The sequence below is a fragment of the Ammospiza nelsoni genome, chromosome 12 (assembly GCF_027579445.1).
Source record: "Ammospiza nelsoni isolate bAmmNel1 chromosome 12, bAmmNel1.pri, whole genome shotgun sequence".
Lineage (NCBI taxonomy): Eukaryota > Metazoa > Chordata > Aves > Passeriformes > Passerellidae > Ammospiza > Ammospiza nelsoni.
In genome coordinates this window covers 2,923,669-2,993,838 of record NC_080644.1, presented here as the reverse complement: position 1 = coordinate 2,993,838, position 70,170 = coordinate 2,923,669, and the positions used below count along the sequence as shown (strand labels likewise).

The 70,170-nt window shown below is 49.2% G+C and overlaps 1 protein-coding gene across 4 annotated transcripts; it reads left to right on the top strand.

Annotated features, from left to right (window-relative positions):
- Positions 1–17,478: 17,478 nt before the first annotated feature.
- PMEPA1 (prostate transmembrane protein, androgen induced 1) lies at positions 17,479–57,159 on the top strand. 4 transcript variants are annotated; one of them, XM_059481091.1, is made up of 5 exons: positions 17,479–17,840; positions 32,721–32,759; positions 49,917–50,071; positions 55,848–55,901; positions 55,992–57,159. In XM_059481091.1, exons 1-5 carry the CDS (start codon positions 17,738–17,740, stop codon positions 56,553–56,555), a joined length of 915 nt encoding a protein of 304 aa, XP_059337074.1. In that variant the 5' UTR covers positions 17,479–17,737; the 3' UTR covers positions 56,556–57,159. The 4 variants fall into 4 exon arrangements, with proteins under 4 accessions (XP_059337074.1, XP_059337073.1, XP_059337076.1 ...); XM_059481090.1 differs by having other exon boundaries at positions 55,989–57,159; XM_059481093.1 differs by lacking the exon at positions 32,721–32,759.
- Positions 57,160–70,170: the final 13,011 nt, after the last annotated feature.

The following is a 70,170-nucleotide window of genomic DNA, read 5'->3' as shown; positions in this document are numbered from 1 at the left end:
CTGTGATGGATGAGGTGATGTGAATTGGTGGCTTTGCTCCATTAGTGTTGGAACCAACCGATCTCCTTGCTGGCAGCCGCAGCTGGAAAGACTCTTGGTGCCCTGTGGCACCTTTCCTTTTTGGAGAAGGCCTCTGTCCTTCAGAGGGACTGTGAGCAATCAGCACAGTGACCTCGGGGATTTTGCTGCCTCTGCTCCCTGGAGCTTTCCTGCTGTGCCAGGGCTCAGTGCAGACTCCAATTCCTGCAGTGAGGCTGACTCAGCTCCCTGGGGACAGTGCCCAGGACCCCCGCGCAGGGCAGGCAGATCCCACAGCTACTTTGCAGCCTGGGATTTGCGTGTCTGCAGAGCGGCTGCTTTGCAGCACCGAGTTATTTGCATTTGTGTGGGTTTTTTTCTGCCCCAGATCCCACAGAGGAGCTGCTGCCTCTCACGCAGCTCAGCCCAGGCTGGCTCACTCCTGCAGCTCACCTGGTGCTTGCCACAGATTCAAGTTAAAGTTAGCCCTGGCTTTTAAGGTCTGTTCCAACCCATTTAACTCCTCGGCTTTGTGTGAAAAACAAATGGGAAATATAAAAGCTTACATCAGCTCCTGCAAGTCGCAAAGTGAATGGGGAAAGCTGCAATAAATTTACAGTCAGAAAAAGAACTGTGTGTAAACTCCCACTTTGTTCAAAGACAGTTTATTATCAAAGGATAATTTTAGGTGACAGTTGTTGCTGGGGTATTTTGTGCTTTTTAAAAATTATTACTACTTTTTAGTTATACAGCGTAATTCTTGAGCAGATACTCAAACAAGCAAGATTGGCTCATCATTCCTCTTTAATTCCACATCATGTCACTTTGGAAGGGAAATGGCTTGGTAAAAGCCAGAGAGTTCAGATACGATGCTGGCAGATCGTTATGAAATATTCACAAGACATTTAGTTTAACTTGGTGCTAATTGAACACTGACAGCACAAGTTACTCCTGCCTGCAGCAATAGTCTATCACGTTTAGGCAAGTGGCATTCCTTCCTCTTTGATGCTCTCCGAGACTGGAGGCTGTCAGGGAGCACAGTTAACAACCAGTAAACACTCGGGGAGCAGGGCTGGAGAGGATCCTGCACGGAGAATCCTCCAAAAAGTGGAGAGAGTTTATTAGAACAGTGACAAAGCTTCCACTTTGTCTATGAAAATACTCAGTATCAGGTGAGAGGTGACTCGAAATTATGCAGGTTTTTTTTTTAAATATCTTCCTGAGTGAAGACACTTTAAAGCAAGACTATTTGCAGACTACCTAATTTCTGAAGCCATGGCCCAAAAGGCCTCCTTGCCCTGAGATGAGAGGTTTCCAGGGCAGTCATAGCTGTACTGGTGTAACTCTATTTTCTATGGAGACATGGCCTTGTTTACTTCTTTCCTCTTTATTTCTGTAGCTCAACATGCTGTTTGCAGATATTTGTGAATTTGTTTCTTATTTGTCAGATCAGCTTTTCTGTGGACATTTAATAACAGGAATTTTCCTACATTTTTAATTGTCTCTTATTCCAGAGCCAAGCAGAGTTTGAAGCAGATACTAATACCATCATTTCAGTCATCAGACATGACGTGTGGTCTAAATAGCTTGGATTAAACTCAGTGCCCAGCTTTGCCTGAAGCCCTCTGGCCATCTGTGGCTGAGATGCAGTCATCTGCCTTGGGTGCCTCAGTTTCCCAGCTATGGAGAAAGGTTAAGTTGTTACTCAAGGACTTTTCTCATCTTCCCACTTGGAGGGGTTTGCTGCAGGCTCCTCCTGTGTGCCAGCACAGGGGGTACCCAGCAGGAATGTGCAGGAGCAGTTGCCTCAGCAAGGACCCTGCTCCCCCTGCTCTGCAGCCCGTGCCAAGCACATTTTGTCACTCTCAATGTGGCTGAAGGATTGAGTGACTTCCATGGGCAGCAAAATATTAGAGAAGTAACCCAGAATATTTTTAATCTACCAGGGGAAATGTCCCTGTCTGCCTAACTCACCTGTCCCAGGGAGTTAAACTGGAGAGGAGTCACATATGAGGTGTTAATGAAACTGTCACTGAGTACTGAGGTGACAGTGGCTGCGATTTCAGGAGTCCCTCTAGCAAATGAGGTGGTGACTGAGCCCTTGGTGGCTGCAGAAAGGCAGTCAGAGATGCCTTGTGAAGGCTGGACAGACTTAAAGAATGAAATAGGGATTTATTAAAAGGATCCCCTCCATGGATGCACCTTGGGCAGCGCAAGAGCCCAGCCAGGGCTGCACCCAAGATGAACCAAAATGGCCCCAAAATGCACGGCCGGGCACGGGCTCTGTCCCTGGGATCAGTTCTGCTCCATATTGGAGTTTATTGTCGAATTACAGCTCCAGCCCATGAAGTCCCATCCTTGTTTTTCTCTCTCCAGCCCACGGTGTTTGTGCTCCTGGGCTGAGATTTGGGTCATTTGTCCTTGGTGCCCAGCTGGGGCAGGAATTGTTTTGTCTCCCTGCTCTGTGCACACAGCTCACCATGCCCTGATGTGAAGCCCAGACCCACACACTAAAGCAGCACAGAATCTGAAAATATAAAAGCTAAACCTGAGGCATCAGAGCAGTGCAGCCACCATGTCTGACCAAAGTAGCAGCAGTACAACTGGTAGTAACCATCTAAGAGCTCCAGCAGCTTGGAGTAAATTCCCAAATTCAGTGCTTGTACAAATGCAGGGGAAATGGGCATCTCCTTCCCCATAGCCCTGATGGGAAGCTACAAATGGGTGTAAACAGAAGCTACAAATGGGTGTAAACAGCCAAGGAATGAGTTAAAATGTGAGGAATATTGCACAGGCAGCAGTCACAGCACACACTGGTGCTGAAGCTGTGTTTTTCCCTTTAAAACAGAAATTATTGGAAATGAGGAGTGCTAAGAAAGGATTTAAAGGCGGTATCTGTGATTTCTTCGAAGCTTGGGGTAGGGTGGAAGGTGAAGGATGGTTTCTGAGCTGGACAGACTGGAACCAGCAGCTGAGGATGCTGCTGGGGTGATCCCCACTCCCCTTGCCTCCAGTGGCAGTCATGGTGAATGAAATGGGGATCACCCCAGAAGAGCTTCTGAGGTGGGGGACACCCACTGGGATTGCAGAGAGGAGGGACCAGGGAAATTAAGCAGCTAAGGAAAACATAATTTCATTAGCAGAAGGGTTTTTCATGCCAAGCAGATTCTGGATATAAGGTCTGGCTGAGCTGAAAGCCACAGAAAGGAGCTTTCCTGCCCTGGAGTTTTACACGAGTTGGTTGATGGCTGTAGGTAATGATCTGCTGGGAAAACACACCTTGCTTTCAACAAAAACACATTTTCAAAAGCCAAGGATGCAACACTGGACTAAAAGAGCTTCCAGGCTTCCTTTCCATAGACTCCCCACCCCTGGATTGTTGAAAAATCACTCTCCCAGTGATGCTGTCCTTGGGAGGGTTGAATAAACCAACAGTCCCCCTCTGCAGAGAGGCAGCAGCAGAGGGAGAGACATGAAATGTCCCATCTTCCCCAGAGTCCTGCTCCAACTGGCTTCCATAAGCACTGCTCCTCAGGAGGGAAAACAAATGAGGCTTTCAAAACTGTTTTACTTAATTCATTTCATTCTGGGCCAGAGCAAGGCAAATAGACAGTGGGAGGACTACACTGATAAAGTTTTTTTGGTTTTTTTTCAAAAGCTGAGAATACCAGAAGATAACACAACAGCAAATTAATGCATATTTTAAACCCTTGTAGCTAAACATTCCCTTTTGGGGCTGCGCCAGGTATCTCGTGGTGCCAGTGAAAATGGGATACAGATGTTCACTTGTTTGGATGGAGACACTGCAATAATTCATGCCTGCTACAAATGATCAGCTGCCTCATGCTCACAAAAAAAACCTCTGATCTTTTTGTCAGGAATAAGGAAATATATCCCCTGTACCTATCTTAAGGAAAATAAGGACTGTAAGAACTGTGAAATGTGTTTTTCAGTTTTCAAAATGTAATTTCTGTTGTAGCAGCACAGGCTGTGCTGGTAAAAGTGCAACCAGCCCGATTCCAGTCCAAGGATGTCCTCATCCGAGGGGAATGAGTGTCTGGGACAGGTATATGGACCATTAAAATACCTGATGTGAAATGTGTATTCACAGAGGAGCTTTGGGATGCTGTTCCTGACACCTTTTTCTTTGTTTCCTTTTCCACAACTTCAGCTTTAAATATTTGGGTCTTTTTGTAGGATGAATTTAGATGGTTTTAACACGTTTTACCTCTGACTTTGAACTGGCTTGTGGTGAAAGCAACCTCAGTAAGAGTGCTCAGGAATGTGGTGTGTCTGTTTTAATGGCCATGCTGGAAAAGGGAGCTGCATCCCCCAAAAGCACCCAGGGATGTGAGGAGAAAGAGCTGAGCCCATCAGGCTGCAGCACAGCAGCAGGGCTGACACTCACCTTCTGCTTTTCCATGTACAGCAGAGCCCTGCAAAGCTGGCAGCTGCCAGAAGGATTTGTTCCATCCCTGAATACCTGCACCGCTGCTTCCCCCCCGTGCTGCTGTCAGGAGAGGAACAAACAGGTTCACACCTGCTGCATAGCTGGCCGTGGAGGAATGCATGTGCAAATCTGGCAGGTAGGAATTGCTCCCTTCAAATCACTGCTTGAAATAGGAGCTCTCTGCTTTTCCTGCCTGCTGTTCTATTTTTCACTTTCTTCTTGCAGTGCCCATATTAAAATGAAGATTTTTATAACTTTTTATTTAATCTTTTTAATTCATTTTCATGGTGGGGCTGTAACCAAATCCAAACTGGCGCTTCTGGGAATCCAGCCCCAGTGGTGTATGAGGGTTTTAAAGGTGTGCACAGTTTTTTCTCTCACTCCCCCAATTTATTTTTTTCTTGGTAATTTTTGTGATGTGGATTTGGACCTGACACAACTGGCATCATTTGTGATGTAATGACTTTTTCTCCTGGTTTATTTGGGAGTTGTTTAACCTTTTGCTTACCTTTCTCAAGTTGTAGGTTGACTTCTAATTGAAAAATCCCATTTAGAATCAAAACCCACTGAAAATCTTTGGACTCAGTGCACTGAAATGCAATGCTTTATTTCCCTATTTTTTCAACTGTTTTTCTTGGCTTAAATGACTCACCAGATTTTTTTTTTTCCAGTTTAATGAAAAGTTTTGGCATTCTGAAAGGGCATTTTTTGCAGGAATAACTGTTAACTGATTGTGTTTTCCTGTTACTGTTTACTACATTGTGATTGTAGTTTTTCACATCAGTGCAGACCATGGACAACCCCAGCTGGGCATATATATGTGTGTCTGTATATATATATATATATATATATATATTCAGACTATTCAAAACTTTCCAAGGGAATTGTGGATCCCTGGATAGAAATTTCTCTCTCTAACAGCTGAATACCTTTCTCTCTCTAACAGCTGAATACCTTTTCTCATTCCTCTGTGGACTCCTCGAAGTCCCCAGCCCCCAGAAGTTCACAGAGCACAGCTAAAAACTGTTTTCAGGTTCATTCCCACTTGCTCACAGAATGTAGTAGCTCAGCCAAGACGTGCTGCCCCACTGGTGTTGCTTCACTGGAGCAAGTCACAGCCAGAAATAAAGGCAGGGGCTATTTTTTTCTTCTCTAAGTATGTTCAAAACATGAATTTCCATGAGTTTCCAACATAAGACCTATATCTGCATGGTAAGTAGAGTCACTTTCACTTGCAAATGAGGTTGGATCTGCTAAAAAATCTGCTAATTTGCAATAAAAATAGCATCCATCTTTGCTCTGCAAATATAGTCTCTTTGAAAACTGTCCCATTTTCAGAGCTGCAGCAGCTTGTAGGATGGGAGAAAGGGGAAAGAGGAAATACCTTGCATTTGAAGTCACTTTGTGTTTCTCCAGGACTATTTCACACACCTTTAGTCATTATGCTGCTGTTTTGTGTTGTCACATTAATTTTCACAGTAACAGACTGATAGAAACAGTGTGACTGCACTGCAGAAGCAAGGGAATCTGGATTGATTGGGAGGGAGAAGGATTTGTTCAGACATAAATATCTCCTGCCATATTGAGGGGAGTTAAAAAAAAAATGGCCAGCCAAGAAATTGCTTTTTTGTAGGAACGTTCTGTTTCTCTCTTTTTCCTATTTTTTCCCCCTTTTAATACATGCTTTAATGTGAGAGACCAAGGGGAAAGCAAGTGGCCATTTAATGAGTCTGAGGTGGTGGATCCAAGAGCTCTTTCAGAGGGTGAGGAATGGGAGACAAGGAGGGTGAAGGGCTGTGTGGAAGTTGGCATTAAATAAGGAGGCCTGGTCATGTAAGGTCTTGTTGGGGAAACTGCTGACTTTTTGCAGGTTAAATGCTTGAAGGAATTGCAGAGTCAGGCTCCTGGAAAATGAGGGCACACACCAAAAAATCAGCACCTCAGCACACGAGCAGGTGAGAAGATCAGGTGCAGAGAGGTAAGCCAGTGCAAAGCCTTTTATCCCAACCTTCCTGCAGCCCAGGAAGGATGCAGAGATTGCAGAGGGGAGCAGCATTGCTGTCCCTGCACAGCAGCACCTACCTGGCCACCAATTTATCCCCTGGGATGGGTTCCCTGTGCAGCTCTGCCCAGACTTTGAGAAAGCTGTTCCAGCACTCATATCTGCTGCCTTGGCAATGCTGCTTTTGCCCTGCCAGGGCCAGTGGGATGGCTTGCAGTGCAGGCTGGAAGCATTCCCTGGGCTCCCATGGCTTTTCCTTTAAGGGAGGAGCTGAGAGATGCCTCAGCTTTGGAGCTGAGTTCTCTGCTGGCACTTGTCACTCCTTGAGTATTCTGGGCTGGAGCTTGTGGTCTGGTGTAAGAAAATAAATCCGCCTCTGAGGAGGCTTGAAGAAAAGTCCCAGTATCTGATCAGAGGTTTTGCTGTTAAGGATGGGATCAGTTGCAGCTCTAGGAATGCCTTATTCCTCACACTTCTCCTGTGCTAAGGACAGCTGGGATGGGTCACACTGTCCCTTGTGCAGCATCTGAGCCCTGAATGAGGTTTCCACTTGATATGTCCAAGTTTCTACCAAAAGCCTTGGGTGGAAACTTGCTTGTGTATGGCTGGTTGGCAGCAGGCAAAACTCTTCAAGGAAGAACAGCTAATTGCATATTCATAATCGCACATACTTGAGAAAAGCCCTTAATTTCTGCTGTGGTGGATCTGGAAATCCACCCCTGTTCACGTTCAGCAACATCTACCCTCAGCCTCTGAAGAATGTGGATCAAGCAGAGCTTTTTGGCCCTTTTCCTCTGAGAAAGAACCACTAATTTCATCAGTTGGAGCACATTATTTTTTTAACAAAAGAGCATGATACAGCTCTGTACACCAGTTGGAAGCAATGTGATTTGTGTCATGAATACTAATATGCATTTGATGGTATCCTATAAATTCAACATGTTCAGAAGAGCGTTAACAAGAGTTGTAGGAACCATACTTAAATTCTTCCCCTACTTTTTTTGTCAATTAAAGGAAAAGGAAGCTAGTGAGAGTCTGCATTTGTATCCAAAACAAATATGGCTTGGGTCACAACAGGACTTCTGCACGCCGTGCTAGACCTGGGTCTACAGCACATGCATTGATTTTTGTCTTCATGAATCACCCTAAAGCTATAGGCAACAAAAGCTGAAGCTATGTAGATGTGATTTCTAGTTCATTTGTTGTTCATTAGAAAGATTTTGTCTCTCTCATTTGCAGCACCCCTGCTGCTGCGTGTTCATTAGGAGAATGGAACGTATTCCAAATATTTCCTAGCTCTGGCAGGGCAGATGGTGGAAAGTAATTTTCCAAACTCTTCTGGAAAAGGATGGGGTGGGGGGAGGGGGGGGAACACACCCAAATAACCCCAAGTCACCCCCTGCACGCCAGAAGAATTTGGTATTTCTGAGTGCAGACGTGCCGTACACTCTCTGTCTCTCTGGTTGTACAGTGCAGCATGTCGGAGTGGTGGGAAGTGTGTATGAATGGGAATGTATCACATTACATGTGGGATGTTAGCAAGGCTGGGATTTTTTTTCACAGGAAACTGCATTTGCAAAGAGCACACAGCAACACGCAGTACCCTAAAAGATGTGTGTGAAGGAGTGAGCAGGATTCATTTCCCTAAATCTTCTGGGCAACCCAATGCCTGAGGGAATCCCAGGGAGGGAGGACAGAGCCTGGGCCCCACTCCAGTTTCCCAGTCCAGCGCTGTGCAGAGGCGTGAGGCAAACTGGAAGCTCCTCAGACACCCCATCCCCAGTGCCTGGCCTGGCAGGAGGATGTCCCAGCGCTCAGACAATGGTGGAGGAAGCGGCTCTGGCTGCATTTCCCTCCTGCTCCCTGGGGAGCCGGGGCAGCACACACAGGGCAGGGCCACATTTAGCTCTTGGATCCACATGAAACACCCCTGAGCCGACTGCTCCCTTCCTCCCTCACGGGATGGAAGCGGCGCTCACGGGGGAACAGAGGGGCCGGGTCCGAGAGCAGCAGCAGGGCCGGGAGCACAATGAGGGGGAAACAAAGAGCGGGGCTGTGTTTGCTGCCTTCCCGGGGCCATTCACTTCTCCTCTTGGAGCCTGTTTCCTCTTTTCAGGAGCCTCTTGACCTGCAGCTCCCTCTCCTCAGCTCAGAGCCCAAAGCCCCGCAGCTGGATCCTAATGCCTCTTCAGATCAAACCCGGGGCACAGAGCCCGGGCTGTGTGTTTGCAGCCAGGCTTTAAGCTCCTTGGTGCTGGCACCGGGGGCTCCTGTTTGTTTTCCAACTCCTGGGGACAGCAATGGCGCTCTCAAAGTCAATACAAACAAACCAGCAGAGGCTTCAGGCAGTGCAGCAGAGCTTATCCAAGGGCTGCCATCCCTCGGCCTGGGCTGTGCTGATGGAAGGTGCCTCCAGCACTGACCTGGGCTACCAGATCAGGCCTGCAGGCCCCAAATCTCACACAAAGAAACCTGGCAGAACAGAGAACTTCCTCAGAAGAAGGGGGCCAGTGACCCATCCATGCCAAGCCACCCAGCTCGGGAGGGAGGTGCTCTAAAGCCCTGTCAGATTTTCAAAGCTCGTTGTCAGTGATGGATTTCCAAGCCCCCTCTTTCTCCAGGTGCTCTCACAGTGCAGTGAGTGGGTGCAGGTGGAGGTGTTGAGGCTCCCACTGGATTCATTCCATAGAATCACAGAATGGTTTATATTGGAAAAGCCCTCTAAGGTCACCAAGTCCAACCATTCCCCCAGTGCTGCCAAGGCCACCACTAAACCCTGTCCCCCAAACACCACATTCACACATCTTTTACAGGAGACCCCTCTGAGCCTGAAAAATCAGGAGCAGAGCTTCCTGTCCCACCAGCCGAGATTCAGGGGTTTGTGCACACCACATCCAACACCTGAATCTGACTTTTAAACTCCTCTCCATCAGCTACAGCTGGCAGCCTTCAGAGATGAGCAGGGGCTGTAATTGATTCGTCAGGGCTCCTGTTAATTGGGCTTTGCTCAATTGTTGTGATATATTTCGTTCCCGATTATTACACTCTGGAGCCAAGGTTCCTTTAGGTAATTTACACTGTTGCCTACGTATGTGTAAAAAATTTATTGCACTCATGTTTTTAATTAAAATGCATGCGATAATACTAAAAGCAGAGAGGGAGAGGGAGGGAGGAGAACGCAGATTAAGTTTTTAATTGTTTTAATAGTGAGATTTGTTTCAGAGAGAACAGGGCATATTGGTTTCCTTGGAAACATTGGCGATGTATTAGCTGTATAAAATCTAGCATAAAATATTTGAGAAAGTGAAGCCTTTAGGTTTTAACTGATGTTATAACTCTTTTCATTTGGAAAATCAGATTCACACATGCTCCCTGGAGCCCTAAAATGGTGTCTTTTTTGTGTTTTCTCTTAAAACTTAGAATATGTAATTTCATAGATTATCAGAATCATTAGAAATCCAAAACTGCAATAACAACAAGGAAAAAACTCCCTTCAACAATTCAATATCCCTGATTCATACAATTTAATTAGATGTGCCTGTAACTTCTCTTTGTGCCAAACAGTACCAGGCTCAGGCAAGACTCCACGTGATTTGAGAAAAAAGTGCAAAAAATTTGGCTTTTTAAAATGTTCCAGTAAAGCTAGAGATTATTGGTAATGGAGAGGGGGTAATGTTTTATATACATCCTGTGTTCAGTTGTTTTATTGTACATCACCTGGATGCACAATATAAACTGCACAGACAGCTTCAAGCTCAGGGAATCACTGAGGCTGATGATGATGATGATCTGCCCTCACACAAAGTCTTCAAGGCCTCTATTTTTCCTGGCTTGTATTTTAGGAACAAGAGGACCCCCAGAGATTCTCATCCCCAGAAATGTCAGCATGTCAGGTTTGGGGTTGCAACACTCCAAGGCAGTACAGGAGGTCAAATGTACATTTTAAGGGTCTTCTCATTTGAAATTAAAGCACTTTCTCTTTATTCTCTTTGAAAAGCAGCTCTCAAATTATCAGTTTTGTCTCTTTGTGAGAGGCTTCAGCTCTCTGCAGCCGACTGGGACTGGAACAACCACTTTTAATATCTGTGATTCACCTCTGAGCCCAAACTGTGATGATACAGAGCATCTGGGGATCAAATACTGCAGAAACGCTCTCTTTGGAACAAAAAGGGGGAAAATAGACTGCAGATAAAGTACCAGATGTAGGATTTTGGACCATCGGAGAAGAGAATGGATGGCTTGGTTTTAGCATGTAAGACTAATCACTCAGTTGAAATCATTTCAGCAGCTGAGTAAATAGACTTACGGAAAAGACATTTATGGGAGCATTTGTGTTCCAGGATCCTCCCTCTTTCCTAGCCCTGCCGTTTGTTTGCTTTTCTGTCTCGCTGCTGCGGAAGGCTCCGCTCTCGCAGGTTTGGTGTGATGGTGTCAGCTGTGACCGGTGTGAGCAGAGGGGCTGGGGCTGCGCGCCCTGCCGGGGACAGGGCCCGACGGGACAGGGCCCGATGGGACAGGGACCCCGATGGGACAGGGACCGACGGGACAGGGCCCGATGGGACAGGGACCCCGATGGGACAGGGACCCCGATGGGACAGGGCCCGACGGGACAGGGCCCGATGGGACAGGGACCCCGATGGGACAGGGCCCGACGGGACAGGGACTGATGGGACAGGGCCCGATGGGACAGGGACCCCGATGGGACAGGGACCCCGATGGGACAGGGCCCGACGGGACAGGGACTGATGGGACAGGGACCCCGATGGGACAGGGACCCCGATGGGACAGGGACCGACGGGACAGGGACCCCGATGGGACAGGGACCCCGATGGGACAGGGCCCGATGGGACAGGGACTGATGGGACAGGGCCCGATGGGACAGGGACCCCGATGGGACAGGGCCCGATGGGACAGGGACTGATGGGACAGGGCCCGATGGGACAGGGACCGATGGGAGAGGCCCCGACGGGGCAGGGCCCGATGGGACAGAGCCGATGGGACAGGGCCAGCCCGGCTCGGGGCCATCGCACCCAGCTCCGGTCACCGCCAGCAGCGCTCCCGGCTCGGGCAGCCCCGGCTGTGCCACCGGAGGGTGCGAAATGAGCGGAGCCTGAAGGAAAGCGGAGCTTAAGGGCACGGAGCAGGCAGGCTCGGCCTGCACAGGGAATGGGGGACTTCATGGTCCAGCCCTGTCTGTCTGTCCGTCTGTCCTGCCCGGCGGATGCAAGCAAACCCTGCCTGTCCGTCTGTCCTGCCAGGACTGAGCCCTGCCTGTCTGTCCAGCCCGGCCGGTGCAGGCAGAGCCCCGGCTGTCTGTCCGTCCGTCCGGCTGGGCACGGCGCCTGTGCCCAGCTCGGGGCAGGGCACGGTCACCGCTCGACGCCCCGCAGAGGCGATGCCATCTGTCCCTGCCTGCTGCGCGTACGGGCGGCTGAGCCGGTTCATGACCGGGGCAGGAAGCGCTGGCAGCGCCGCGGGTGCCGCGGCACACCCAGGGCGCGCACAGCGGCAGCGCCGGGGGTCGGGCCGGCCCCGCCCGGCCGCCGTGGCTCGGGCGGCGCGGGGCCCGCGCTGTCCCTTTAAGGCGGCGGCGCGGGAAGCGCGCGCTGCGCCTTTGTCGCGGCCCCGGGTCACGGCGCGGTCACGGCCCCGCCCCACGTGGCGCCGCCGCCCGCATGGCCGCGCGCCACGCCCCCTGCGCTGATTGGCCGCCTCGCGCCCCGCGGCCGCCGCCGTCACTTCTGATTGGCTGAGCTCGCGCGGCCTTTGCCGGCGGGGGCGGGGCAGCGCCTGCCCGTGACACCGGGGCCATCTGGGGCTGCCCCGCGACCTCCGCGCCATTTAAAGGGGCCGCGTCCCGCCCCGCCGGGCCAGGCGAGTTCGGTTCTGCGGGCACGGTCCCGCTGGGTTTCCATGCGAGATCGAGGGCGCATTCCTGGGGATACCCTTATGGTACCCCGTGAGTGATGGTGATGGCGGGAGGAGGGCTTGGGGCCGCCCTGTGCTGCCGCTGAATGGCGACTCAAGGCAGGGGCATCTTCAGAGCCTCCTCCTCCTCCTCTTCCTCCCGCAGAGTTCCCGTGGCAGGCGCGGAGCGGCTCCCGGGACGGCTCCGGAGCGGGGCAGCGAGCGGGGCCTGCCCGGGGCGGCAGCTCCAGCCCAGCCCGGTGTGTCCAGGCTGGAACGCGCAGAGCAGAGCCTGGCTCTGAGCTCGCCTTTAACGCGAGAAACGAAAGCAGCAAATGTGTTGTGACAAACACGAGCTGTGCGTGTGCAGTATTTGTGCACGGAGAGCACGGGGTGGGTGTGCATGGGCATCAGACAGTTCCAGCCGAGAGCTCTCGCAGCTGTTCCGTTCCAGAGCTGCCTGCAGCATCGCTCGGATCATCCCGAAGTCTTCACCTGGCTGTGGCAGAGCTCAGGGTCACCTCTGTGTGCTTTCCAGAGCGCCATTCCCCTCTCCCATATGCCTGTTGTTCCCTTAAGAAGTCAGGGATGGTTTTATGTGTGTGCAGTTAGAACTCTTCCCTAGGTGCTGTTTTATTTTACCTGTGCCATCCTGGTTTCTCCAGCACAAGGAAATGAAGTGTGCTCAGGCAGGGAGCTGTGAATTCAGAGCGTGATGTATTTCCTACCACTGCATCAGTAAAATGTAAAGGTAGGGTGGAGTATTCCCAGTGATGTCAGCTGGAGTTATATCAGGCCCCAAATAAGACAGAATGGGTTGGAAGTACATTCTGGTAATTTCAGAGGAAAAGTTTCATTACAAACAAATACTCAGTGACTTTGTATCCCTCCTGGTTGGGAACAAAACCTCTTCAGTGGGACCCTTAACTAAAGCTGCTGAGCATCCACATCCCCATGGCATTGTTCTCTATGGCAGCAGAGATCCTGTTCTAATTGCTGGGGAGAAAACCTGACTTTCTGGTACCAAGCAGTTAGAAAAATAAACTTAAATTGAGAGGTTAGTCACCAGAAAGTGGAAACCATGTCTGGAATTGTTAGAAATAAGGCTTGCTTGAAAATAAATATAGAATTATTCACCATGGTAACTATTGCCCTATTGCGTTAGTGCGTATCGATTTAACATTAATCCAAAGACTAATGCTGTGAAATATTTGGACTCTTTATTGGACAACTGTTTAGTTAACAAAGCTTTGGGGAGTTGTGGAGCTTTTTTTTGTTTTATTTTTCCTTAGGTTGTCTTGAACACCATTTGACTCTTAAGGTTACTTATTTCTCAGATGGATCTTGCTTTTCCATTACATTTTATGAATTTATCCATAGCCCTGTGCTGTAATGATCTAAGTGATGCTGAAGTGTGGCAGTGAGGAATAAAAGGAGAGATTTAAATGTGACTGCACAGGCAAATGCCTGACTTCTAGTCTGGTGCTGGGTGAAATTACGTTACAATCCCCAACTAGCCATGGCAGACTGATGTGCCCGTGTCCTTCAGCCTGTCCAAGGATCCCCGATGATCCCAGAGCTCCTGTGGGTCCCTTTCCATGGCTGCAGAGCCCGAGGCCCAGGGAGCAGCCTTGGATTTGGCAAACCCAGGAAGCGAAGGGAGATCTCGCAGTTCCAGACTCATCCTGGAGCTGTCTGAGGTGTGTCTCCAGGGAAAACATAAAAAGAAGTGGAAAAAAGCTGATCAGTGACAGAGCACAGGAGCCAAAATCAACAATAAAATGTTCTGGAAATGTCCCACAGATGAGCAGCATCCACTGCTGGGACAGAAGCTCTGACAAATGCATTGGGCTGGAGGCTGGATGGTGTCATTACAAAGAACAGGGTGAAGCATTTAAGTTAGATGATGTACTTTTAATTTTTACAAGCCCATCTGGGATCACTTTAATTATTTGTTCTTAAATCATGGTGGAAAAATGCTGATTATTCTTAAAGCCACATGAGTCGTTCAGATGAAATGGGGAAGGTGGTAAACAGGATTTTTAAACCAGCATCGACTTGCAAACAGTTATTTTTTCTTTATTTTTAAAGAAGGTCGGGAAGATGTGTGAACTTGCAGCAGCCTGCACCTGAAACAGGAGCCTTTATCCACCAGAGCTTTGTGAGCTTGTAAAAACTCCCCCTAGAACAAGCTGATTCATGGGGCGAGGGCCTCTGCCACAGCTCCAGGGTAGCCTGGGCACGGGGTGCTGGCAGTGCCATGGCTCAGGGCACCCATCTCCTGTCCCTGTGCCCGGGGTGATGCCTTCGGGATGGCAAAGCCTTTTGGAAGGCAAGGCCGTGCAGACAAGGACCCTTCACTCAAGGAACTGACCTGCCTCAGAAGAATAATCCATTGCTTGGAGCTGCATTCACTCTCTTGAGATTGTTTAAGGGTCTCCTGACTGTGTTAACATCCAAGAATTCTGAATCAAACGTGAACCGTGGCCACATCCACAAGGCTGAAGAGCTCATGGGCTTGGCAGTGGTGGCAGGGCTGGAGCTGCCAGCTGGGACCTCACATGACACAGGGACACGTGCGGTCCTCACCTTGACTTGTTTATGGCACTGCTGTGTTTTCAGTGCAAAGGATGTTAGTGGCAAGCTGGTAGGCTCAGATAAGCTGCCAGCCACCTTTCCTGGCCAGTCAAGGAAGGTCCTTGGGAAAGGTGTTGCTAATGTTCAACCACCAAGTGTTTTAAATACAATATAAAGATAGATTTCCAGATAATAAAAGTAGGTTGAGTGATAAAGCATATCTGAACTGGAATTTGTCTTCAGAATTTTGACCATGTGTGTGCCTGGCTTTTACTTGATGTCCTTTCTGGGGCTGGTGGGCCAAGTGTCTTTGTAACAGGGGTAATGTTTCTTCCTTCACATTTTCACGAAGCATTTCTAAAAATCTGACTGCCACAAAATAAATTAAGCCCAAGAAATAACCTGAAGGAATCAGGATTACCCCTCCTGCATTACTGATGAGGAAACTGAGGCAGGAAACAAAATATAAAATAGAATTGGAAATGCTTTATCTCCAGCTCTAGCACAGATTTTTTTCACATAATTGTCTCTAATCTCCCAGCACACCAATTCCCACCTCTGGTGCCACCCCAGCACCTCCTCTGCCTTTGGGAACGGCACTTGTTGGATAATTCACGTGTGCTCAGTACTGGGGAGCACAAACTTCTCACAGCCCGTTTCTATCCGAGCCACACGATCCCTTTCCCTGTTTCCTTTGGGTCAGTAATTGTTGGGAGTTACCATCTGTCGAGTGGCAAAGAGTAAAATATTAAACAACCTGGCAATTCCTTGTTCCTGCTCTCCAGGCATTTTCACAGGACTGGATGGGCTGCAGGAGTAAAGCACGGGCGGGTATTTATTTAACATTAGTTTGTAGCAGTCATGTAGAAATAAATTCCTTTTCTGGGCAGGGAAATAAAGGTTAAACCTTACCAAAGAGTGCCACCAAATCTGATCCGAATTTTGAGACCGTCCATCTTCTGTGATTGCTTCAGCTTTGTAGGAATAGGATTTCTGCTCGTTGTTTGCCTGTCCCCACCTCGGTGCATCTTCCCAACAGCATCTCTGGGGAATGCAGGCCCAGCTGGGGATGCCTCAGATACTCCCAAATCCTAAATCAGAGCTATCAACAGTTGCAGGGAAATGTGCTTTCTTAGAAGATAACTGAAGCTGCCTTTATCTCCCAGTAACAGGATTCACCGAGATTTATAGCAGCTACTTCGCACCACTGTAGTTAAGCTTGTTTCAGCATTTTCATTATAAACCTTTGTTTTCACAGGTTTATTTCCCAGAAAAAATATAAAAATCTGTCTCGACTAAAGCTTGGCACAATGAGCCCTTAGGGAAGAGATGATGTTTTTTTTTCCTTTTACCTGTCTTGCAGTGAATGGGGTCACTCCATTTTACAGCGTGTGGTTTGAAACAAAAGTGAGAATGTGTCAGGAACAGTTCCTGAGCTCTGAGCAGCACCACTGGCACCACCATGGGAGCTAATGAGAATTTTCACTGAGCTCAGCCATGGTCAGACTGGGTTATCCCCTGCATCTCCTTCCCAATCTTTCCCATTTTTCTGTCTGAAATGCTGCGCTGGGGACTGGCTGTGTGAAGTGAGCCTGGAGCCCTGTGGCTCAGTGCTGTGGGGCTGGGCCTGAAGGGGGATGTTGTAGGGTGAGCTTGAATTTTGGGTGCTTTTCCAGCAGGATACCCAAACCCAGGTGCTTTTGGAGCTGATTTGCAAAAGGTCCTGCAAAAGGATCATCTCTGCCAGGTCCTGCTGGAGGTGGCAGCTGAGGGTGCCACTGGACCCACCTGGGTGGGCTCAGTGCAGGTGATACTTTAAAGATGCACTGAGGGTGGGTGGGTGCAGTAACGAGTGGAGCATCTCTGATGAGGAAAGGCTGAGAGAGCAGGGCCTGCTCGCACTCAAGGGATGACTGAGAGGAGACCTCATCAATACATATAAATATCTAAAGGAAGGGTGCCAAGAACATGGACCAGGCTCTGTTCCGCGGTGCTGAGCAGTAGGACAAGAGGCTACAAACCAGATGGCCAGGAATTTCCATCAGAACACGAGGAAGAACTTTGTTTCTGTGCAGGTGAACGAACACTGAACAGATTGCCCGGAGAGGGTGTGGAGTCTCCCTCGCTGGAGATATTCCAGAAGCTTGGACACAATCCTGTGCTCCGGGATGTCCCTGCCTGAGCCGGGGGTTGGGACACCGGCTGACCCACGGCGGTCCCTTCCAGCCTGGCCCGCCCTGCGGTTCCGGGGGTCCCACCCGGGCACTGCCCCCGGCCCCGCTCCCGGCGGCGGCGCGGGGAAGGGAAGGGAAGGGAAGGGAAGGGCAGTCCCCGTCTGGCGCTGACGTCACGGTCCCGCCCGCGGCGGCGGCGGCGCGGCCGCGTCCCCGTGGCCGTGAATGAGCGCGGGGGGCGGGAGCGGAGCGGGAGCGGGCGGGCCGCGCTCCCACCGCGCTGCGCCCCACAAAAGTGCGGGGCTGCCGCGGCCGGGCCCAGCGCTGCCGCTTCCCGGGCCGGAGGGGCGCGGAGCAGCCGCGGGGCCGAGCGGAGCCGCTGCCGGGGGCGCTGCGCCGCGCTGGGTTTTTTATTTCCAATTTCTGATCGCAGCTGCATTTCCCTCCCTCCGCCCCCCCGCGCCGAGGAGGAGCCCCGGCTTTATGTGGTGCTGCCCGGGGAGCGCTCGGCGGCCGGGAAGTTCTTTGTGTCGCCGTCGCCTTCCTTTTTTTTTTTTTTTTTTTCTTTTTTTTTTTTTTTTTTTTTTTTTTTTTTGTGTGTGTGTTTAAATGTATAACTTCATGGGGCTGAACAGCACGGCCGTAGCTATTCAGCCCAATGTGTCCTGCACATGCAACTGCAAAAGGTCTTTGTTCCAGAGCATGGAGATCAGTAAGTACCAGTCCTGCTGCTCCCGGGGAGGGTGCGGGAGGTGCCCGGCTGCGGGAGTGCCCGGCGGCCCCGCCGCGGGCGGGGAACTTCCCGCGGGGGCTCCCGGGACCCTTGGCTGCGATGCGCCTTCCCGGAGTGCTTTTCCTCCCCCGCCGTGCCAGCCCCGCTCTCTCTCTCTCTCTCTCTCTCATCTGTTGCCGCTGGGATGTCGGTGCGGGTGTGACACGGCGCGGCCGGGCTGCCGGAGCTGCCCGGGATCGGCCGCTCCCCGCCGGCTCCGGCTGAGATCCCCGCTCCTCCCCATCGCGGCTCCATCACCGCCGCCTCTCGCCCTTTCCCGGTGCCCCTGCCCTGCGCCTTGCCCGCCCGCGGGGGTGATGCTGGGGCGCTGCCCAGCCTCCCCCGGCGGTCTGCGCTGCCCCCGTGTAAATCCCGCTCGCCTCGGTACCGGGGGCACCGCGGGCCGGGCAGCCGAGCAGGGTTTGTATTTGGGAACCTGTTCCCCCCGTCTCCAGCCCCTCGGGGCTTTTTGCTCCGAAGGGCGATTTGGGTTTTTTCATTAATATTTTTCAACCCTCGCAGAGTAGCAGTGAGGGCAGTGCCTGACCTAAATATTCACCACTTCTCTGTGTGCTCTTTCCCTCTTGGAAATGAAGTACACGAAGGTGGGAGAGCAGGAATATTACTGCTGAGGGGAGAGGAATGAGTTGGGCTCTTTGGCAGTTATAAGCAAATGGTATTTTCTGTAAAGGGAAGGTTTTCAAGGCATCCCAGAGCGGGAGGGTTGTCAGGATTGTACCCTGCTAAGCACCTGGTTCAGTGCCTTGAAATCCAAACCCTGCACAGCCTAATGCAAAATGGCCCAAAAGGAAAACTTGGGAAAGAGTCTGGATTTTGCATATATGCCTGGCACTGCGACGGGGCAGGCTGGCGCTCGGTGCGTGCAGGGAGAGCCAGCTGAGCCGTGCCTGTTTCTGCTAGCACAGGATCTGCCCCGTTACCTCCAGCGGGGCTGCAGAGCATCTGTCCCTTGCTATTTTGGATGGCTTTTGTCCAGCGTCGTCTGCCTTCTCCTTCCCCAGCTTCATCCTTGTTTAATTCAGGTGTCTGAGTCCCGGAGAAGGTCTGCAGGCATTTGTATACCGGGTACTAAAATGTGTTCATTCTGAATTTTAGCATAAACCATACCCTTTGTACTGTATGCACTTTTAATCTTGATTTAATCTCATTCGTGTTCAGACAAAACTAAGCTGGATTTGCCTGATTTTATTAACACTACCGGTACTGAATAGACCATTATTCTTCCCTGACTTTAACAGGCCGGGCTAGATGTGCATACCAATAGCAGTGTATAAATAATGAAGATACAGTTCTTTTTTGTGCCAGCCAGTTGCTGAACATAAACTGTGTCCCACAGAATCCCAAGGATGAGACTTTGTGTCTGAACAAGGCTCATGGTTGTGATAGAAGTTGTGAATTAAAATGTGTAATGTCTTTTGAAGAAAAAGCTTCTATTCCAGTCTAACTCTTGGCATGAGGTTTTGTTGGAACAACTCAGGCTTTTAATTTCACTCTTTGACTTTTTAGAAATGGCAAAGTTTCTAATTTTTCCCCCCATTTTGTCAGCATGTGAAAGGCTTGGTAAGAGGCAGGTGCTGCTTATGGATGGGAGGTGTGAGAGACAGGGAAGAGTGAATGACACCGGGGGAGACCTCGGATTGGGATGGGTGTTATTATAAATTATAAGTGGGATCCTCATGCCTGATGCTCCTGAGGTCCTTCCCTGCCTTGTCCCATGTCCTCTCTCAGCTCTGGGGTCCTGACACTCAAGTACTGAGTTCCCGTGAGCTCCCTTATTGCTGCCCTTCCTTATTTCATGTTGGGGTAGGTTTCTTATCTCCAATGTTATTATTTATTTCCTGCTGATGGCGGGCAGCATTGCTCACCTCTGTGCTACAGGAGAGCTCTGCTGGTGTTACCTGATCGCCTCCTGCACCTGGCTCCAGTGGAAAGGGCAGAGCTGAGCCTCCCTGAGATAAATTCATTCTACAGCGTTTTTCCTCCTCCAGTCGCTTGATTTTCGTGCATCTTTCTGACACGACTTTCAGGGAACCTCAGAGCAGCTACCACCAGATGCTCCTTAATTTTCCAGCCAAAATTTTCAGTTACCAGGCAGGAACGCTTCGGGAAAGTGGCACGGGGAGGAGGAACACGCAAACTCCTCTGATTTACAACCCTCTAAATAGGTTAACTGTCCAAGCGATGCCCAGACCCCTTTTCCTCGCAGGATTCATTCCGTATGGCGGCTGCGGCGCTGCGGTGGAGGCGGCAGCTGCTTTCTGTGTGTGGCGCTCCCAGATTAGGATTAGAGCAGGGTTTTTTGGGGGCGGGGGCGCGAGTCTCGCCCGCCGCCGGGCTGCAGTGCCGGTGTGCCGGGCGGTGCTGAGCCGCCAGACGGCTGCAGCAGCGGGCTCCACTCGCCTCGGCTGCCTCAGCGGGTCAGGGGTGAGCGGCGTGCCGGAGCAGGCTGTGAATAACCAATTATTGGGGCAGGCTCCGTGCCTGCCTCCCCACCGGTGCTGGTACCGCCGGGGCAGCCCTGCCCGAGCTGCCGGGGCGGCTCTCGGCACAGCCCGTGCAGACACTTTGATGGTGCAGGATGTTATCCGAGGCGTTTGGGATTTTTGGGAGGTGTCCTTGCATCTGCCAGCATCGATGCCGATCCCCCAGCTGCAGCGCCCGTGAGAGCAGGTTCCTGGCCAAGCCAACACTTCTAGGTTTTCACATTCTTCGGTTGAATAACAAACCAAATGCATATGGCTCAACCAGGGATCACATCTTCTTTCCGCTTTCACACCGCTTTTCTGACAAATGCATTTCTTTCCTGACACTCTGTCATCGGCAGTTATGGCTTGTTCCAGGGCACAGTGGATATGAGCCACGTGCTTCTTCATTCCCCCCCAAAGTTTTCCTCGTGGAGGGAAGCCAGAGCTGCTCCCAGCATTTCAGCAAGCCCAAAAGTGCTTGCACAGAGCATGTTCAGTTTGTGGCATCTGGGTTTGACCTCAGCCAAACCGGGGAGTTCCCTATGTCTGGCTCTGGTTGTGTGTCTGTGGTGAGTGCTGCTTTTTGCTGAGATCAGCATCCCAAGGTGTGATCCTGGAGGAGCAGAGCATGGCTGGCTTTATTTGTGGTGGCCCAGGAGCTGTGTGTGTGCCCTTGGCCATGCCGGGGCACCCAGGCTCTCTGCAGTCCCACCTTTCATAGCGCAGGAAAGGCCTGATTCCCTGAGCCTGGAGAGCACAGGGGTCTTTATTGAAATTGCAGTTTATTTGTGCCCTCAGGTAGTGATTTTGGTCTTAGTATTTTATAATTGATGTCGAATGGGAGAATGGAAAGACACAGAGGGGGAAATGCATGGGAAATAGTCAAACTTTGTTTTTTTCCTGTGAGTGAGCACCTGGATTGTGCTCTGCTGCACAGCGGGACCAGCACATGCCCCAGAGGTGATCCTGTATAATTGGAGCTGATCATTTATAGTGCCAAGTGGAGGCAAGACGTGGTTCATTCTTCTTTTCAGTCAGCGTCAGGGTGTTTGCTGCAGCAAGTCCTGTTAGTTTCTGATGTGGAGGCATCCTCCACCCCCTGTATGTTTGCCTCCCTAGTGTGTTTTCAGATCCTGGCTGTGAGAACACCAGAACCAAAGGGTGTGTGGGGAACAGCAACCATATTCTTTTCCTTAAAGCTAGGAATTCCCAAGGTAGGATCTGGGATTGTCTCTAAATTTTTGGGATATTGAATTAGCTGCTAGCACTGCTTCCTTTGTGAATGCAGAGAAGAGCACCAACAAACACATGTCCTTACTTTTATTTGCTGTTGCTCATCGAAAAAAGAATAATTTTATATTTCCCAGTTGAAAGTTGGTGGTTTGATAAATCCAGTTCTAGAATGAATTTATAAACGTAAATTATAAGTGGAGAGACATGAGGAGACCTTTCCAAGGGAAGTACCAAACTACATGGTGTCACTAATAAAGGGTAATTACAATCCAGCTCCTTTCCTGAGTAACTCAGTGTACAGTCATGTCTGTCGATGTTGTTTCATTCAGGTAGCAGCAGCTGTCAGAATTTGCTAAGCCTAATTAGTGAAAAAAAAAAGTTAATTTATTTGCAGTGGTGTCTCATGTGAAGACTTCCAACCAGTTTGCTTCCTGGAGGGAGATCCTGTCCTGGTGTGTGGTTTGCCTTATCAGATCCCTCCAGTTCTGTGACACACGGTGTGTCTGCTCCTGGCGGGTTCCATCGAAGGGACAGAGCCGGGCTGCAGAGCTGCTGGGGACGAGGTACAAGGGCCACTTCCCTGCAATGAATGGAGCTTGGCTCACGCCATGAGCACACTCACAGACGGCCATAAAGCACAGGAATCATTGGTGTCCCTGGGATGTTTTCAGGCAGTGTTCTTCCTGTCTGTGTGGCTGGATTGCTGGGTGGATATTTGATAACTATTTTGGGTGGCAGGAGGTAGGTCACTCGGGCAGCTCCCAGGCGAGGAAATGCATCCCAGACCTGCTCTGTCTGCGAGCCTGAACAGGGAGGAGCTGTGTGGCAGCAGGATCTGACCCCTCACTTCCATCTTCCAGAGCTGGTCAGTGGCTGCTGCATTGCTGCTTCCTGCTGCAGGGAATGCAGTGGTGGTCTGGGAGCTCCTCCAGGAGCCATGGGTGAGTGAGGAGTGAAGGGGATCCTGGTGCTGAGCATGGGAGCAGCTCCCTGAGTGCCAGCACCTGGAACCTGGACACTGTGCTGGGAGCTGGAGAGACCCTGCACACACAGACAGACCCCTCTGGGAGCTGGAGAGACCCCGCACACACAGACAGACCCCTCTGGGAGCTGGAGAGACCCCACACACACACAGACCCCTTCTCAGAGCTGGAGAGACCCTGCACACACAGACAGACCCCTTCTCAGAGGTGGAGAGACCCTGCACTCACACAGGCAGACCTCTCTGGGAGCTGCAGAGACCCTGCACACAGGCACCACCAAGGGCTGACAAGTTTTCAGCACTTGAAGAGGTCTCAGGGTACTCTCTGTCTGTGTGCATGCAGGCATAAACACGTCCATGAAACTTAATTTAGTAATACAGGAAAGTGGCTCCAGTGAACTGGTTAATGAAGAAGGTGGTAACCAGAGAAAGGAGTTGTGGGGTTTGGTCTTTTTTGATTTTTTTGTTGTTGTTGTTTGTTTTTTTTAAGCAGATAAATTTTGGCTGTAAGAATTTATCGTTCAAATCAGAGGATTTGGGGAGCTATTGAGAGTAAAGAGAGCTTTGATGATTTGGCAAGGAATACAGCTTCTAAGGCAGCACTTTGATCTGCATTTTAAATGCTTCTTTGTAATGACAGTTTCACAATTTCTTTTCTCATTTTGAGTCAGTTTTGCAGAGGTATGTTTTGAGAGAAAATAGTAACAGCACACATTATTCTTGTTGGCTTTGGAGCCAGCTAGAACTTGTAGTTCATCCCAGATCTTTTGGCTACCGTGGTAAATTTATGATTGCACCAAAAAGGAAATTAGTAAAGATGTTAAATATTATCAAAGCTTTGTGAATCTTTTGAAATCTCTCCGGTGTGAAAACTAAACTTGCATTAGCATTTCTGCTGTGGTGTGTTGAACAGTGTTTATCCAAGCATCCACCTAATGCTGCAGGTTCCTGATTTAGCTTTTTCTTTCCTTCTGAAGGACACGCTACTGTTTAGCACATGCATCCTTTCAGTCTTGCATTGCAGCTGAAATCTTGGCTCTAAGGACTCGAGCTTTCTGAAGACAACCCTGCTGGGAACCTTTTTCCTTCCCTTCTATCTACAGCACCTCCTCAGATAAACTCTTGTTGGAGGGAGAAGGTTGTTGGTGCCTACATATTCTTATACAAGAGAGCTTGTGTTGCATTAATTTATGTAGTATGGAGAGGGGTAGGAATTGGGAATGTTTATAAGGTTTTAATACAAATTTTCCGTAGCATCTTGAATGCAGTTTGGGGAGAGGTTTATACCTCTCATTGGAAATCAGCAGCCTCAAGCATGAGGACAAATAAGCAGGTTTTCCCAAACTGGTTTAGAGCTCTGTGGCAGCTCTTCCTGTGCTGGTTTTGGCCTCTCCTGGCTCTGATGAGCTGTACCAGGCTGGCAGCTCTGTGCTTGTGGGGCAGGTGTGTAAAACAGGGCACAGATTTCATTTGCAAGGTAAATGTGCCCAGGAAGTTGGGTCTTCAGTAGATGCAAAGGGGACTGGTAGGCCTTAGACAAATAGAGCTGTGTGTACATTTGGCTGGCATCCCTCCCAGGCTGTCAGTGCTGTGCTCAGTGGGGCGTTATCCCTGGTTTGGATCTCTCTGGTGCGGGGTGCTGCTTTGGAGCGTGTCGCCCTGAGACGCGTCAGTCACCATCCCACTCAGAGATGCGCAACCAGGGCACTGTCTGTGTTCAGGCTCAGGCTGGCATCCACTCCACCTTCACTTTTAGAGTTTTTTTTTAACTAAATGCTGCTTTTTCACTCTGTACAGGGAGGCAGCAGAGCTAGAGGCTGTAACCCATCAGTGTCCCCTTTTCTCCAGGTACTCAGATTTCCCCTTTCTGCCTGGTGCAGGAGTAGCTAATGCTCCATTTAGGAGGGTGTGTTTTTCACTGTGTGTGGTGTGTGTTAGCGTGTCTCAGACTGTGGTGTTACGTAAAGACACCTTGCACATCTTTGGAAACTTGCCTCACAAGTTGTCAGTGTTGGTGGATGTCCACAGTGCTTTCAAGTGGTTCACACATTTGTGCTTGGTGTGCTCAGTCTCGCACATCTCTTTAATAAAATGCCTCAGACTGGGTAATTTTTCACTTGAAGGATGCATTCAAAATTGTGCAGTTCACAAGGAAAGTGCTTTTGCACATGGCAGTTCTCTGGACCATTCCTGAGATGCTGCTGGAGCCTGCAGAGCCCAGGGATTGTGCCTGTGATGGTTTGTGCTCTTCAGCAGGTGCAACAGGATTTCCCACATTTGCAAACGTGGCCCAAGCAGCCCAGCAAAGCAGAATTTAGCCTTGGCGGATGAAAACTGATTAACCCCCAGGCTTGGAGCGTACCAAGGATGAAAAAAGTTACTGGCACAAAAATCAAGGCTACTTTTCAAAGAATATGTGCAAGACATGGCTTGGGGATTTTTTTCCATCTCTTCATTCTGTCCAAGATGTAAAGTAGCTGGTTTGTTACTCTAACCCCCTACAAATGATTGTCAGTAATAATTCTGTAAAACTGTGAATCAACTCTGCATGACTTTGTGCAAATAGACTGAGTAATTTCTTTGTTCTTTTCTTCTTACTTTGTAATTGGAGTCTGTAAAAGCCCAAAGGTTTGGTCTTGTGGAAAGCATGATTCATTTATTGGTGTCTGTGCCGACTAGTTATCTTTCAGTAATTCCAGAGTGCTGCTACAAGCCAAGAGTGATTCATACATGGCTAAGTGCACAAACAAATGGGGTCATGGCCATCTGCAGAAACTTTTCTAATCTATTTATGGTATCGGAGAAAGAAGTGGGTGTATTAAGGATGATGGAATAGGTGTCAATTACATTAGTGACTATAACTGGTTAAGTAACGCTCACCATTACTCAAAACCACATCTGCTCCTTGCTGAAGATCACAACAGCAGGTCCTGTTTAAATGTTAACACAGCTCTGATAGCAGAGATGGATTGAGTGTCTATCCTGTCTCCTGAGGAGCTCCCCATCCTCACAGCTCTTCTGCCTTCATTGACATTCAGACAGGGATCAGGAACTTGCACTGGGAATATTTGCAGTGGCAAAGTCTGTCTCTGCTGTTGGAGACCTTGGTCGCTGTAGGCTTCACACACAGAAATTGGCCCTAGACTTCACTTGTGTCGATGGTCAGGGTAGGGTTTGGCCTTGGCAGAACGTCTCAGAGCACTGCTCTGGTGGTCAGTTTTCCTTCCAAATGCATTTTCAGTAGTTTAAAATCATGAGGGAAGATGACCAGCATCTTAAATGTGGCTTTTCTCTTCTTCTGTCCCTTTTCATTAATTGTGAGAATTAATTCTCCCTTTGTAACTCCAATAACAGAGCATCCCTGGCTGCAGCTGTGTGAGAAGTGCTCTGGTCAGGTTTTAGGCTTTTGCTTTTAGGCTCCTGCCCTGCTCAGGGGTGCAGGAGCTGGGCCCAGGGCTGGAGTTGGTTGTGAGGAAGAGTTTGAGATCGGCAATAAGGAACAGGAGAACAAGGAACACTCCAGATGCCCGTGGTTGAGGGTCTCTGGTGGGCTCCCTCTAGATCTCTGGTTGCCAGAGCCTGCCTGCTCATCAGCTTTGCACACTGCAGCTGCTTTTGCATCTGAGACAGGAGGATACAACAAGATCTTGCTGTTGCAGAGCATGGAGTGGTCTCACAGTGTGTTAGAACCATCCCATGGATGGGTGTTACTCATGATGAGGTTTGGAGGTGGCCATGGCCTTGTCTTCCTGAGCCCTGGGAGAGCTGGATGGTCCCTGCTCAGTTTGATTTCAGAGGACTTGACTAGAACACAGAGCTCACAGACTCCAATTTCTGTAAACTGAATTTAGGCATCAGCACTGGCCAAAAATATGGGAGAATTTGGCAATGCATTGTTGTTGTCCTTTCACTGATGTTTTGAGCGCTGTGTTCTGCTGTGCCCTCCCTGCACGTGCTCCCATGAAGGGAGACAAGGCCTGGCTGACACCCTGAGTTCTCTGTGGAGGGGGAAGTGACCCAGACTTTTGCCCAAAGGACTGATGAGCCTCTCCTGATGTCTGAGCAGCTTTCTTCTCCTGCCCTTGCTTTACTTAAGTCAACAGATTGTGTAAGCCACATGCGAGATTTACCTGCAGGGCAAGTGGGAGAGGAGCAGTGCCATTTGGATGGGTTCCCAAGAGACATCTAACCACCACTGAGTGCTCAGACTCACATTTCTGAGCTGAGTCCCACAACAGTCCTGAGCCTGCTCGTCGCCTCTTCCGCCCTTCCATCCGTGGCTTTGGCTGGATCCCGGTACCCAGGACAGTCCCAGGGATTTGCCGGCTGTGGCCGCTGGCTGGCAGCTCCCCTGCAGGCTGGGCTCTGTGCTGAGCAAGCTTGGAAATTCTCCCCCTTAGTGGTTTCTGTTTAATGTTATGATTGATGTCATTATTTCTTACCAAAACAAGCGATCCCCCCAAAGCAGAGTGCCTCCCACACCTCCCGCGTTTCCCACGGCGCTGAGGGTACGCGGGGCTCACCTTGGAGCGCTGCGCTCTCTTTATGGGGTGAAACCCACTGCTCAGCAGCTGAAATGGCCATGGCTGGGCCTGTCCTTGGTGCCTGTTCCAGGCCTGGAACCAGGCTGGATTGCCATGTGCTCCTCACAGGTATTTGTGCAATGAGAACTCGACAGTCAGTGGTTGTCGGTGTTCCCTGTGCTGGCTTGGCTGCAAGCGCTCACTGAGGGCTGATGTCTTTCCTGGAGGGGCAAGTCCTGTTCCTTCTGTGCTGTTTTCATTATTTCCACCATGATTCCCCTTTCCCAAGGATGGTCTCTTGGCTTCAGTAGCTCAGAGTAGCATATGCCGATTAGGCTGTTCATCACTGAGCTCTGAAAGTGCCTTGTCCTGCTAGGTGCTCTCTTTAGGACACTGAAGGAACAACATGATTGATGGGCACTTGCTTCACACAATTCAGGGAAAATTTATCTTAAATTGCAATTATTTCCCATGTAATAAGCAGGAATCTCATTTTTGTTGTTACACTTACATTGCTGTAATGGGACTTTGCTTGAATGGGAAGATGTGTTTTCAAATTCAGTGTTTCCAACTGCTGAGACACTCAAGGTGTGTAACACTTAATGGTACTGATCACTGGTGTGTAATGCAATCAGGGTTTATGTTTCTCTAGTGTGACTTATTCATAGCAGTATATACTGCTGCACCTTCCTCAGCTTTTTCTGGGAATGCAGGTGCTGGCTGTCCTGTCAGCTGATGAGCCAGAGGTGGGCTCAGAAACAAGGAGAGGGGGCAGAGGTCTCTGATGGGGATCCTGTGCCAGGTGCAGAACAAACTGCAGGGTTACAGACCCATTCTGTCCTGCTGATAGCTTTTAATCCTCATCGTTCTCATGGGTTTTCTTGATAAATACGCTTTTCAACCTCCACTGAGTTGCCATCCAGGCCTGAATTGTAAGGAACAATAAACATAATGGAGAGACTCAATTTAATAGATTTCGCTACGAGCTTTTTATTAGTGCAGCTTTTTTAAAAAAAAGAAGGAAAAAGAGATGACTGCATTTATTTACTTGAAGTGCAGAAAGCAGCTCTTTGAAATCCAAGGGAAGCGTGCCTGAGTGGGCTCAGTTCAGCTGGTGGCTGTGGGGTGAGGGAAGGATCCATCCTGCTGTGCTGGCCGGTCTGGAATGGGTTAACAGTGCGTGCAGATGTTCAGGAATTCCTCTTTTGACTTGACCGTGGGGTTTTGCTGCTCTTGAGAGCACAAGTGCACTCCAGTCACAGCAGGTTCGTGGGTTTGGAGATGCCTTTCATCTCTCCTGTTCCTGCTGCATGCCTGGGAAGGGATCACGCCGTATCTTGCTGCCATGTGTCTTCCTTGGTTGTGTTTCTAGAGATTTGCAGACCCACATAAAGCATCCATTAAATTAAGCAGAATGGCCTTTAGAAAGCTACGTTTCGAGTGGAAGAAATGCTTTATGTAACGTAGGGGTATGTGAGGGGACCTAAATACAAGCTTAAATTGGCTGTTACGAAAATAGGTATAATTGGGTTTTTGCACAGTGATTTTACAGCTCCTGAGTTTAATGTCCTGGTGAAATCCTGCATCCAGTCCACGTGCAGCTGAGATGGGGGTTGAGCAGCCTGAGGAATGGGGCTTGTTCTAGGAACAGCCTTGCCCTCGATTGCAAAACTGGACATACCTGTCGCTGGCTGGGGCTCTGCTGTGTCTGAGAGGTGTCTGCAGTGAGGTGGTTCCTCTCACCTGTGTTTGCCCTCCGGCCTCTCCCCTCAGCTGCCCTTTGTCAGGGCAAGGGGCATCTCCCACCGTGGCTGTAACTGCTTGCAGGTGAAAGATGCAGCTGTACCCTCCTAGCTGGGCACGTGCCAGGAGCTGCAGCTTTGTTTTCCAGCCAGATCGATGCAGTTCGTTGGAGTCGTTGGGTAATTTAGTAGCTGGAGGCGCTTCTGTGGGCTTGGCGTGGGAGCCACTGCCTGGCTTCCCCCTGGGGAGGGCTGGGAAGGGTTTCCCTCTGAACCCCGGCTCCCCAGCTGCATTGGGGCACAGGGGATGCTCTGGGGTCGTGGTGCAGCCATTCTGGGACCAGGAGCCTCAGGAAGTGGAGGATATCACTTTTTGAGCTTGCATCCTCATATTAATCCCGATGGCTTTTACTGTTTTAATATTTAAAGCCTTTCCATTCTTCTATCTGGGGAGACAGAGTATTGGCTCTCCTGGGTAAAGATTGACACATCCTCTTTTAGAAAGCTCATTCCAAAGCAGGTTTTCTTCATAGAAATCAAGGTGCCTTCAAGTCCTGTGGCAGGAATTGGAAGAATATTTTTTTTAATTTGGTCTATCTCAGTTAGGCCTGAGAGCTGGTTTCCTTTCTGGCTTACTAAGGTCTTGCAAGGATGAAAAAAATCTGTTGCTTTCCTTGGAGTCTCTTAGCCAAGGCATGGAGGAAAGCCTGGAACTGCGAGACAGGGCGGAAAAAGCTGAGATGGTATTTGCTGCTTCTTTGAAACTATCCCTTTTTAATTGTCTAAACAGCATTTCAAAGAAAATCTCTGCTCTTCTCTATGTTCTTCCAGCATTATAATTCTATATAATCACTTTTCTTTCTCTAAAAGAATAGCGCGTGATTTTTTTTTTTTTTCAGAAGGGAGAAGGGATAAATTCCAGATGTTGCTGGGATACACTTTTTGCCTCTGTTTAATGTCTAGTGGCTTTCAGTAAATATGCTGCAAGAGGTGGGGCTGGTGTTTTTATTCCAGGACAAATCATCTACAACAAATCCCATCTGCTGGTGGGGGGAGAGCATCTCCTGGGTGTGACGTGGTGGAGTTGGAGCTGATTCTGCCAGAGACTGAGGCTGCCCTTCCCACAGCACTGCCCAGCTGCTGCTCCGTGAGCGCAGGGGTGGTGACCCTGGCGTGGGAATGGGCACTTCTGCTCTAAACAGGCACATGGCATTTTGGGGAGCAGCTCTGCTCTGCAGGCAGCCCTGGCTGGGTGAGGGCTGTCACGTCCTCTGTGCTGTCCCATGTGGGATGCTCGCTTTAGCAGGACTCTCCTGGCACGCCAGGTGCTGGTGGTTCAGCCCAGCAAAGAACATCCAGCTCCTGGATCCAGAGCTCTGCAGGTGTGCAGCCCTTTTCCCTCCTTCCCTGCCCTTTCAGTGCAGGCCATGCTCGTCCCTGCTCTGCAGCCTTGCAGGCTGAGGCAGCAGTGATTTTCCAGCATGTGTTGCACAGAGGCGTTGTGGGACCAACACGGCTGCTCCGTTCCCTGTTTCATGTTTTCACCTGTTTAGGCAAAGCACATCCCTGCTTTGTTGGCAGCCTGTCGGGTTGCACAAACAGTGTAAGACAAAACCACGAGCAGGTGTTGGTCCAGCCAGGGTAATTACTGGTTCCATGGTAGGCAGAGAGGCTGAGCCACCCTTCCCATGGAGCTGTCTGGCAGCGCTGAGGCTGCACAAGGGCTCCAGGCACAGCCCAGCCACTCCCTGCCTCTCTTCCCTGCTGCCGATTGCATAAAAAAAGTTTATGCATATAAGGATGGAGGGAGGAGAGGCTGAGGGTGGCTCTGGTCAGGTTTAAAGCACCGACTTTATGTGCCAATTCTCATTTGCATTTAAAAAGTTGGCAAATGCATGGCTGAACCTAAAGGGCAGATGTGAGGATGGGAGAGGCAGACGTGCTGAGAGAGAGAGAGAGGGGAGAAGCAACATCCCAAAATCTTGCCTGACTTCAGAGGGTTCAGGCTGGCTTCTCCCACACATCCCAGACCATGGCCAAACATCTTGGATGAGACGTGATGGGGAACACATGCCCACACGTGCACAGGGTGTCATGCTGCATCACCTGGGCTGTGGAACAGGGAGGGGAGAGGCATTGCTTTCTACCCTGTTGGAAATTTGGCCAGAGAAAAGCTGATCCTGATCCAGCCAGCTGCGTGCACAGGGTCTTTTTCTCAACCTCTAAATTTCCTTTGGACTCCCACCCTTTTGGCTCTCCCAAGCCATTTTGGTATCCATTTTTTCTCAGACTACATTTTACTTTTGGGACTCCCACCCTTTTTGGCCTGCAGTCTTCTTTTGGCCTTTCACTCCTTTCCAGCCTCCCACCCCTTTCCAGGCTTTGTGCAGTGAGCTGGCTGAGCAGGAGCAGGAGGAGGAAGTCCAAGCTTGTTGCCACACGTTGGTGTTTGGCTCGGCAGAATTCCTTTCTTTCCTTTCCTGTCACGCTCAGTGTCAGTGCCCATTCCAGAGGGGTGGTGGTGGTGGTGCTGCCCATGGGCCTGGAGGCTCAAGGCTGCCCATGTGCATTCAGGTGACGCCTCATGTGTGCAGGCCCACTTTGGAACACCTGCATGTGAAGCATTTAAATCAGCCTGGCTTCCCATCAGTGAGCCCAGCCTGCAACCCGTCGTTATTTAGCTGCTGCAGTAATTTACAGCAACTGTCTGATCCTTAATCTTTTCCTGGGATTAAAAAGCTGGTTTTCTCTGTCCTCCCAGCTGCATGGAAAGTAACTTTGTAAAGCTTTATGTGGGAGCAGTGATGTGCTGATGTATCCCTCGAGCCTGCTGTGTTGCTGCAGAGGCAGGCGCGGTGTGAGGAGCAGGCCGTGTGTCGGTGGCCCTGTGTGACTGCCTCCCTCCTCCCTTGCTCTCAGGTTAAAGGCCACTTTTATAGGCCAGTAGGGCTCCTTACGGTCAGACTGCACTAATTAGTACCAATTAACCATTATCAGTGACAGACCGTTCTTACAGGCTTCATAAAAGAACCCTGTATGTGTTTCTCTGGTGAACCTCCTGTGGGATGCAGAGCTCCCAGCCAGCCCAGAATGTCTCAGCTTGCCAGGCACTGGGGAGGATCCATGTCCTGTAATCCCCTCAGTGTTGCAGGCAGTCACACAGTGACGGGTGAGAGAGAAGTCATGAGTCGTCTTTTGTTGCAAACTTTTTGCTGCTTTGTTCTCTTCACTTGAAATTACATCTGCTGGGCTAGAAAATACAACTCCTGGGGTGTTGTGCAAGATTTTGCTGTGGCTCTTCCTCCTTAGCACTGCACAGCCACTGCCCCTGCTGTGGGCATGGGGTGTCAGGAGACCCTGAGCTTTCAGCAGGCTCAGCTGCATGTGGGGCTCAGCTCTGTGTGTTTGCAAGGAGACAGAATGTGATAAACAGTCCAGCAATGCCTTGAAATGCAGAGTGCTGCCCTGGGCCATGGACAGGCAGTCTGGCACTGTTGGATGTGGCAGAGAGGTCTCTGGGGTGGGCTGAGTGATCCCAGAAACTTCACAAACCTCTGTGAAGCTTTGGCAATGCCATCAGGCGAGATCAGGAGAGCATCCTGGGGGAAGCAGGGGAGAGAGGAACGGGACCTTGTGTGGCAATGTCTGGTGTGGGAAAAGCACGTGGGGTCAGGATCCAGGAGCGGTGGCACCTCTGGCACTGCTGGCCTGTGGAGATGGTGGGAGCAGGTGATGCTGGCCAGGGGAGCTCTGCCAGGACGAGCCCCCAGAGGGGAGCTGGGGTGTGTGTGCAGCCGCTGTGGTGGCTCCCATCACTGACGGATCCTTTTTGTTTTTCTTTCAAATGTCTCCAGGCACTGAATGTTTAGGTCGCACCTTTCCAGGTAAACTGGGTAAGTGAAGTATTTCAAGAGTTGCCAAGATCTAATTACGAAGGCTGATTGCATGATTGCAGCTGCTGTACCGTAAACACCCCGGGTCCTGCTCCACGCCACGGGTGGGACATTGCTGGCCCCCAGAGCAGCAGGTACCTGCTCCTCTGCCCCACAGGGGGATGCAGTGGTGTCTGCAGAGGCTGACTGTGCAAACCTGCTGTTCTTTGGCTGTCCATACCTGGCTGCACTTGGGTAATCCTGGATGGGATTGGTTTTTTTCTGCTGTTCAATGTAGAAATGTGTTCAAAAGCTGAGTGTCGTTTTAAGCACCAGCACTCTTTTGTTTGCTGCTACTCTGGCAAACTGATGAGCAGTGTTACATTGAGGAAAGAGACTTTCACTCATTTTATGGAAGTAGTTGACATCCTGCAGCTTTTTAAGTCATGGGATGTGGGACTTTAGCTGAGTGTGGCCAGAGATGCTCAAAAGCACAGACAAAACCAGGTGTTGGAAGCCCTGTTAAACCAGGCTCCTGGATTTGAGCTGAACCTGTTTGCAAAAGAGCCTTTAAAAAGACACTGCTATAGTGTTTATGGGTCTGTCTCTCAGTTTAGAATTGAGTTTATGACAGTACCTCAAGACTAAGGTGTCTTTGCTCAAATGTGGTGTCCCAAGCCTTCTGGGGAAGAACCAGCTAAATAAATCGGTAACAAGTGGTGAATGAATGATTTTAATAAATGGCAAATCAATTGCTATAGAGCCTAGAAAGTCAATAGAGCTTATGACCTTGGCTTATAACCACACTCGGATCTTTAACATGCCTATAATGCCTACAAATCATTCATTATGCTTTTATCAAGCATCAATTAGTAAAAATCATAATCTAAAATAAGAGGGAAAAAAAAAATTATTTCAGTTCCTTTATTTCAAGCCTGGTGGCACAATTCGGTTGCACAGCAGGATAGCCCTTGCTTATGCAAAAAAGCTGTGAGACACCACCGGTCCCCCAGCAGCGTTATCGTTATCGTGGTGCAGACATCAGGCAGGGGAACCACGGGAGCCTGAGGCTGGGATCAGCCCCGGAGCTGGGACACTCACACCAGCCCCAGGGAAACTGTCCTGCAGCACTCAGGGGTTGATTTACATTTATTTTATATTAATGCCGTAAGATCTCAGCAGATCGGGCGGGCAGGGGTAGCTGTGGTGTCCCGGTGCTCTGAGGGGCTGCTCGGGGCGTTTTCGCTCCAGCAAAAGGTGTTTGGCTGTTGCTCCGTGGTTGTAAAACTCACACCCGTTTTCTTGTGCTGTGATTTGGGAAAGTGTGTGAGCGGGGATGTGCTCGAGCTGTGCTGCTTTTCCTGCTCTCCCTGGTCTTCCCATTTTGTGTGTGTGTGCTTGTGCCTCGGGGAGGGAGGCAGAGATGCAAGTGAAAACATGTGGTTTTCTTAGAATATAAATAACAGAAAATTAAGTATAATTTTTGTTTGTTGTAGAGTCATTCCCTGCAGTCTCCAGTTGTTTGCTCCTTTGCTGCACTCCTGTACTCTTTGGTTTTTTTTCATCTTACCAGATGGATGCTGTTTGGAGTGTGCTGCAGGACACTCCAGTGATCTTGCTGCGGGGTTAATTGTGCGCCCAGCGAAGAGCTGTGCTTGCAGACATCAGTGCATGCCCAGGCTTCTGAGAGCCCGGCCTGCCAGACGGGGCTGCCTCTATCAGACGGCTTTTTGCCTCCCTTTGTTGTCTGGGTCCTTGTCTGCAGCTCCAGCCCGGGCCAGCATTCCCAGACATCGCCACCTCCACCACCCGCTTCCTCCCAGAGTCCTGGTGCTGCCTGCAGGGCCACAACCCAGGGGGAGATCCCCCTGCCCGTCCCAGAGATGCCCCTGCCCGTCCCTGTACCACCTGGGTAAAGCCCTGCACGTGGTGGGTCAGAATATCAAACCTGGGCAGGGAGCAGCACTGCCTCCCTCAAGGGAGGTTTGCTTTTCACTGGGCTTTTTTTCCTGGGTTTTTAAGGTGTTCCACCATCTCCTTGGTAACTCCTGGGTGTCTGTGGTGTGGATGTCAGGCTCTTGGATTCCTCTGAATGACTTGTGGGTGCCTCTTGTGCCTGCTGGGAGGGAACAGTTTGGCTGAGCTGCAGCCTCTGCCCAGACCTGTGCACTGGGGCATGGGCAGGCACCGCTGTGTCCCCTCCATGGGGAGTGAAAGAGGAGATGCTGCAGTTTCTGGTGGATTTTGTGTTAGCCCCCCTGCTTCTCACAGAGGGTGGCTTGGAAGTGATTACAGAGGGGGACGGACAGAATGTCCTCAACAAATGGCTATTCATCTTATTTAGGAGGAGATGCATTCCTTGAACTCTGTAAAATCAAAGGGCAGGGTGGAGGGTTTACACCAAGCAAAATTCACATAGCTGAACATGTAAGTACATGAAAATATGTGATTTCTTAAAAGTTTGGGTGAATTCTGAGAGAAGCTGGGTCATGTTCTGCATTCACTGCAATGTGAAAATGCCAATGTGCACCATTCATTATTGTATTGCTGTGGGTTTGGGTATTTTGTTATATTAGTCTTAAATGCATTTGTTTCCATAGCTGCACACTGCTGATAAAAATCCCAGTGTGGGATCTCTCAGTCTCCCTGTGCATGTGCACCAAAAATAAATCCCAGGCAGTTGTCAGGAGAGGAGCTGCTGCCATGGCAGGTGCCAGGCTGTGAGGAGGGTCTGGCTGGACCCTGCTGAGGCTGCAGGTGTGTGGCATCTTGCCGTGGTGTCCATCCACTGTCCTGCCACAGCTCCTGGCTCTGTTGGTGCCTCAGTAGTCCCTGGAGCACCTGGGGAAGGAGTTGCCAGTGATGTTTTGGAGATGGGGCAGGAAGCAACAGATGCAGGGGGAGAAGAAAGTCCTCATCCCTCACCTTTTTGTTGTGTAAGGTGTGGAAGTGGTGAGGTGTGCTGGTGAAGGATTGGCATCTGGTGGCTACCAGGATACTGAAACTCCTCTCCTGCTCTGAATTCCCTGTATTCACCATCAGCTGTTTGTAAATCACCTCTCATCAGAAGGAGGTGGAGATTTAATAGCTGCTTAAACAGTCTCAGTTGCTGGGTCTGGTTTTGCTTGGTCTCAGGCTGTAACTCCAGAGCTCCAGCCTGGAGCTGGCAGGAGGTGAGGGGTCCCTGCAGTGCCTGAGGCGGCTGCTGGCTGTGCCCAGGGTTGCAGGGTCCATGTGGAGGGGTGCCATGGGCCAGTGAGTGTCACAGGGTGCTGGGCTGAAGCACATCTTCCAGGTATTTACCTTTCCTCCAAGAACAGTGAAACAAAAGGGTTTTGTTTAGCCCAGAGTTCTGATCTGTGGGTTCCCAGGTTTGCCTGCAGCCCCACTCTGTGCTGGGTGTGCTCGGGGCAGCTCCTGCTGCCTGTGCTGGCATGGCCAGGGTGTGGAATCACCCCAAATCACCCCTGGGGGCACATGGGGGTGATTCCCCTCACTGCTCTGCCAGGGGTGTCCTTAACCCCCCCGAATGCTCTCTCTCCTTTAATGCATGTTTTTAAGTACTGGGTAATAGTGTTTTCTTTCTGGCAGAGACAAACAAGGGCTTTTAATAGGTCTTTTATTTTCTCTTCGTGCAGTTCCCTGGCAGTAACCTGCCATTAACTCCAGCATTTATTTAGAGTATTAATATTTTTATATGTGGGGACCTCAACACTGGGAAGCCAAGGGGTTTGATCAGGGTCACCCAAGAAATACGTGTTAAAGCTGGGATTTTTTCTGAACGCTGAGCTGACCTCTAGGCTTGGCAGAGAGGGAACATCTTGTTTGTCTGGTTCAGTTAAAAGGGGACAGGGAAAGCAGAAAATCAAGGCTCTGTGGAAGGAAGCATGTATTTAATTTGTGCTGTTTCCTGTGGGCAATCCGCGCAGGCCTGGGATGGATCTGCGTTCAGGAGCGTGAGGATGCTGCGTGCGGAACACACGGAGGCAAAGGAAATAAAGGAAATCTGACGGGCTGCTTCACCTCCGCGGGTTCCAGCGGCGCTGGGAGGTGGAAGCTGCCCTGCAGACCCTGTGCTGGGGAGGAAGGGCAGGGCAGGGTGTGCCGTGCCGTGCCGTGCTGGGCTGTGCTGTGCGTGCCCCCTCCCCGGCAGCGGTGCGGGCGCTGCAGCTGGGGCTGCCCCGCAGCGCCTCTGTGCCCGCCTTGTGTGAGCAGCCCCAGTGTGCCGGAGCACAATGCTCCCTTCACTCCCCGGCAGACTGGAGGTCTAGACGCTCTCCCTGCCTTTTGTTGCCAGGGTCACAGGTTAGGGAGCGTTCCCAGCTCCTTTTTCCCTGCGCCGATCGGGGATCGCTGCCCGCACGGGGAGCTGCGCCGGGGCGCCCCTCCGGAGGCGGTCACCCCGCTACCCAAACACACTCAGACTTCAAATTATTGTGGCAGCTCCCAGAGAGAAATGTGCTTTTGAAAGGCAGCCGGGATCACCCCCACTCCAGCTCTTGCCGGCACAGATGCTCAGCTGACACCAGCTAAATAGAAACCTTTTAGCTCTTGCCAGTAAGTCTGGAGCAAACTGCCAAAAAGCATCGAGGACCAAGACACAAAACCAAGTCAGGCCCCAGCAAAGTACTTGCAAAGGAAGGATGGAACTGATGTGTTCTGTCTCTTGATCTTTGGCACATGAGGTGCTTCAGTCTCGGGGTTGTTGGTTTTTTTTTCTAAATACAATGGTGGCATTTTAAAGGTTTTCAGATAAAAAGTAATTCCCCTAGCAACAAAGGGAAGGTTTTTCCCTTAGTGCAGGCTTTTTTAAGCATTTCTGAAATTTTCCTTCCCCCTTAAAGACAAGTTTGGCTGAAGGAGACATTTTTAGTGGCTTTTAGACATATTTAGAGATGGAACTTGAACCTGTGATGTTTCCCCTGCCCCAGCCCACCCCTGTCAGCCTTGCCCTGGCTGCAGCCCCTTGTCTGGAGAAGGGAGGTGCACAGGAGGAAATGGTTTGATAAAGAAGTTAGGAACAACTTTTTTCTTCTTCCTGGCAAGAAGACATAACAAAAAACTTGGTAGGTTCATGCTTTTTAATATTGAATTAAAATCTATTAAATAGTCACAGGGAGCCAAAACCTGAAATTGCTGTTAGGCGTTGCTGTTGGTGAAGTGAAATGCTTCTGGATCTGGCTCACTTCTGCATTTTGTGTGTGTGTTTGTATCATGTGTGAAGAATGAGTCTATGAAGCTCAGATAGAGGTTTTAAATAGCAATAATGCTGGCAGCTCTTTCTCCCTGAATCCAGGGCTATTATGTGTCTGGCTCTTGCCAACAGGAATTGCAGAGGAAGTTCATGTGAACTCCCTGGCTGATGTGACAGCTGCACAGCCATGGTGGGTTCAAAGCCCAGGCACTGTTGAGCAGAAGTGGTGACTTTTCTGGTGTTTCTTATTTTCAGAGGGTGAGGATGGCCCATGGGAGCCTGTTTCCCACCCCAGTCCTGGCACAGACAGGGATGGGCACATTGAGCAGTGATGGCCCAGCTTCTTCCCCAAAGCTTTATCCATGGTCCACATGCACTCTCAGGGGGATGTCACTGATTTGTGCTGCCTGGGGGACATGAGGGGGATACAGACCATCCCACCAGCAGTGGTGGCGACCACAGAGCCCCCAGACCTGCCCCTGTGGGAGTCCTGATGCACCTGTGTGCAATGGGAGCAGTTTGGGGCTGATTCCTCTGCAAACCCGCAGTGCAGCGAATGGTGCTGCTCGAACGGGGCGTGGGGGGAAATAATGGTAAATTAAACTCTGTAAGGGAAGAAAAGCATCCAGCCCCATTCTTTACTGCTCATTTTGGTAATTTCTTCCAGATAACCTACACATCTGTGTCAGTGCAATTAAAGCAGAAATTCTGTCTAATGAACAGTTGTAGCCCTTGGGCTATTGCGGAATGAACAATGAAGTTGGAAACAGTCTTATTAAAATAATAATTAAGAAACAAGGGTTGGGAGACAGAGGGAGGTGCAGGTGAGGTGGTGGTGGGATGTCACAGGGTGAGGAGCAGAGAGGAGCTGGATTCAGGCTGGTTCTGGACTGCCAGGGGTGGCTCCCACCGTGACCCTGCCCTGTGGAAGGGACTGGGCAGTCAATTGGAGCCAGGGCTGGGCACAGGGCCGTGCCAGGGGCACTTGGCTGTGCCATGTCCCAGCACAGCAGGCTCAGGCCAGTCTTGCCGTGGGGTGGAAGTGTTGGCCTGCAGTGGCTGTGGCCTGGTCCTGTCACGGCAGCGTTTCCCCTCCTGTTCAGCAGATCAGTGATTTTGCCTGTGTATTTTATTTTGAGGTTTTTTGGTTCTTCAACAATTGATAAAGCTCAGAGAGGAAGGAGAGTGTTTCTTGTGTTAGACAGGATTATGTTTTGTTTTGTTTTTTTTTCCAGAAAACCATCCTTTCTCTGTAAAAAACCCAACACTCTGAACACCCACATAGTTTGCTTTAACTTTCTTTTCTTTTTTGCATTCCTGAGGACTTGGACTGAGCAGGCTCAGCTGTGTCAGTGATAGGGACTGGCCAGTTTTTTTCATGTGATACAGTTTATTCTTTTGTTTCTAAGTAAATAAAAACAAAAAATTCCTTTTCAGTGTTGTTAACCCTTGGGGTTGTAATACTGTTTCTCCAGGAGTCATCATTTTATGCCAGTAAATCAGTTAAAACTTGGAGCTGGCTTTTTCAAACTTAATACACTCCTATTTAGAAATGCATGTGCTGCAGAAAGCCACTGACATCTCAGATTAATAAAATAAATTAAAAAAAAAAAAAGCAAATGCCATAGAAAAGAGGCCAGACAAATCCCACTGGAATGATACATTGGAATGATTTTAGTGGGATTTATATCTATGAGCTGTGGGGGTTTTGTGGTTTTTTTTTTCCTTTTGAAATGGTTGTGAACCAGAGTGATTACTTATCATTTTCATTTTAACTCCATCTGACAAATCGTTTTAGATGGAGAAAGCAATACTGCGTCTTTAAATGGCCACTCTGTCAGCGCATCTTGCAGGGCTTTAAATGCCCTTTGTTATCGCAGTCTAGACAGGACGCAGGCGGAATATTTGATATGTTATAAGGCAGAGATGTGACAAGGTTGAATTAATTTACTGGCTTATTTAAAGCTGAATTTCAAAACATTTTTCCTTACAAACTTGTTTTTTTTTTCTCTCTCTCTATCCTATATTTTTTTTTCCAAGTTCGTGCAGTATGTTTCAACTGTTTAGACTGGGAGAGGAGACATTGGCTTACTGCAGCCTGCAGTACTTTAATTGCCCTTTTTATGACTGTCTAGACATCATGCAGATGCATGTTTGTGGTGAGAAGACATTTCCCCCTCTGGTTATACGATAGTCTGAAACCTTTACATTGCCTATCTCCTTACCCCCTCTGCCTCAGAATGCGCTTTGCTCCCTCCATCCCTGAAAATCACTTTTTCCCTCAGTTTTATTTTTTTGAAGGACGCTTCGGCCCCCGTTTTCCTGCTCTTTTCCTCATGCTGGTGTGCAGACGGAGGTGCAGGAGGGGATGGCTCTGGGTGTCCGGGGGTGTCCCCGCAGCTCTGTCCCCGCAGAGCGACCACATCGGCGGGGCTTTCAATGGGTGCGGAGTTTTAGTTATGCAAATCGATGCATTAATTAACCCCGTTGCTATAGCTACCGCTTTATTGTTAAACGCAGTGAAAAGGGGACAGGCTGTGTCCGTGGATAATCCTCCCGTCGGTGCTGTGCCCTCTCCCGCCCCGGTGCGGGGCAGCTGCCGCCCGCAGCCCGCAGCCCGGCGGGCAGGTGGCGGGGCCGGCGTGGGCCGGCCGGGGCTCCGCCGCCTCCCCGGAGCCCTTTGTGGGCGCTGTCCCGCGGGTCGGCTCCCCGCAGCCCCTCTGCCCCGTGGATCTGGGGATGGGACAGGGGAGCGGGACAATGTGGCGGCAGGAGGGATGCAGATGGGCCGGGATGGGGATGCTCAGGGAGGGCAGGGATCCCCGGGATGGGGATGGGGATGCTCGGGGATGGCAGGGATCCCCGGGATCGGGATGCTCGGGGATGGCAGAGCACCCCAGGATGGGGATGGGGATGCTCAGGGATGGCAGGGATCCCCGGGATCGGGATGCTCGGGGATGGCAGAGCACCCCAGGATGGGGATGGGGATGCTCGGGGATGGCAGGGATCCCCGGGATCGGGATGCTCGGGGATGGCAGAGCACCCCAGGATGGGGATGGGGATGCTCGGGGAGGGCAGAGATCCCCGGGATGGGGATGGGGATGCTCGGGGAGGGCAGGGATCCCTGGGATGGGGATGCTCAGGGAAGAGGCAAAGCACCCCAGGATGGGGGTAGGGATGCTTGGGGAAAGGGGCAGAGCACCCAGGGATGGGGATGGGGATGCTTGGGGGAAGAGGCAGAGCACCCTGGGATGGGGATGCCTGGGAAGGACAGGGATCCCTGGGTTGGGGATGCTCGGGGATGCAGAGCACCCTGGGATGGGGATTTGGTTTCTTGGGGATTGCAGGGAACTCCAGGATGAGGATGTTCAGGAAGGGCAGGTGAGCCCAGCCCTGTTCCTGGCCCCAAACCCCATCTGTGCCTGGCCTTTCTCTTTGTGTGTGCCCTAAAACCTGCACATGCAGAACCCCCCAGTGAAACAGACTTCCCAGCAGATCTGGTGTGGGAGGTAAAACCTTTCTCAGGCTGTTGCTGCAGCTGAGGTGGAAGTAAATTTATTACCTTTAATTTTGTCAGATTTGGGGCGGTTGTACTCACCTCCCCCATTCACTCTGCTGTGTGTGTGTGTGTGTATATATATATATATATATATATATATATATATAAATACAAATTTTTTTTTCACATCTCTGTGAGAGTGTGCACATGCATTCGCTCCCGTCTGGTGGTAGTGACCAGTTCAGACCAGTTCAAGAACTGAACTTGAATCCTGCAGTGACCAGACACAGTGTGCCTTGTCTGGGCATTTGCATGCATTTTGCATATTTTCTCCCTGCAATGCATAATTTTGCCTGTAACTTAAGATTGTCCTTGTTCCCTGGGAGTAACTTGCCTTGTGAAAGGTCACTCCTCTGGCGAGCGGGAGCTGCAGAGTGGCACAGATGATAACTGGGTGCTTGGGAAGAGGCAGGGCAGGGAGTGTTTCCCGTTTTTTGGCCCTGGACCGTGCTGAGGAAATCCGGTCGCAGTTGCAGCCCTGTCGTGACCCGTGTGGCTTTGGCCAGCTTGCTCAATCTGGGTTTCAACACCCGTCTGCGAGCCAGGGCAGCCCCTGTGGCACTGCTGCCCGGGGCTGCGTGTCCTGGAGCCCCTGGGGGAGCTGCAGCCTCGGGACAGGGGCACGGCAGGGTCCCAAAACCGTTCCCAAATGTCAGAGGGCTCCTTGGGGATGTGCTGGTTGATAAGGGAGGTGGTGTGAGGGAGCTGTGCTGGCATGGAGTAGAAATGCTGGAGGAGCACACGTTACCCAGCTGCAATTTGGGGTGTTTTGTGGCTTTTCTGCACCTCAGTTGTGTCCCTGAGCGGGGTGCTAGGTGTGAGTTGATGGGTGTCCTGCTTGTGGCAGCGAGGCACAGGCACCTGCTGCTGTCTCTGTCTCACTTGAGGTGCCCCTGCAGGAGCACTGGTCCCACAGGACTTGCTGGGCGCTGTGACAGGGGTTGGGTGGCACTGGGGCACCTGGAACTGCTCTGGGCTCTGACAGGGTCATGGCTGGGCACCGTAACAGGGGTTGGGTGGCACTGGGGCACCTGGAGCTGCTCTGGGCTCTGACAGGGTCATGGCTGAGCACGCTGGGAATTGACCAGTGGATGGTTTCGACAAGAATAAGTGAAATGGAAACTTTATAGTTGACAGCCAGGGTGGAGAGATGCCTGGTGAAACGTGGTGTCTCCAGCATTTGTTCAGCAGGCAGAGGCTGTGGTTGATGGTGATGGCATCCACAAACCCCCATCTGCACACCCCCGTGCTGTCCCCGCTGTGTCACACACAGAGCAGGACAGCCTGTGCCATCTCCCTGCCCTGCTGCTCCTTTCTGTGTGCGCAGCAAGTGCAGCCTGCTGGCTCCTCGTGACCTGCAGCATTCAAGGCTCCCTGTTGTGCTGGTCTGGGTGGCAAATGCATCCCCCATTCCTGGGTGTCCCCGTGGCAGCAGGAGGAGGGAGCAGCTCCGTGATGCAGCACAGGGGATGCAGCTGAGGGAGGCTGCAGGTGCCCTGTCAGCACCAGGCATCCCTTGCAGAGGGAGACAGGGCTGGGAGGAAGCTGGAATCAGAAACCCAATCCCTGTAATTGCCATTTGCTTTCTGGAGAGGGGGCAAAGCCCTCCCTGCGTGGAGCACTTGCTCTCCTTGGAGCGTCCGCGTCTGGCAATTTGTCTGTCGAAACAGATGTGGGCAGCGACAAACATCTATTTCTATAACTAGAAACAAATTTGGTAATTGCCTCTTTCAACAGGACTTGCTCAAGCAGGAAATGAAATTCCTAAATGGCAGTTAGCAAAAGTATTTATAGCTAAGTTCATAAATGAGATGTGCTTTCCTTTGTCATGAATTTCTGCTGGGTGGAAGGAAAAAAAAACCTCTACAGTAGCAAGCCACATATTGATCAGGAGTGTTTCCAGGGTATACCAAAATACTTATTTATTAATGTGTTTATTTTTACTGGCTGTTAGAAATACCCCTGACAAACAAAACCTGTTTGGTCTTTCAGGGTCAGCTGGTGGGGTTTGATCCGGATATTGTGTGCTGTGTTTTTTCACTCATTATTTGGTAGATTTTTTTTTTTTCTGATTCAGGCTATTTATGACTGCAGATGGTAAAATCTTGTTCTTGTGTCCCTCTCTCTTGGTGCTCTTTTTCAAAGGGATGGGTGATGTTGTGCCCTCCCCTCTGCCCAAACACCATCCAGGCCTGATGCTGTTGTGCTTCCTCTTGGGAAGCAGGAGGTGTTTTGGATCTGCTCAGCTTGGTGGGGGCCATGAGCCCTGCTCAACCTTTTCTAGTAAGCAAGCAAATTTACCTGTCTTTTAAGTGCAAAATCAAAATGACTTTATTCTTTTAATCCAGTTCAGCTGTTCTCACCCTGGGAGTAACTTCAAAAGCCATGTACTGCTTGCAGTCATCTCGGTAGGCTGGGATCAGCCTGACTGTGTGTGAAATACCTCATCTAAAAACCCTGGAAAAGGGGAGGGTGAGAGAAGTAGGCAGAGAAAAGAGAGAAGGGGTTGGCATATGCAAGATTTCAGAGAGCTGGTGTATCCCAAAGAACCTTGTTAGTTCTCACTGCTCTGAGGGAGCTGTTTCATGTCTCCAGGAGTTTCTCTAAACAAGTGTCCGGCTGACAGGTCTCTGCTCAGAGCCCAGAGCTCTGTCTTGGCTGACAGAGCTGCTGACCCCAGCTCTCACATTTGCCATTTCCCTGAAAAAGCTGAGTTCTGCCATGCTGATCCTGCCTCTGTGGCCCTTGGATGTTTGTCCCACTCCCTGCAGCTGCCCCCAAGCTGGGTGAGCTTGGCAAGGTCACCTTCTGGAAACAGGCCCAGTGATGCAGCCAGGACAGTTGCTGTGGTTTTTAAGCACCAAAAAATGTTCTGAGGCCCAAGCAGTCTGATATTTCTGTGACTATTAAGCATGAAATAAGGCTGTTTCCTTTAAAACAAACAAAAATGGGGGTGGGAGGATAAGGCCACCATTTGCCAGTGACTCAGAGGATGTGATGCTTGATTACCTGGGTGACATCTGAAAAAAAAGAACTATATTAAACACAGTTACAGCCCAAAGCTTGGCACTATGAACAGGACTTCTTGAGGCTCTATCTCCTTTTTTTCCAGCAATGTTTTTATTTCAACTGACTCCTTTTCTGAGTCTCCCTTGCTCCCTGCCCTCCTGCCCCATCTCAGCCTGTCCTCACAGGCTTGCAGGGCATCATTTCTGCTCACTGCATCAGGATTGACTGTGCTGAATCAATGAAGTTTAGCTGTTAACTGTACTGATGATGCATGAAACAGGCCCAAAATTATCTATTCCCTGCTGTCCTGCCTGTTGTCACAGGCCTGATCCTGCTTCCTTTGCTGTTGCTGCAGCTTCAAGGTGCTGCCAGTCAGTGCCAGCAGCAGCACTGTCAATGTTGAGATCATATTCTGGATCTTCCCCTCTTCCCTCGTAAACAAACACAATTGTTGACAATCTGATGGGCCCTTCTCTCTGGTTTTATGGGGGTATTAGAAGACAAATGTAGCAGATGCTAATACAAAAATAGTGCAGTAATGACTTTGCCTGCTCTGATTGTTTCTGAGATGACCCAGCAGATGAGCAAGGGTGAGTAATCTGCCATCTGAAGTTCTTTGTTCTTTCATCTCTGCTGTCCACAGCCTCTGAAAGGGAGAACACTCTTTAATGAGTGTATATGTGTGTGTGTAAAAATGTGTAAGAGTGTGTGAGAGAGTTTGTAAGAGAGAGTGTGTAAGAAAGTGAGTGTGTTAAGAGTGTGAGGTTTTTTTCAAGTTTTTTCCTTAGGAGTTATGGCTAGTGCAGATACATTTCTTCATCTTAGCTGTTATCTCCTGAGTAATTTCACTTTTTCTTGTCACTTCTTACACGATACACAATTCCAGTACCTACAGAAATTGTAATTGAAGCTCAGGGATGACTGGTTTGACCTGCAGATGTGTGTTATACGTGGCTGAAAGCACAGGTCATCTTGGCTGGGACCTTGCCTCTAAGCTGTTCTGTCCACCTGTAAATGATAGCTGGAGTGTCTGGAATGATTGCAGCCAAATACAGGTTTTGGGGTTTTTTTTCCTCCTTTATACTTGTGGTGGTTTGGAGAGTTTGTCTTCTGCAGAGGTACTCTGTGTGGAAGGAAGGGCATTAATAAAGTTTATAGGAAGCATTTTATGAACTGAAATGTAGCTGTAAAAGGCAAGGCAATGCATTTAAAGTGTAACCCAGCCTCACCTCCCCTGCGGCTGTAAGGGTGCTCCCAGCATCACCATTGACTCAAATCACTCTCTGTCCTTGTAAATATATTAATTAATTTGTACCTGTGGGTGCCAGTATTTTGTGGGTGCCAGTGTTCTGTTTGTAAGGACTCGGGGAAGCTCCCAGGTGCTCCTTCCTGCAGCATCTCCTGTGGAGCTGTGAGCAGGGTCTGCAGCATGACAGCCCTCAGTGAGGGACCCACACATAAATCCAGAAATCTGAGACACTCCAGAGCTTCATGGTCCTGGTGACTGGGCAGCAGGGTGGCCAGTGTGACCGTGTTCACAGGGGTGTGAGGACGAGGGAGGAGACGAGGATCTGACTCCATGTTTCAGAAGGCTTGATTTATTATTTTATCATATATAATATATTAAAACGATACTAAAAGAATAAAAGAAAGAATTTCATCAGAAGGCTAGCTAAGAATAGAAAAAGAAAGAATGAATAACAAAGGCTTGTGTCTCGGACACTGTGATTGGCCATTAATTAGGAACAACCACATGAGACCAATCCCAGATGCACCTGCTGCATTCCACAGCAGCAGATAATCATTGTTTACATTTTGCTCCTGAGGCCTCTCAGCTTCTCAGGAGGAAAAATCCCAAGGAAAGGATTTTCCATAAAAGATGTCTGTGACAGGGCAGCAAGGGCATGAGCTTCCTGTAAATACAGGGGAGTGGAGTGCGCAGGCTGTGGAAGCGTAGAGTGCCCATCACTCATTCATACATCTCCACAGCCCCCTTGTCCGAGGCCATGCGTGGCTTGAAGTGGCAAGTGAGCAGTGAAGATGAGGAATGGGAGGTGACAAGCGCTCTCCTTGGTCACGAACAGCCCGTTTTGGGGTGCTGAGGGGAAGTGCTGGCTTGCAGAAAGGGGGCACGCACGGCGCCCGGCTCCCGGAGCTGCCGCGTCAGGACGGAAAACACGGAAAAGCAGGTTGTGTCACTTCAATGTGATGTCTGAACCTGTTAGTTTGAAACGTATTCTGGAATGAAAATTATGCAAAATTAAATTAGTGTGACCTTGCTTTGCATTTGGAGGCGGAATATGCCCATCTTGTAAAGCCTAGTGCATTTATAACACTTCCCTTGGGGAAAATTACAGAGAGAAATGGAATGAGGTCTCTTCTAATTGAAAAGTGACAATGATTAGGAAGCCAAATACAAAATGTGTTGAGTATTTTTTTTCTTGTTTTGTTGTGTGTGTGTTTTTAAGAATACCAGTAGAATTATAAATTATGTGCTTTGCAGTTTGGCTTGTTTTTCATTCCCCAAAGGCTTTTTATTAGCATAGCAGCTGAATTGCACTTGTATAATAGCATATTAACTCAAACTTTGGGTTTTTAATGATCTTTCTTCATTAGTTTGACTGAGCTGCTTGGATAAAAATCTTACTGAGCATATCCAGCTTTCCAGTGTGTTGGGTTTGTTTTCCCTTCTGCAGAAAAGAAGCCCATGAAGACAAGTTAAAACAGAGGGAGAGCTGGCAGAAACTTTGGTGCCTCGAGTGGATATGAGTCTCTTGAAACATGAAAAGCACAAATTGAGTGTGTGTGTGTAGGGGGGGTGGTTTGTTTGGTTTGACTTTTATTTTATTTTTTCTAAAGGCCAGATTGGGCAACCTGAGTGTTCTCGGGATTAAAGCAGGATGGGTTTGCTCCTGGGCATGGAAAGGCTGGGCTGCTGCTCAGAGCCTGGGCTTGGGGTAGGGATGGGGCAGGAGGAGCATCCCAGCTGGAAAGCAGCATCCCCTTTGTTCTGGTGATCATTCTGTGGCACCTCTGCCTGTAATCCCCAGTTACAGCAGTCCCAGGGCACTGAGCATGGATGAGACACTGGTGTGTTGTCCCAGATGCTGATGGAATTCCCATCCTTTCTTCTGCTTCAGGCTCTGCTGGTTCTGTGTCTGTGTGTGCAGGAATTCTGGTTTAGGTCATTTGTAAGTGGCACATCTTGTGTGTTCCTTCCTGGGAAGGAATTTCCTGGGCCAAAGCTTCACCTGTGTCACTGAAGCACCAGGAGCAATTTAGCAAGGTTTGGTTCATTTAAGGCATCTCTTGTCCTAGGAAAGGAACTTTCCTTTATTACTACTTTGGCCTTGTTTTTCTTTAGAAATGTAACCCCTTTTAACAGAAAAGGAAGTTTTCCATCACCAGCTTCATTTGTGCTTTTTCTTGTGTTTTCTTACCATGGCCAAAGCACATGCTGCATTTTGAGGCTGAAGTGACTCATCTTCTTAAAAACATTTAGGGTTTTTTTTTTTTTTTTTTTTTTTTTTTTGCTTACTTTTGTCTTTTCCATAATGATTTGTGCAAGAGATGGGCCCTGTTCCAGCCAGTTCCTCCAGCACAGGGGCAGCTTTTGGGTCCCACAGATGAGCTGTGCTGCTTTGGGGCTGGATCAAATTTATGGGAATGTGGTTTTCTTCCATGCTGTTCCTCTCACAGTGGCACTGGGCAACTTGTTGGGGTTGATGTGAAAGACCCAGAGCTTATCTAGCATTTTTAAGGCAAAACTCCTGTACAATGTTTGGCTTTTAATCCCTCTCTTCCCACCCTGTGTGCAACCTTCCAGAGGAGAGGCGGCTGCGTTTTAGGGGTGCTGGAAGGATCTGGGCTCAAAGTCCCTCATCCATCCAGCTCCAAGTGCCAGATAAGGCTCCTGCTTTCAAGGCATAATTCTGCTTTCTGCAGGCAGTGGGCAGAGCTGGTGGAGCATTTTGGGCAGTGGCAGAAATAGCTGCTGTTCAGCAGAAAGAGCTCCAAGGTAACTGGCAGCGCTCACCACCTGGACTGTTTTCTTGACATTTATTTGCTTTTACTGGCACTCAAATGCCACCTGTCCGGAGAAAACTTTCCATTAAAAAAAAAGAAAAAAAACAACAAAAAACCTAATAAATTTGCCTGACTTAGCAGAAGCCACCCCAGCTGGTATGAGTGAGTGGTGCCCTTTGAGGTCTGATGGGCCTTGCTGTGTGTCTGTAGATATATATGTGTGTGTCTGTATAGATTAAATATAGATGGCAGCATCCATGATAGCTTAGGGCATGGCTTTCCCAAACTGGATTTTATAGCTGTCGCTGCTGAGAAGCAAACAAGCTGTAAATCCCCAGGATGACTGAATTTTGCTGTCTGGCCCCTCCTTTGTGCTGGGCACTGGAGTTGCTGCTGCCCAGTCCTGGGCACTGCTGGCCTGAAGGGGAATGGGGGGAGTGACTGAGCGGTTTGGGAATGGCATGTACTCCCTGGGCGCCAAATTCATGGAAATAATGACCCAGCACAATGTTTGCCTCCAGTGCTCAATTTTCCTAAGCCTCAGAGAGGTGTGAGGAATTATTTCCTTAGGAAATTTAAGGAGCGACTCCTCGCTGCCTCCTGCCAAGTGTCTGCAGAGTTAACAGGATAGTCTGTTGTTTGCTTGTTGTGTTTGTTTGGAGGGGTTTTGGCAGTTTTCCTTTCTGCCAGTTGAAGCCACTCAAGCTGCCACTGTCAGCTGGCCGAGCCCTGAGCTGTCTGGAGCTGTGGGATGTGGCCCCGTGGCAGAGCATGGCACCCATCTGGCGTCTCACCCCAAGGCAGGAGCTCTGCCCCCCTGCTTCTGCTTCCTTTGGTGGGTGGGCAGCCTCGGAAATGGGGGCTGCTGTGCTGGGCTGTCCCCTGGGCCACCCCTGTCTGACCCTGGGACAGAGGGCATGTGTGATGTGCAGGGATGGGCCAAGGAGGGCTCAGTCCTGTCCTCCCCAGAGGAAGGAGTAGTGGTGATGGGAAGAGAACTGCAGACATTTAGCTTGCATTTAGCTGAACTGTGCCATTAGGATGAATTCTGTTGGTTCATGGCTCTGCAGCCCCAAGAGAGGCATGTGAGGCACTGGGATGCTCCTGGCTTTGTGACACCCAGGAGATCTTTGGGAAGTCCAGTCTGTGCTGCAGCCAGGACACTCTGCAGTGTAGATCGTCTGCAAAGATCTCTCCTGGAGACTCTTCTGTGACACTGAAAAAGTGAATGAATGAGGTTTTTGTGGGCTCAGGGCACGCAGAGCCCACGTGTGAAGCTGTGGCAGGAAGGGTGCAGCGCTGTCAGTGTTGCCTCAGCCACTTCAGTTGTTGTTGTGCTCATTGCCTGCTGCTGTTCCTGATGGCTCAAATCTCTCTGTCTCTCTTGCAGCGGAGCTGGAGTTTGTACAGATAATCATAATCGTGGTGGTGATGATGGTGATGGTGGTGGTGATCACGTGCCTGCTGAACCACTACAAGCTCTCTGCGCGCTCCTTCATCAGCCGGCACAGCCAGGGCAGGCGGCGCGACGAGAACCTCTCCTCAGTAAGTCACACCCTGCTCTCCAGCCACACAGGCCAGGTTGTGTTTGCCCTTGGCATCATCTGTCTCTGTTTTGGGGGTGAAGGGGCATTTTTGGGGTGCCTCTGGCTCTTTAGGGTGCTGTGTGTATGGACAGCCATAGCCTCTGCCTTTGCCTTGAGCTTTGCAATTTGGATTTTACATTAGTGAAGTGACTGCACACTGTTCTTGGCATGTCCTGCTCCTGAAACCACCACCCCCAGCTGGTTCATCTGCCTTGGTTTAGCAGTCCCAAACTACCCAGTCCTTTGGCTCCAGTTAGTCTCAAGTGTCTGTATAAAAACTTCCTGCCTGCCCTGCAGAGAGCAGGAAATCCTGAGTAGCATTAATTTGCTCCAGTTTTCACCAGTGCTGCTGGCATCTCTGTGGTGGAAGGGGCAGAAATAATTTGTCAGCCAGACCAGCAGAGATCTCTCCAAGGGGATGTGCAAGAGGCTCTCTTAACCCAGGCTCCCAGCTCCATAAAAGCCTGAGGAGAAATGTGTGAATTGTACCTCTGACAGGGATTTGAGGGGAAGCCTCAGCAGCCTCAAGGCAGATGTTGGTTCATGCAGTTTCCTCAAATGTAGTGGCTCAGAGAGACTTAGAAGGATGTATAGAGAAAAGACATCACATTTTCTTGGAGGGGAGCATGTACTGTTCACTGCTGCTTCCATGGCTTGGTGTTCAGTGCAGGGATGTCTTGTACAGATATTCTCTTTCTTAGCATTCACCCTGAAGAGTCTTAGAACCCTTTAAATGGGGCTCCCTCAAGGTCGCTGCTGCCTGCCCCCTCCTCTGCAGGCTGGACACACCACTGGTGCTGTGTGCTGCTCTGTGTGGGGCTGTGCCCCCTGAATCAAATCTATACTTGCTGCAGGAAAAAGATCAAATACAGAGATTGCTCGGGGTTTTTTTCTTCTATTTTTCCATTTTCTTTCCTCTATTATTTTTTTTGAGAGGGGTATCTAAGATGTTTCACTAAGCCATCCTTCAGTGCAGTTGCAGGCTGCCCAGGGCTGTCCCTCGTAGCTGCTGTTTTGTCACACACCACACACAGAAGTCCCTTCTTGGTCCCTTCTTGGCTGCTTTTTGAGGGGGATGCCCCGTGGGAAGGAGAGCTGTGCCAACCCCAGCCCCATTAACCCTTTGTTGTGTGGGCTGTGAGCACTGGGCTGTGATCCCAGCTCAGGATCTGTCCCTGCTGCAGTGGGATGGGAGTGCTGGGAATGCCTGATCCCACGGGATGCTGATCCCACGTTAAAGCAGCTGGTGTGAGGGTGGAGATGGCTCAGGCACCTCCTGCTTTGGGGCTCAGAGCCCAGCTCCCCACACACATCCCAGCTCCACCCGGAAATCTTGTGTTCCTCTTACGGTCCCGTGCACCCACTGCCAGCAGCAGCAGGGTGTGGGCATCCGAGCACATGAGTTATTAAAAATAGCAGAAACGTTGTTTGCCCATTTTCACATTCTTTCACTGTATTATCATGTCCAGAATGTTTTACCTGCACCATGCCAAATGTGTTGTTTTGCATTTTCAAAGTTCAGCTCAAGCCCTCTGTATTTTAATACAGTCATTTCTGTGTTCTTAAGTGGCCTGTTTTTTATTTTCTTTAAAAAGAGTTCAGAAGGCTAACATAGAAAGAAAAGAGAAAATCACGTGGAGATTGACCAAAAATTTCAGATTAAATAAAAAATTGACTCTTTAAAAAACAATTCCTTTTCCCCCTTTATTGTCTTTTTCTTTTAAATTTTACCAAGCCAAAATTGCCAGGCATTTTTTTGGCTCAACTCTGTTACTTATTCAGCCTTCAGACACATCAGTGATTAAATGGCTTTCCAGCAGTGTCTGACCTCTGTGCATCTGCTCAACCCCAGTGAGGATGTGGAGTCTTCCAAACCTTTTTTGGAGCTAAGGAGAGATATAAGAATGTATAATTTGGGTTTTTTTTTTTTTTTTTCCCATCTTTATGGTTGTTCCCCATCTCCTGCCCTGTCCATGCTGTGTGTGCAGCACTGGTGGAGTGGGAAGCTCCTTACAGGGGATCCAGCATAATAAACACCTGAAAGGCAGCACCTTTCAGTGTCTGTCAGTGGAAAACAGTCTGAAGGAGGGCTGGAGCCTGGCAGGCAGAGGCCACGCTGGGCTGGATGCTGCTTGATGTAATCCATTGAACTTGCACTGAACTTTTTAAATCCCAAACTTCATTTTGGTGTCGTGACCGCAGACGGGCACCGGAGCTGCATTCGCGCTTTTCATCTGCTGAAATATTAAAGCAGTTCATCCCATGGTCAGGGTGCTGCTGGGGCTGCTGGAGTTGTCCTTTTTTGTTGCTGCAGCTCAAAAATTACAGCTGAAGGAGAAATTAATTTCCCTAAAGGGTTTTTTAATGCAGCTCTCACTGGCAAGCAGTTTTTGTATTGCTTCATGCGTTTCTCCATCATCGTTCTTGCTGTACTTAAACTGTTGTCTCCTCATGACAAGCACCTTTGATTTTCCAGAACTAAAAATATATAAGAAATGTTTCTAATAACTTTTTCCTTTTAGAATGGCACTTTCTCTGCACCTTTGTGACAGTGGTATCCCACTCCCCCAAGAAGCAGTACCTTTGTGTCCCCCAAAATAGAAAATGAGTCTTCCTGAAGGCTCAGAGACTTAATCTGCACCATGCAGCTTTACAGAGAAAATTCTCTGACATCACTAAAGCAAGTAGTTCTAAAAAAAGTTGAAGATTGATGTCTAAAAAGACATTTTAAAGTAATTTTAGGTTCTGCAGCAAGTCCTGCAATTCTTGTGGAGGCTTTTACAGCTGTTTTGCTCCCAAGACAGCAGAATCTCACCTTTCATTTCAGAAACCTGTGGCTTTCTAGGCTGTTCATTGTTGAGATGGATTCAAGTCCTAAATATTCTGAAAATCAGAGGTGGGTGAGGAGAGGCTGAGGATCTGCTCCTGCAGTTTTGCTTGGCTCAGTGAGGCTGTGGAGCCATCCCAGGCCAAAGTAAAGGCTAAAAGCAGGGATGTATCCTGTCCTGAAGCTTTGCCCTCCTCTGACTACTGATTTTCCAGCACTTTTAATCTTGCTATGGAGTTTTTAGGGGAGCTGAGCTGCTCCCCAGATGGGTTCATGGTAGTGTGTGAGGCAGGGGTTGTTTTGGGGAGCACTGGGTGCCTGTGGTGGATCACCCATGGGCACAGGAGTCCTGGGAGAGGTGGTTAATAATGGCTACAGAACATGGGTCTCCTGTCTGCCCCTCCTCTCTCTGCTCATCCCATTTAATGCTCTTTCTGCTGCTCTTGCATCCACGTGTTGCCCAGGGCATCATTCCTGGACCTCATCTGTACAAACAGATGACTGTGTGTGAGCCAGAGCTTTGATTCCAGACACACGGGCAGGATCTTGGTGAGGCTGTGGCTGCCTGGGCACCCGGGGTAGGGCATGTTTGGGGTGGAGCAGCCCTGCCCGTCCCAGCCCTGCCCATGCCCTGCCCCAGCTGAGCCTGGCAGGGCTGGGAAGCACCAGGAATCTCAGCAGCCACCCTCGTGGGAGCTGGCTGACATCACTCCCGGGAAAGGGGGGAGCAGATGGGATATTGCCATGGCGCTGCCCACTGCCAAGTTAAATATAAAACATCTAGCAGAAGGCAGCGGGGTACTCGCTGCTCAGGAAGTCTGCCACGGGGGCACGGCAAAGTAAACACAATTTTGGGAGTGCTTCCCGCTCCTGCCCACTGCTGTGGTGTCCTTTGGGATAAGGTGACAGGCTGGCAGCGCCTGTGGTGGCTCTGGAAATCCTCCCCGGGCCCTTTGGTGTCAGTTGGAGGTGAGGATTTGTCCTGTGGCACATGCAGTTCCTCTTGGATCATTTGGCTGCTGGGGGAGATCGACTGCAGACTCTCCCTGCAGGCAAGAAATCCGTGTAAAATGGACCAGACTAAACAGCCCATGCCTGTGTAAACAATTGCATGGTGGAGTGCCGAGGTCTGCAGTGAAACAGGGATGTCCTGCTCGGGAAGGGCCATGGGGGTTGCAGCTCAGCCAGCACATTGCCCAGCTGTGGCCAGGGAGCTGCTGGCATTGTAACATTCACCTCTGCTCCTGAAGGTGCTCCTCAAAACCCCTTGGAGAAGGGGGAAGGCTCTGGGCAGTCTCATTTCCATTTAAATCACTGTTTTCCTTGCACTGGCACCAGCCCTGCCTCGAGGTTTGTGTGCAGAGCTCAGCTTCAAAACCCAGAACCTGATGGATTCTCTCTTTACCTGATACCACGTCCTATGCCAAAGGAGAAAATACATTCCAGCATTGGGGAAAAATGAGAAAACATGAGGGTGGGGGATATAATGGGTGATTTCTCTGGAGATTTTAATGTGGTGCTGGTGCTGTGTTTGGGGCAGGTGGAGAAATAGGAGCTCTCATAGGAGGAAGGTGTGTGGTTTCCTCAGACCAGCCTCTCAGTGCAACACTTAAAGGGAAAAATGGGGTTTCTTTTTCCCTTGGCATTTTTTTTTTTACACTGGTGCTAAATACTTCTGCCTGTGCCTGGCTTACTAGTGCCAGAACTGGAGATTCACCTGCAAGGAGCTGGGAAGTTCCAAGTTATAATTACAAGCCTTCTGGCTGTTTTCCTCCAGCTCTGCCTGCCAGAGGGATGTTGCTATATGTGAATATTAGCAATATTTAAATATTGCAGTTCCTAAGGCAAAAAAGTCTGGGTTGAACTGTGCGTGCTCAGAGTATCACCAGCAGATGGGAGGAACCTTTGTTTGTTTGTTTTGATCATGAATTGTAAACTAGTCTCAGAGTTTGGGGGAAATTGTGGCTTCACCCTGCCTGGGGTTGTTGGCACTGAGGTTTGGATCTCAGGATCAGGGCGATGCTTGCAGTGTAAGAAAGCCTCTGCACTGCATTCCCTCAGTCTATTTAAGTCAAGGACCACTTACTCTTTGGGAAAAAATACTCTGAAACTATCCTGTTGCTACAGAGTTTTTTTCTTTTTGTTTTTTTTAGCCAAATCAAAATTAGTCTTAACATTTGGTTATTCACTTATTATCTTTATTTTCCCATGATGTCCGTGGTTGTGAGCATCAGAATGTGGGTGTGAGGGGTTTTTTTTTGGTTTGGTTTTTTTCCTTGGTTTGTTTTTTTTTTTTTTTTTTTTAATCTTGTCATTATTTCATGGAGCATTTTTTGATGTCTTGTGAATCACCCACGGCTCATGGATCACAAATTGAAAAATACTCCTCTGGCATGTTTGAACCAGGGAAAGAACCCTGCTGGGGGTGGCAGGGGGGAAGTCTGCACATGGGAGAGGGCTGTTTGGTAGTGCTGTTCTCATCATTCATTCTGCAAACCATCCATTAGATGGAGATGGAGATGCAAGGGGAGGGAAGTTTTGCTTGGAAGAGGTGTTTTCAGTGGCCATGTGGTGACACTGGAGCAGGTACCCACACCATACTCAGCTCACACAATCGTAGTTGGAGATGCTGGTTGGAGTTTGTGAGGCAGGGCAGGAACACGCTGTTGGCAGTGTCTTCTCTAGGTGACTCCTGTTGGCAGCAGGAGCTTACACCCCTGGCATCACTCACCCACACGATGCCCAGCACACACAATGGTAGTTGGAGATGCTGGTTGGGGTTGGTGCAGGAGGGCAGGAACGTGTTGGTGGCAGTGTCCTCCAGGTGACACCTGGAACAGGCTGTTGGCAGCAGGATCTTACACCCCTGGCATCACTCATCCTGGCCTCTCTCTCCTTTCCCACGCAGGAGGGAAGCCTGTGGCCTTCGGAAAGCACCGTGTCAGGGCCCGGCATAAGCGAGGTGAGAGCGCTGCCCGTCCCGCTGTCCCGCTGTGCCCCAGCACCTCCCGCCTCTCACCCCTCTCCTCTCCTCTCCTGTCCCTTCCAGCAGCAGATCTACACCCCGCGGCCCAGCGAGCGCCTGGCAGTGCCCTCCTTCCTGCAGAGGGACCGCTTCAACCGGTTCCAGCCCACGTACCCGTACCTGCAGCACGAGATCGACCTGCCGCCCACCATCTCGCTGTCGGACGGCGAGGAGCCGCCGCCCTACCAGGGACCCTGCACGCTGCAGCTGCGCGACCCCGAGCAGCAGATGGAGCTCAACAGGGAGTCCGTGCGCGCGCCCCCAAACAGAACCATCTTCGACAGTGACTTGATAGATAACTCCGTGTTCGGGGGGCCGTGCCCCCCCAGCAGTAACTCTGGCATCAGCGCCACCTGCTACGGCAGCAGCGGCAGGATGGAGGGGCCGCCGCCGACCTACAGCGAGGTGATCGGCCACTACCCCGGCTCCACCTTCTACCAGCACCAGCAAAACAACAGCGGCGTGCCCCCCATCTTGGAGGGCAGCAGACTCCATCCCTCACAGATCAATGGCCTTGAGAGCACAACGACGACGACGACGACGACGGCGTGGAACAAAGAGAAAGAGAAACAAAAAGGGCACCCCTTTTAAAAAAAAAAAAAAAAACGAAAAAAAAAGGAAAAGTGAAAAAAAAAAAGGCAAGAAAGTAAATGAAACACTCTGCACTTCTCGTTAAAAGAAAAAGGAGAGAGAGAGAGTTGAGGAAGATGGGCAAGAAAAAAAAAAAGAAGCCCTTCCCCATCTCTCCGTGTATAAATATTTACTTGTTATGTCTGGTCTGAATGCACAAGCCTACCAAGCTTGCAAAAACATTTCTTTATTGAGCTGTGTCTAGACGTTTAAAAAGGAAAAAAAAATTCAACTGTAGTCTTTTTTTTTTGTTTGTTTCTAGTTGGGCTGTGTGTGAATGCTTTTTTTTTTTTTTGTTTGATTATTTCACTTATCTTTAAAAACAAAATATTTGCACAAAAACCATTTTGTTTAAAGATCTGCAATATAAATATATAAATATATATTAAAAATAAGAGAAAGTGTATGTGTAAGGAGCAGGAGTATTTTTGTATTAGAAGAGGCCTATTCAAAAAAAAAGTTGTTTTCTGAACTAGAAGAAAAATGGCAATTTTTTGAGTGCCAACTCAAAAAGCATGTATTACATTGTAAAAAAACAAAAAACAAAAAAAATCAAAAGCAGGGGTTTAGAGTTATTTATATAAATGTTGAAATTTTGCACTATTTTTTAATATAAATATGTCAGTGCTTGTGTTGGTCAAAGCCTCTATCATGTCTACCATGAACCTGTTAAGGGATCTATGTGGAAGTGAAGAACAAAGTAGCTGGAAGGGGAGGAGGATCGCTGGAGTGGAGATGCCAGCCCTGGGAGGAGCGGTGAGCGAGACTGCAGCTTATGCAAATCCTTAATTTCCAGAGTCCCTGCGCGTGGCCGCCGACAGCCACGGCTTTTATACATTCCCTACAAAGCAAGAGGAGTTGGTGTGTGTCTGTCTGTCATCCGGTAGGATTATTGGAGTAACAAGGTAAAATGAAAACTCCCTGCTTCCCGCAGTCAGGAATGACTGAAGCAGGCAAAAATTACTTGATTTTTTTTTTTCTTTTTTCTTTTTTTTTTTTTTTTTTTTTTTTTTTGGACAACCTCTAACTTTTTGGAGGGGAGGGTGGTGGGGTTGAGAATAAACTTCTGTGTCTGAAGGAACAAAAGTGTTTTTTGGTTTATTTCTTTCCATGTTCAACTGAAGGGCCCTGCTGGAGCCGAAGCGGTGGTTGTGGAAGTTGATGTGAGGAACTGGTTTACGCACCCACTGGCTGCCCTTCAGCTGGGTTTAAATGTCTCGTTGAAAGGACGAGGTGGAAAGTGTGGTGGTGGTGGTGAACATCATTTTCATTTTGTTTCAACCTCCCAAACCTCAGTTTGGGATGAACGGGCGCAGCCGTGTTCCGCGGCGCCGCCGTCCCTGGTTGTCGCTATTTTTGACGTTTGTTATCCAGCTAAAGAGGCACCAGGTACAGTAGATGGAAATGAATCTGCTCCTGTGTTGTATTAATTAAAGGCTACAAAAATAACGCTTAAGGCTTTAGAAGCAACCCCCCCTTACCTCTTTTGGGACATCCTTCCCCCCCAGGTCCCGCTGCCCTCCCGCTGCCGGGCACTGCGCGCGGTTAATTTCTCTCGGTTTGGAAGTGCTTTGTCTTGCTCTGCTCTTGTTTACGTTTTCTGTCACCTCGGTGTCTGGTAGGGGCCTCACCTCGTGGTGAATTGGTAGGTGACTGAGTGAGTGAGTGGGGAACCTGAGAGAGCGAGGGGAGAAGGCAAAGGGGAAAGATCCCGTTGGGGTCCCGTCTCTGAGCGCGAGGAAGGGTCGGTAGGGAGCCACAGAGAGCAAGGATTTTACTAGGGGGTGTGATTTGATTTCCTGCAGGATGCTATCTAGTAGAGTGACATAAATGAAAGATATAAAGGCAATAACTATTGTTTTTAAGCAACTTTTTTATTACTTGAAAAAGAAAAAAAAACCATAACCATGAGAACGGTTTTGAAGTTCTGACCATTTGAACAATATTTATATATATTTTAAAGAAGATGATGAATAGCTGAACTTGAAGTTTGATCATTATTTTTTTGCTTTTTGCTTTTTTTTTTATTTCTGCCTAGAAATAGTCCTTCTCAATACTTCAAACTGCTTTTCCACAGCTCTTGAAATCTTCATAGTTTTACAGTCACTTAACCTAAATTTTGATGACCTAAAAAAAAAAAAGAAAAAAAAAAAGCCACAAAAAATAAAGTAATGCAAAGGAATAAATCTAGTGTGTCATGAAAGGTACAAAACTGGTGAATTTGTACGAGTTTTTAAAATGTATCTTTCCTTTATGTAACATGTCTATTTAGTGCCTTATTAAACAAACAGTAACCCTCCCTTATTAGAGAGGGGGACACAGAATCATCGTTAGCAGTACAAGTAACCAGCGTCTGGTCTCTTGCTCCTTTGGACCTTGCATTCACTTTTGCAGTCCCTTTTTCCCGGAGCAGCTCCCTGTGCCTGGCCACACCTGCTGCTCCCTTGGCCGCTGCTCTGCTCCGACTGTTCTTAGGGAACTTGAACACGTTTTATGCACATTATCCTACCCGGGGAGGTAGGAATCTGTGGTGGATATTGTAACTGAGATACCAACCAAAAGAGAAAGCGAAATATAATATCTACTGCCCTCTTGAGCCAAAATGCATGAATAGTGTTGTTGGGGTTGGGTGTGTTTGTTTTTTTGTTTTGTTTTTTTTGGGGGAGGGAGGGGGGTGTTGTTCAGTGACCTGAACTAGTTTTGTTTGCTATTAAAAAAATACGGTTACCTCAGCAGATTTTGGGTGGAATATGCATCACATGTTTAAAACTGAGCAGTGAGTAAAGAGGTCGTGTGGGACCAGAGGTTGTTAATAAATGAGATTGTCTTGTCACAGGGTGTCACCTGGCCACCGAACCCCACGGGAAAGTCAGGGAAGTGGGCAGGGGCTGGATAGGCACAGAGGGGTAGTGGGAGAGGGTCTGAAGATGCAGTGCAATTGAACCCAGCTCTCATGCTTGAAAGTCCTCAAAATTTCAACCAATTCTCTTTTCCTCCTTTTTTTTTCCCTCCCTCCCCAATCCTCTCCCAGTGTGAGCTTTTATTCGTCTAGTGTCACCCCAAGCTCTGTGCTTGAGTGGTCAGTTTGTTGAGTTCCTGGGTCCAGTTTCATTTACCTCTTTCTCTAGTTTGGGGAGCTTAATGAGTGTGAAATGGGATGGCTCATCGACACCAAATTTCTGTTGCAAATGATGCCTTTCAGCCCATCCATGCACAAACCCCAAGCTGCCACCTTTCCCTGTCTGCTGCAGCTCCAGTGGGGAGAGCCCCAGGTCCCAGGCAGTGGGTGCAGCTCCTCAGCAGAGCTCAGCTGTTATCTTTTGTCTTTCTTCTGTCCATCCCTCTCTTAGCAGTCCTGAGAATTGTGTATTTCAAGTGCAGATACCAGATCTGGGGCCCAGATCGACTCCAAGTTCTGAATGGGTGTTTAGAAATAATGGTCTGTTCTTTTTTTTATTATTATTATTGTTGTTGTTATTGTTATTATTATTATTATTACTACTATTTAATGTTACTTTTTGCCTCGGGGTCCATTTCTTCCCCATTCCCATGTCCTGAATTGCCACCAAGGCAGGGAATTTGCTTTGCACACCCTTGCTGATGTTCCTCTGGCCTTGGTGCAGCTCAGTGGAGAGCAGTGCTAGAGTGTCCTGCAGCTGCCAGCACAGAGATTCAGGCCCCTTAAAAGTGATTTATTTTTAAAGAAATACAGAAGAATCAAAGCATTGCTAATGCTTAGCAACCTCATGTCCTAGCCTGCCTTTTTGCTCCGAGTTTTAAGTCGCGTTAGCTTTAAAAGGGGTTGTTGATCTTACAGAGTTTCTTAGCTTACAGTACAGCAAACAGCATCCCTAAAGTGCCCCCAAACCTCACTGGCCTGGAGTGGGAACGTGGCTTTGTGGATTCTGGTGGGGTGGAAGGATGGGTTTCACTTGGGGCTGACTCTGGTCAAACACGAGTTCCCTTCACAACCCTTGGTTACACCGGTTTGAAGACTCAGCTTTACTAATCCAGTGTGTTGTTTCCATAAGTGTTACAAAATTCATTCTGTCTTAAGTGGGGTCTAAGGAAATCCAATTGCTTTCTGGAGAATCACCCTTTTGTATATGTATTGAATTATAAAATTGCACTAACTGCTATATTAAAAAAAATAAAGTAATCAAAGCCCAATGTTTTTCCTAAGGATTGGGAAAAGACTGAATCAGATGTGTAGCATTAACAGTGCTAGGCCAGAACAGAATGAATTTTAATCTCTTCTGTCTCTGAACTGCTCAGAGATATTCTGTGTACAACAAAAGCTACAAATAAAAACAAAACAAAAAGAAGTTTTCCAGAAACTGTGCTTCAGATTTTTGCTGTACTATAGAAGCTCATGAAGGACAACATTAAAGTCCTAATTTGCCTGCCTTATAGACACATTTCATTGTATTAATATTTTCTTAAACTTCCAGTTGCATTGTGTTGGCTTTGGAGTTTGTTATAGGCAGTCCTGTATCCTGAGTTCTGTTCAATTTAAACTTATGTAAACTATTGACAGCACATGCAATGCAGTACTTATCTATATTTTGCTGTTTTAGTATGAATATGTACTCTGATGCCAATTTACAAAAATCTGTTGTAAAAGCTTCTTGTGTACCAGTAACCAATAGTGGCAATTATATGTCATTCTAAAAGCTGCAATACTTATACAATAAATTTTACAATACTTTGGAAAATTTGCCTTCACCTTTTGCTTTGTTACCCAAAAAAAAAAAAAAAAGAAAAAAAAAAAAAAGAAAAAATCAGGGCTTGTCAACACAATGTAATTTCAGTTTTCCTGTTTTCTTCTGGAATGTTGGAAAATGAATGTGCTCAGTTTTGGATATTTGTGTGGGTTCCCCTGGTTCTGAAGCACGGCCCCAGCTCTGCATTGCCGCCCCTGGAGCTGGAGCTGGTTCCTGGTGCATCTGCATGCTCCCTGTGTATGTGTGCACGTACGGCTCTTCCCTTTGGAGCAGAGCAGGTGCATGGAAAGCTGTTTCCCTTGGAGCAGGGCAGGTGGCACAGCTCCAAGCCCAGAAGAAGCATTCCTGCTTTGCACACTCTGTCCAACCCTCCTGGTCCTGCCTTCCAGCCGAGAGCGTCACTGATGGTCAGAAGGTTTTAACTTGAATAACGTCAGTCAACGAGAGCTGCACAGATTGACTCAAATCCTAAGCACAGAGAATTTGTGTGACTTCTTTTTTTTTTTTTTCCTTTCTGAAACTGTGGTCAAATTGCAGTGATCACATTAAAGCGATTGAAAACTTGACTGTTTGCAGGGGGTTTTCTTTTGTGTGTCTGAAGGATGGATGGATGTCCTGTAGATTCACCCAGACCTCGGGTTTCCCCCTGGGGCTAAGGGATGTGTAGTTATTAATCCCTGGGGTTTGCTGCCAGCTCTGCCCAAGCCCTTGATCTCCCATTACCTCCTCTCTGGCTGGTCACAAACCTTTATTTCAGGTGGCAGCACTGTTAAAATGTTAAAAAAGTTAAAAGTGGCCCCTGGCTTTGACAAGCAGCTCCTCCAGCTGCTTTGGATGGGCAAGGGGTGAACACTTGGCTTTGCTTTGGGCACGAGGAGCTCCTGTGGGTTTCAGCAGGATGCTGGGATGCTCTGCCTGTCCAGTTATTTGCAACACAGCCCCAGGCTGATGGTCAGCTGGGAGAATGTCTCTGGTAAGGAATGAAAGCGGCTTGATTGCAGCCCAGGGAGGAGAACCCCAAACCCACCCCTGTGGCTCCAATTCTGGAACCGAGCCGCTCACCTCCTGGTTGTGGTTTGTTTGTGGGATCCCTGTGTCCCCTGTGCATTGCTGCTGGAAGGACAGCCCGGGCTGACACAGTGCTGGAAAGCAGCTGGCCTTGGCTGGAGCACTTTCCCCGTGGTAGGAAGTCAGGTGGTTGTAAGGCTGTGCCAATGCTGTGACCCCCGTGCTGGCTTGAGCAGCTCCAAACCCTCCTTCCCATCTCATGCCCAAAGAAACACCAAAACACAAAATTTCTGAGAGCAGGCAATGCCCCTGCCCCAAAACCAGGATCACAAATATCCAAGTGGAATACAGCCACCTTGCCCCAGGCATGGTGAGGCAGGGTTTGGTTTGAATTGCTGTTTCGAAATTACATTTTTGGAATCACAGCTGAAACCAACATCTTCCCACAGAAAAAGAGAGCTCAGCTGAAACCACATTTTCCAAAAGGGAATTTTTTAAATGACAAAAAAATCAAGTTCAACCAGTGCAGTGCGTGGGAATGGGCAGAGGTAGCTGTTACTTAGCTACCTTTCCATGTCTGCTGAGGAGATCTGGGGACACTGCAGCACCACTGATTGGCAAAAGAGTATTTTTAAATTTTTGGGTTTTGGTCAGGTTTTTTTTTCAGCTCAAGGGAAGAAACAATTTTGTGACTTTTGGAAACCGCAGGTGGCAAACCTTTGATTTTAAACAGATTTCTGTGCTGCAAGTGGAATGGGAGTTAAGAAGTCGGGTTCAGATTTTCCCTGTGCTTCCAGCCCTTGTGGAAGCCCTTCTTGCAGCTCTTGTGGGCTCCATGGTGCACTGGCTGGAAGGTGCAAATTCCACCTGCAGAGAATTTAAATCTCATAGAAGCTCTTTTTTTTTTTTTTTTTTTTTTTTTTTCTCTTTTGTCTCTATATTTCCCTGTTTGTCCTGATCCAGCCCTGCCTCTCTGCCATCCTCGGGAGTCCTGTCCATCCTGCTCCTGCTCTCCTGGCAGATGATTCATTGCTCAGGCTCATGCCTGTGTTTAATCAGGTTTGTGCCTTCAGGGCACCAAGCAAAACCCCTCTGGGGCTTGTCCTGGTGCTCAGGGATGCTCCCACCAGTGATTCCCTCCCAGGCAGGACAGGGATGGCTTGGGGTGCTTTGGGATGGGGAAGGTGTGAAACCTGGCGTCAGCCTCTTGCTTTTTAGCCTGCCCAAGCTGCATTTCCCTGGGTTGATTTATTGGAGGTTTTTCCTCCATGCTGTGCAGGCAGAGCCCTGTCTCACCACGGAGGGAGGGGAAGCCTTGAGCAGGGATAGAAACCCTGGGTAAAGTGGCTGGAAACAGATTCTCCCTGCAGTGATGTTTCATTGAGATTTGCTAAGACAGCTCTCACAGGGATCCTGCTGCTGACTCTCCCAGCTGTAATGGGAATTTACTCCAAACACTTGCTGCTATCCCTTAAAAAATAAAAAAAAAAAAAAAAAAAAAAAAAAAAAAAAAAAAAGTGAAGAAATTCCCAGTGCTTTGGCATAAAACAGGTCTGTGTAGCAAAAGCAAAAGAGCAAAAGAGCAGACGGGGGAGAAGAGGAAATAATCAGTGCCCTACTGCCCAAGGGTCCCTTCATTTAAGGTCTGATGGGGTCAAAACTGATTCTCCCTCCCTCTTTCCCCTCTCAGGAGCCCTGCAGACAGCTCTGCCCTCTCCTTGGAGCACTGTGCAGGAAGACTCGGGGGCTTTGCAGGGACAGGCAGGAATGGGCAGCTGGCCCAGCTGGGGGATGTGGCCCAGGTGGGCACAGTTTTGCCACAGCCCAGGTGGGCACAGTTTTGCCATGGCCCAGGTGGGCACAGTTTTGCCAAGGCCTAGGAACCAAATTTAAGCAGCTCCAGGGAGGGGGGAGGTTTGCTCTGGGGGTTTCTCTGCTCTTCTGCTGAGTCACAGCCACAGGAGGTTTAGCAGAGAATCTTTCCTGACCAGGTTTCTGAAGCTGCCTGGATGATGGGAAGAAAAGATAAACCCTCTGAAACAGCAGCCACCTTTTTTTGAGTTGAGATTGGGATTGAAGGCATTTTAAGGGTGCACAAAAGTGGGTTTCAGGCTGTCCTGGAGCCACACACTGCCAGAGCTTGCTGTCTGCTGGAGATTGTCCCCATGTACCCCGCAGCTCAGGCTGGTGGCTGCACCACTTTGGAGCTTTCTCCCTGTCTTCTGCCCATGAGAGCCTGGTGCCAGGTAAGGCTGAAAGGTGCATAAATGAAATTTAGAGCTTTGGCTGAGCAGACTGATGGAGAGGGAGAGGTGACATGAAGCTCTCCATGGAGTGAGCTTGGATAGGGTTTGCAATGCAGAAATGGGGGGGAGCATCCATTGCAGGGTTCATCAGTTGTGCGGGTCCATTCCCCCTTGCTCAGTCCTGAATCACTTCAAATGCACGTGGTTGCCTTGGGATTGATTGTTATCAGCAGCAATAAATCACAATCACAGCAGCCAGGGGTGAGTTTTGGATGCCAGTCAAAATGCAGCTCCTCAGAGCATTTATCTCTGCAAAGGCAGGGAACCTGGACACTGAACAATTGGATCAGCCTGGCTCTGTGAAGCTGCATTTGATTAAGAGAGTAACTGCAGTACAAAGTTATTGCTGGGTGTAGCTGTGCATTGCTAATGAGCAGCCTGGCTTTACAAACAGAGAGGCTGGAGATGGGAGCATCAAACACCAAACCCCTCTGTGCATCCCTGTCCAAGGGAGATCCCCCCCCTGTCCCTCCTGCTCAGGCACAGAAAGGACACAGGAGTGGCCTTTGCTGCACTGGAATTGTGCCACAGGTGTCCTGCCCTGCTTCCTCACACCACAGGAGCTGCTTCAAGGCTTCAGGATGGGAACACCTGAGCCTGAGTCTGGCTGTGTGTCCCAGGCAGTGCCACAGTGCAAATTCTAACTGCAGAGAATTTAAGCCTCATAGAAGCACTTTTTTTGTTGTTCTTTTGTCTTTATATTTTCCCTGTTTGTCCTGATCCAGCTCTTCCCAATTTCCACTGGAAACCCAGGAATTCCCAGTTAGGCACTCTGTGCTCCCAGCAAGGGATGGGCTTGGCCACAGCTGCTGCTCCAAGGCAGCACCACTGAACTGAACCCACATCTCCAGGAGCAGAGCTGCCTTTCTGCACGAGGTCTTCACTGATTTCTGCTATCTGGGCTCATTAGGGTGGGAATTCAGCATCCAAAACACTCCAGCTCTAAGATGTTCATGCAAGCACCCAGTCCTGCTAGACCAACCCCTCCTGGGTGTTTTGGGGAGGTCCCTGCAGGTCTGGGGTGACCAGCAGGGCTGGTGTGAGTGTGAGGAGCGTCTGGGTTGGGTTTAACCTGGGCTCAGTGCACACCAGGGGCTTTCCCAGGGGAGATGATGGGCTTCACTCACAGCTTTGTTCCACACAATTTATTACTGTGCACACACTGATTTTAGTTTTTTTCCTTGACTCTCAAACCCAGGCTCTGCAAGGTTCAGATGAGCAGAACCAGGTTAACAAACAAATGTTGGGTGACCCTGGTGGGCCCCACTGCCCATCTATCTCATCTCTGTTTTTCTCTTGGGAGCTGCAGTTTCTCTCTGCTCTGCTGAGCAGGTCTGTGGATTTTCCTTTCTGAGGAGGAAAGCCTGAGGTTCTCCAAGAGCCTGGCCCTGGTGCTCTCCCTCCCTGCTCCCAGGGCAGCCCTTCCGTGGGCATGGAGGAGCCTGAGCTAAATATAAGCTGTGGAGGGGAAAATAAGGGGGAATTGGAGGAGGTTGAGTGAGAGGATCTGTTTATTTTCCCTCTGATCTCTGAGCCCTGTTATGTTTTATTGCTTTACAAACAGGAGGTCTGGAACGCTTCCTTCCCTCCTGTGCCAGTGCAAGGTCAGCTGGGTGCACAATTCCTGCACTTGAAGGAAAAAACACCAACTATTTACAGTAATGCTGTATGAGTGGCATGAAACTGGAACTCTGTTCACTCTCTCCAGGCCAGGTTTTACTGTAAATGCCCAAATAAGCTATTTATATAAACAATTTCTGTGTATTTGCTCCGTGCCTGGATGCACTCCCACCCTGCTGCTGAGAATTCAGATCTGGTGAGTGACCTGTGGCAGAGGAGCAGCTTTGATTGCAAAAAACCCCTCTGGAAGGTGATGCAGGCAGGTGCTTTATGTGCAGTGGATCTCAGGGAAGGTGAGGCACCTCCAGCGCGTTTGTTCCTTCCCTCTGCAGGAGGATGTGGTGCCCCCAGCCTGGCAATGCTTCAAAAGAAACCCATTTTGGGGTGAGTGGTGTTTGAGATGTGTCAGAGAGCAAAGGGGCAGGACCGAGGAATGTAACTGAGATTCCTCATGCTGCAGAAAAGGCTGGAATAAGGTGAGGCTTTAAGGAAGCAGACTAACTCAAAAAAATGTGTTCAGGTTTGCTCAGCTCTCCCCATTCATCAGAACATGCCCAAGCCCTCAGTGAGGTTTCGGCTCAGAGCCGCGATGTGGGACGGAGTCATGAGCAAATGTAACTTGTGAGTAATTGCTGGAACCAAATGTCAGCTTGGAAAATGGGCTTGGTGTCTTCTCTGAAGGTTCTGGTTTATGGGAAAAGGCAGTGGTTCTCCTTTTGTGCCCTGGCTTTCAGTTCCCTGTGTGGGTAAAGCGCAGCCAGAGTCGCTGTTTCTGTGTGTGGGAGTTTGGCACCCAGGACTCTGCTCCTGCTGTTTCTGCCCTGGTCCTCAGCTCCTGCACTGGCTTCAGGCCTTGGGAAAGTGGGACAAATGGGACAAATGTCATCCAGCACAGGTACATGTTGCTTTTAAAGAAATGCTGCATTATCAGCCTCACACAGAAAAATTCCTGCCTGAACCTGAGCTCTGCATCCTGCTGTTCTCCATCCCCACCTGGGTCCCTGTTAGCCCAGGATTGTCCGTGGCCTGAGCTGCACAAACAGCCCAGTGCTCCAGCCCTGTCCCCCAGTGCATCCCAGGGTTTCCATGGCAAACCCAGGGCTGACACTTCCACCACTGTGATCCCCAACCTGCCTTTCCTGGATATTGTAATTTCTTCTCCAGATCTGACTGAGATACAGGGTGAGAGGCTACAGCTCAAGTGGAATCAAAATTGCATTTTAATTGTAAACATTTGTCCAGAAATTAATGTTTCTGAACTAATGTTTCTCTCTGACCAGTGTGTTCAGAAACAAATGACTCTCACTAATTGATTTTCCCCTCTATAACTGGAATTGTACATGTACAAATTCAACCATGCATAATTGAAAATCCCCCTCTTTCAGCAGGTATCCACATAATCACTCAACTGATGTGTTTGCTTGTCCTCTGGCAGATATCACCTAGGGCTTACATGGCTGGCTGGAGGGGGATAATTTCTCCAATTTTTGTTCCTTGTGCTGGATTAAACATTAAAATCACTATAAACAGGTGTCTATATCTAATAAATTTTCTCATAATCCCAAACATGTATGATGAGGGAATGTTACTGATGCCTTCCTCCTTTGGAAAGGTGTATTTTATACCTTCACACCTGTGAGATCATGTCCCAATATATAAAATGGTTTTGAGCACTTGCAGGAGCCTTTGAGCAGCTGATGGACCCTGCAGTGCAGGCAGGAGGGATTTGGCTCTGCTGTGCCCCTCCAGGAGCCTCCCAGGGAGCCTGAGGGAGTGGGAGCAGGGCAGAGAAATGAGTGTAAAGTCAGCTGTGAAACCCAAGGCTGTGATTCACTGCCTCGTGTCACGGGCAGGTGAGATCCTGCCCCGCTGCAAACCAGCTCCTGGGGCTGATGCAGATTTCAGGCACTCCAGGAGGGTGAGGAGCAAGTCCTGCTGTGTAAATGGGGTGGTTTAGGGGAGCTGTGGTGTCAGTGGGGTGGCATTAGTCAGTTTTGCCTGCTCCAGTAACACCCACAATGTGTCCCAGCAGAGCTTTACAGGAGCTTCCCTGGGGTGCTTTGACCTCTGGTACCATCAGCCCTAACAGGCAAAACTAATCAAGGTCTGTTCAGAAGTAATTTGGCATCACAGCGTCTGTTGAGGAGCAGATAATCAGGTTTTATTTATTTATTTGTTTGTTAATAAAGCTGTATAACAAAGGATTTCATCATTTCAGTGATATTGAATGTAATGTGCTTGCAATAATTAATGCCACCACTAATGGAGGATTGGAATTTTGCCTTAATTATATCATTAAGACACATTTCATGCATTTAATTGTTTTTGTAAAATGACAGCCAACCTCTCCTGCCTCATATTTCCCATTTCCAGATTCAATTACTTCCCATGCAAGGGCAACCTGCTAGTAATGGCCTCTCACAGTTTTTGCTTTCCAGGGGAAATCAAGTGGGTTTTTGGTTAGATATGCCAATACTTTTCAGGTTAGCAAAGCTTTTACGTGTTGTTTGTCAATGTTAGTGATGAACAGATGCACTGAACTCTCCCTCCCTCCTTGCTGGCCTGGATTTAATGAAAAATAGAGGTGGGGGGAAGGGGGAAATGTGTCAAGACAGAACAAGAAGGTGAAAAATCAGTCACAGGCTTTATCACGTGCCCTGCTGCACCTGTGGGAGGTGAAGTTTGGGTAAAACACTCCATGTCTGATCCAAAATCAGGAGCCTTGGAATCAGCAACTGCAGCCTCACAAGGGAGGATGCTGTGATCATTCTCATGGGGCACCTCCAGCCAGGAGGCTCAGGGCTCTCTGCAAAGCTTCCTGCTTGTTCTTTGGAGCTAAATTTGTGTCTGTAAGGTAGAACCAGCAAGCCCAGGCTCCTGGGGAGGCATCTCAGAGCTGTGTGAATCAGTGAGGTCCATTGTGCTCCAAACCAGCAGCCAGAGCCCTTGGCATGGGGATGCACATGGGTTTGTTCGGGATGAGTAAATGCAGTTTTCACTGGACAGGAATTTATAGTTCTGTCTGCAGCTCCCAGCTGCTCAGGGGGATGGGAATGGTGTGTTCCTCCAGTCTGTGCCTTCTCTGGCTGCAGCTCTTTCCCAAATCTGTAATCACTGCTGCACAACTACCTAAAGGCAAAATTCAGGGTGAGGGTGGTAGGAAATGGGAATCTCTGCTGCAATACAGAAAATATTAAGTTGCCTTGAGCGTAATCACTGCTGGATTTTGGACCACCTGGGATAAACCAAAACCTCCCCAAATGCCATCCAGGTGGCAAAGCCAGCAGCCCACAGCTGGAATGTAACAAAAAGCAGGTAAAGCAATGGGGGAATGCAGTGGATTGTGCAGACAACAGAGGGAACTCCCATGGCAGGAGCAGACTCAGCAACTGGTGAATGCTCTGAAAACCTTTCCTGGCAGTTCCTGCAGCACTGGCTGTGGGAAGCATTTGGGAGCAGCTTTTGTTCCCAGACTGTGACCATGCTGCCCACTCCAGGATTCCTCAACCTCAATGAGCTCAGTTTGTTATTTGGAGCCCAGGGGGAACGAAGTCACCTGTGCTTCCCTTCTCTTCTTCATTCCCATCCTTTCTTGCTTGGTGCATGAAAGAGCTGAAGCCAGGCTAGGGCACAAATCCCATCCAGTCCTTGCTAGGATCTGCAGGGGAGGTGCAGGAACCCTTGGGCTGTGCAGACACAGAGGGATCCCCCACAATAAATGTCCTGCTGGATGTGTGCTGGGAACCTGGAGCAAGAGGCTTCACCTGTCCCTCACTTGTCTCAAAAGTGATGAGGAACATTCAGGTGCCATGTCCTGGATGCATGAAGCACACTGGGGAAAATAACTGAGACATCAGATACAAAAAATCTAAATAAGAGGTGTGAGAAGCACTGATTTCCACTCTACAAAGCAGTGCA

Coding starts and splice junctions, on each gene's coding strand:
- PMEPA1 (XM_059481090.1), top strand. CDS start 17,738: ATGTATAACTTCATGGGGCTGAACAGCACGGCCGTAGCTATTCAGCCC. Junction 50,072..55,847: donor GCGACGAGAACCTCTCCTCA/GTAAGTCACACC, acceptor TTTCCCACGCAG/GAGGGAAGCCTGTGGCCTTC. Junction 55,902..55,988: donor CAGGGCCCGGCATAAGCGAG/GTGAGAGCGCTG, acceptor TGTCCCTTCCAG/CAGCAGATCTACACCCCGCG.